The sequence below is a fragment of the Procambarus clarkii genome, chromosome 36, assembly GCF_040958095.1.
Source record: "Procambarus clarkii isolate CNS0578487 chromosome 36, FALCON_Pclarkii_2.0, whole genome shotgun sequence".
Classification (NCBI taxonomy): Eukaryota; Metazoa; Arthropoda; class Malacostraca; order Decapoda; family Cambaridae; genus Procambarus; species Procambarus clarkii.
Window position 1 is genome coordinate 11410017 of NC_091185.1, and position 72089 is coordinate 11482105.

At 42.3% G+C, this 72089-nt stretch overlaps 1 protein-coding gene across 1 annotated transcript; it reads right to left on the reverse strand.

Moving 5' to 3' along the window:
* Positions 1-4893: 4893 nt before the first annotated feature.
* Positions 4894-11310, reverse strand: LOC138371641 (serine-rich adhesin for platelets-like). Its single transcript, XM_069336640.1, has one exon. The coding sequence runs from the start codon at positions 11308-11310 to the stop codon at positions 4894-4896; it is 6417 nt and encodes a 2138-aa protein (XP_069192741.1).
* Between the last annotated feature and the right edge of the window lie 60779 nt (positions 11311-72089).

Genomic DNA, 72089 nt, shown 5'->3' on the forward strand with positions numbered 1-72089 from the left:
GAACTAAAGTCTTTGAAAATGTAATAAGTTTTACGAAACGCGCTCGTGTCGCGTCAGACTAGAAATAAAAATGAATTTTGGAGAATTGATTTTTGATTTACCTCCAACAGTGAAAAGAAATGTACGAAAGATTGAGAAAATTCGTGTTAGAATTATTAATCTTACTTTTTCGGTCATATTTAATAATATATGTCTACAGGAAAGACTGCTACCAAAATATACTAATATATATATATATATATATATATATATATATATATATATATATATATATATATATATATATATATATATATATATATATATATATATATATATATATATATATATGTCGTACCTAGTAGCCAGAACGCACTTTTTGGCCTACTATGCAAGGCCCGATTTGCCTAATAAGCCAAGTTTTCCTGAATTAATATATTTTCTCAATTTTTTTTCTTATGAAATGATAAAGCTACCCATTTCATTATGTATGAGGTCAATTTTTTTTTATTGGAGTTAAAATTAACTTAGATATATGACCGAACCTAACCAACCCTACCTAACCTAACCTAACCTATCTTTATAGGTTAGGTTCGGTTAGGTAGCAGAAAAAGTTAGGTTAGGTTAGGTTAGGTAGTCGAAAAAACAATAATTCATGAAAACTTGGCTTATTAGGCAAATCGGGCCTTGCATAGTAGGCTGAAAAGTGCGTTCTGGCTACTAGGTACGACATATATATATATATATATATATATATATATATATATATATATATATATATATATATATATATATATATATATATATATATATATATATATATAAATATATAATATATATATATGTATGTCGTACCTAGTAGCCAGAACGCACTTCTCAGCCTACTATGCAAGGCCCGATTTGCCTAATAAGCCAAGTTTTCCTGAATTAAACCTAACCTAACCTATAGAGATAGGTTAGGTTAGGTTAGGTAGGGTTGGTTAGGTTCGGCCATATATCTACGTTAATTTTAACTCAAATAAAAAAAATTGACCTCATACATAATAAAATGGGTAGCTTTATCATCTCATAAGAAAAAAATTGGAGAAAATATATTAATTTAGGAAAAATTGGCTTATTAGGCAAATCGGGCTTTGCATAGTAGGCTGTGAAGTGCGTTCTGGCTACTAGGTATGACATATATATATATATGTCGTACCTAGTAGCCAGAACGCACTTCTCAGCCTACTATGCAAGGCCAAATTTGCCTAATAAGCCAAGTTTTCATGAATTAATTGTTTTTCGACTACCTAACCTACCTAACCTAACTTTTTCGGCTACCTAACCTAACCTAACCTATAAAGATAGGTTAGGTTAGGTTAGGTAGGGTTGGTTAGGTTTGGTCATATATCCACGTTAATTTTAACTCCAATAAAAAAAAATTGACCTCATACATAATGAAATGGGTAGCTTTATCATATCATAAGAAAAAAATAGAGAAAATATATTAATTCAGGAAAACTTGGCTTATTAGGCAAATCGGGCCTTGAATAGTAGGCCGAGAAGTGCATTCTGGCTACTAGGTACGACATATATATATATATATATATATATATATATATATATATATATATCAATGTCAGACCACGGAGGAAAAATGAAACAGGAAATTTCCTTAAGTACTTTCGTATATTAAATACATCTTCAGAAGGTGTATTTTCGTATTTAATATACGAAAGTACTTAAGGAAATTTCCTGTTTCATTTTTCCTCCGTGGTCTGACATTGTCACATTCTTAATCACGTGTTTATTTTCGTGATATACACACATATATATATATATATATATATATATATATATATATATATATATATATATATATATATATATATATATATATATATACACACAACTGAATAGAACTTACGCATCTCCGATTTTATATCTACATTTGAGTGAGGTGGAAGGGGTGATGTGGCATTAACACAAGACAGAACAAGATGTGGCATTAATAGGGTATTAATTTCATCAACACAAGACAGAACACGAAACAATGGATATTGAATAGAAGTGTTTGTAGAAAGCCTATTGGTCCATATTTCTTGATGCTTCTATATTGGAGTCCTCATCTTGTGTTGATGAAATTAATACCCTATTAATGCCACATCTTGTTCTGTCTTGTGTTAATGCCACATCACCCCTTCCACCTCACTCAAATGTAGATATAAAATCGGAGATGCGTAAGTTCTATTCAGTTGTGTATTTGTGAACTAAAGTCTTTGAAAATGTAATATATATATATATATATATATATATATATATATATATATATATATATATATATATATATATATATATATATATATATATATATATATAAGAAACAAACAATATCTTACAACTACTAAACTGAAATAGTCGTTGGTTTAATAAGTGTGTCTAAAGAGTAACGATTAAGTGTGTAAAATAAATTCTACACACAGGTGGTCAGGCTGGCATTAACAATGCCCACAAACTAAACATGATATACATTAAACAATACTATAATGAATAATATATTCATCATGAATACTATAAGTATACTAGAGGAACATATACCACTAAGGTCCCAATTTAGCACATTTCATATCAGTCAAGATTAATAAACTACAATAAAAGGGTGATATTATCCTGGTAAATAATAGGGAGAGAGGTATGTGTGTTGTAGAGACTGGTTTAGGTCCTAGAGGAAACAACTCATAACCTTCCGTAATTATAACTCACTTCACCACTGAGTTCGTGAAGAGAAACAAACAGTTGTGGTCAATACTGTAAACATAACCTAAACACGTTGGCGTTACCCCGCCGCAAAGTTATGACCAAATCTTAAGCCTACTCCTTAAGACGAATGCACAAGCGGCCTCTGTTTTAAAGGGCTTTGTCAAAGAGAAAAAATCTACCTCATACAAACAATCATCACTTGTAAAAAATGCCAACAAAAGAATATAAAATGACGATTATCAGGTTAATTCTGCGGTAGTGAAGAGAGGCAAGTTGGTGAACATTTGACAAGTGTGTATGTCACAGCTTCATGTTGGTGAGTTACTCACACGTGTTGGTGAGTCACTCACACATGTTGGTGAGTCACACATGTTGGTGAGTCACACACACATGGTGGTGAGTCACACACACATGGTGGTGAGTAACACACACATATTGGTGAGTCACTCACACGTTGGTAAGTGTCACAATTTTTTGCTTGTTTGACATTATAAAAATAAAGAAGATAGCCTTCGTTACCAAAAAACATTTGATATATAGTATTATGAAATACAATGGGAAGCAAGTTGTAGGTGTCAACACATATTAACATCCTTTGTGCTGTCACCAAGTCACAAATTCACACGTTATAATTGAATACAAATAACATAGACGAATCTTGCTACAGAATCAGTAATTGTAGTAATACAAGATTCAGATATTGAGGAAATCAATAATAAACGAAAAGAATATATGTATATATATATATATATGTCGTACCTAGTAGCCAGAACGCACTTCTCAGCCTACTATGCAAGGCCCGATTTGCCTAATAAGCCAAGTTTTCATGAATTAATTATTTTTAGACTACCTAACCTAACTTTTTCGGCTACCTAACCTAACCTATAAAGATAGGTTAGGTTAAGTTAGGTAGGGTTGGTTAGGTTCGGTCATATATCTACGTTAATTTTAACTTCAATAAAAAAAAATTGACCTCATTCATAATGAAATGGGTAGCTTTATCATTTCATAAGAAAAAAAATTGAGAAAATATATTAATTCAGGAAAACTTGACTTATTAGACAAATCGGGCCTTGCATAGCAGGCCGAGTACGACGTTCTGGCTACTAGGTACAACATATATATATATATATATATATATATATATATATATATATATATATATATATATATATATATATATATATATATATATATATATATCTCATCTCTGGCACCTTGAACTATCGCCATTGCCCTAACCAAAATATATAACAAGCTGTACTTGCAATTATTTATGGCAAAATTTAATTTGTACGTTTAGCTTTTGTGCTTGTTATAAAGACCACACTAGAAATAAAATACAATAACATACAAAATCAATACAGCTTTACTCTGACAGAGTTGAACAATGCCAAGAATTAATGAAATAATTTCTCTTAATTCATTTGTAAGCCTTCGAAATGAAAGTAGAAGTTGATAAAGGCCGGGTGCTGGAGGTGGTAGACGTTTATGAATTAGCTAATATAATTATGTTGTCTACAAGAAAGAAAAGGAGCTGGACACACAAATAATGTAATACTAGTGTAAGAATTTGACCTTATTTACCATGACCATAATAAATAAGGTGTGAACAATGCCGGTCCCCGGGGACTGTTCACATGTGTGAACAATGCCAGAGTCCCTGGGGAGACATGTTCACGATATACATGTATGAATGAAGAGGATGAAAGAGTAAATATATAGTGATAGTGTGTTATAGTGATCTTCGCACTCGAACAGCACTGTTATGCAGGCACTGCACTCAGTCCTACACTGTGCCACTCAGTCCTACACTGTCACTCAGTCCTACACTGTGTCACACAGTCCTACACTGTCACTCAGTCCTACACTGTGCCACTCAGTCCTACACTGTGTCACACAGTCCTACACTGTCACTCAGTCCTACACTGTGTCACTCAGTCCTACACTGTGTCACTCAGTCCTACACTGTGTCACTCAGTCCTACACTGTGTCACTCAGTCCTACACTGTGTCACTCAGTCCTACACTGTGTCACACAGTCCTACACTGTGTCACACAGTCCTACACTGTGTCACACAGTCCTACACTGTGTCACTCAGTCCTACACTGTGTCACTCAGTCCTACACTGTGTCACTACACTACTCTATGATAATGGTCATACGAGACACTGGCTTACAATTCTCTTGTGCATCCTCTGAAATTAATGTTGTTTTTGGCCCGTAGATTTTTATATTTATTTATATGAATGTGTATATGTTGAGGTTTGACCTTGTTTGGCCGACTCTCTCTCTCAAGGAAGTTGATATTTGGCTCAGATGTCTTCACTGTACTTGTCCTCAAGTGTGAAGTTACTCCTTTACCTTTTCTACCAATACATTTATTCCACTTTCTTGAGTTACAACCAACTTTCTCCTTCTTATTCACAATTAGGTCTTGCAGCTTTTGTGTCTTTCTTAACCTCTTGACTGACAGACAACTGAGTTTATCACTCTTATCTTGCACAAGTTGTCTGCTGTCGTCCGTGTGGTGCTGGTTCGTCTTCCGCTCTCCACTCTCCGCAAGGTGATGCCAAGTTTCATCTTTGGCTCCAGTAAATGGTTTGAAAGATTGGAATATGTCAAAATCGTCCAGATCAGAATCAGTATTGGATGAGTCAAACAGTTCTGTGGGAGAGTAACTGTGAGGAGTGAGAGGCTGACGAGCGTTTCCGATGACCTGAGTGCCTCCACTCACACCAGCTGCTGCACTCCCAACCCCCGCACTCACCCCAGCTGCTGCACTCCCAACCCCCGCACTCACCCCAGCTGCTGCACTCCCAACCCCCGCACTCACCCCAGCTGCTGCACTCCCAGCCCCCGCACTCACCCCAGCTGCTGCACTCCCAACCCCCGCACTCACCCCAGCTGCTGCACTCCCAACCCCCGCACTCACCCCAGCTGCTGCACTCCCAACCCCCGCACTCACCCCAGCTGCTGCACTCTCAACCCCCGCACTCACCCCAGCTGCTGCATTCTCAACCCCCGCACTCACCCCAGCTGCTGCACTCTCAACCCCCGCACTCACCCCAGCTGCGGCACTCCCAATCCCCACACTCACCCCAGCTGCTGCACTCCCAATCCCCACACTCACCCCAGCTGCTGCACTCCCAATCCCCACACTCACCCCAGCTGCTGCACTCCCAATCCCCACACTCACCCCAGCTGCTGCACTCCCAATCCCCACACTCACCCCAGCTGCTGCACTCCCAATCCCCACACTCACCCCAGCTGCTGCACTCCCAATCCCCACACTCACCCCAGCTGCTGCACTCCCAATCCTCACACTCACCCCAGCTGCTGCACTCCCTACCCCTGCACTCACCCCAGCTGCTGTGTCTGCACTCACAACCCCTGCACTCCCAATCCCCGCACTCACCCCAGCTGCTGTGTCTGCACTCCCAACCTCCGCACTCACACTCATCTCATCCCAGCTCCTCTCACTCGAATTGCTACTAAAGTTGTCACTAAATTTATCTGTGCCTATATTCATATTTAGCGAATTTAATTCTGATTGAATTACCGATTCATGATTTGACTCCATGAACAACGGAAGGGACTGAGATGTGAAAGCAACGTCTGCACAAATATTTAGCGTTTCTAAGTTTGGTTTCATGACGCAATCTTCAGGAGTAATGGACTCGTCTTTAGAAGGATCAAGCAAGTCACGAGCACCTGGTGGCTTATCTATAATCTGTGGTGTTTCTGCCGAGATATCAACTGCTGTCATATATTTCAACTTGCGTGATAGCAGTGGAAGGTGAGGCAGGACACTGCTTGCCTTGGCTGAGTCAGTGTTGACGCGAGTGTGACCTTCCTCGCTGCCTTCTTCTCTAACACCATTTTCACCTGCCTCGCCAACACAATTATTGTGTGTTGTTCGTCCTGGAACACTCCGTGCACTTAAGTCAGATTTGATCATTGGAGATGGAAGACCATATTTAACCTTTTCTAATTTCAATTTTTTGATAAGAGAATTTACAAGTCCATCGCTGCAGTTTTTTCTCTTGACTCTGTAACGTGACACTCTCTTACGGCTCAGCGGTGCAAGGTTGACGTGCATCTCTGCAATATGTTCACTCTCCATAAAAACACCTGGTTGTGCTTTTTGCAATAATGTGGCATCAATCATACTGCCTGAATCATCCTCCACACCTGAATCAAGTGACGAAAACGTACTGGAAATGGTACTAATTTCATCCTTGTCAGTATCACTGTGAGGTAAGGAAAAGGCACGAGCCAGATTCCTTTTCCTGCACCTTGCGGAATGTTTCAGTCTACGAAGCTTGATTCGTTCTTCTATTGATACAAGTGTTTCTTGCGAGTCTCTGATATTATCCTTACCATTAATATTTTCAATAAGGCATGGTATACATTCTTTATCTGTCTTCATTACTCTTGATCTTTTCGGAGTTTTACTGACCAGTGTTTTTTCATTTAATGATAACATCTTTTGACTGATGTTATCCTTACCACACATATTTTCATCAAGACGTGGTATAAATTCTTTATCTGTCTTCATTACTCTTGATCTTTTCAGAGTTTTATTGACCCGTTTTTTTTCTTCGTGTACAGTTGTGATAGTTTCTTTAGTCCCAGAAGGGCTGTGGTGTGAAGCACTAGACAGTGGGTGACCTCGGGCAACACTCTCAATAACTTTATATAAATTGCTCATTTTGCGCGCATGCTTAGTTGGTGACACTGAAGGCGCCATGTCAACATTTTCAAGAACCACCTGTGAGCCAGTTGATGTAAGTTCAGAGTCTATATTAAGAGGTTTTGTAGAACACGTGGGTGAGTCTCTCGACATGAAGGAAGGTTCAGTAGCCTTCACAGACCCCGTCGGTGGGTCTGAAGATCCCACCAGTAAATGTGTGAGAGCTTTCACTTGTTCTGTTACAAGAGGCTGAGCTACGCCCACAGGCACGTCTCTTGATGGCTTCATCGACGGAACGTTTGGCAGCTCATGGCCTGAATCATAACTATCGACGAGGTGTGTTTTATTCTCCATTTTGTCCTCAAGTGTGAGAGTTCCGCCATCAACTTCATCACATTGTTTCTCTAAGTGAACACAGCTGTGTGAGTTATTATGGTCGAGCCTGTGGTGGTGTGTGTTCTCCACTACTGGCTCTCCCTCATCACATGCCTCGCCCGCACTCACAACACATTTACATTTCTTTGCACATCTACTCTTCTGAAACTTACTTCTTTTCCTGTTTAACTTGACTGCGTCTTGCAGAGATGCAATATGATGTGGGGCTTCAGTAGTCTCGCATTGCCTCTGAGGATTCTCGTTTTTGGGTAACACAACCTTGGTAATTATTGAGTTGTTCGTCTCCTCAGCGAGGCAGTTGATGTCCGTTGTGGAAGGTTGTTGTACAGTAACTGTACTCCAGTCTTGAGTGCGTGTTGCAGAGCACAGGGTGGTACTGCTCTGCGGCATGTACTCTGGCAGGAAAGTGAGGCCATCAGAGTGCACCACTACCATGGGTTTTGCCGACGGAATGTTATTCACCCCAGACGCTAAATCAGGCAACGGTCCTGTGCAAATAGTTTGCAAAATTTTACTTAGGGTTTGGGTATCAATAAAGAAACTGGGTGGACCTGTCATCAAAGGTGACCTACTGTTCTCCATTTTGATATGAGCCTCCGTCCAGTGGAGGTCACCTTCAGGAGCCCCCAGGGGAGACAGGGGGTTCTCCTGAGCGAGAGGTTCTTCATCGGATTTGTTGAGTAATTTGCTCATCTCTGACCTGCTGGGTGATGTATGTTTCCCTGGTTCCTTGGTTGATGACTCGCCCTTCACTGGTGCCTTGGTTGATGACTCGCCCTTCACTGGGGCCTTGGTTGATGACTTGACCTTCACAGGTGCCTTGGTTGATGACTCGCCCTTCACTGGGGCCTTGGTTGATGATACGTCCTTCACTGGTTCCTTGGTTGATGACTCACCCTTCACTGGTACCTTGGTTGATGACTTGCCCTTCACTGGTGCCTTGGTTAATGATACGTCCTTCACTGGTTCCTTGGTTGATGACTCGCCCTTCACTGGTGCCTTGGTTGATGACTCGTCCTTCACTGGTGCCTTGGTTGATGACTTTCCCTTCACTGGTGCCTTTGTTGATGACAAGTCCTTCGCTGGTGCCTTGGTTGATGACTCTCTCTTCACTGATACCTTGGTTGATGACTCGCCCTTCACTGGTGCCTTGGTTGATGACTCGCCCTTCACTGGTGTCTTGGTTGATGACAAGTCCTTCACTGATGCCTTGGTTGATGACAAGTCCTTCACTGGTGCCTTGGTTGATGACTCGTCCTTCACTGGTGCCTTGGTTGATGACTCGCCCTTCACTGGTGCCTTTGTTGATGACAAGTCCTTCGCTGGTGCCTTGGTTGATGACTCTCTCTTCACTGATACCTTGGTTGATGACTCGCCCTTCACTGGTGCCTTGGTTGATGACTCGCCCTTCACTGATGCCTTGGTTGATGACTCTCCCTTCACTGGTGCCTTGGTTGATGACTCGCCCTTCACTGGTGCCTTGGTTGATGACAAGTCCTTCACTGATGCCTTGGTTGATGACTCTCTCTTCACTGATACCTTGGTTGATGACAAATCCTTCACAGGTGGCTTGGTTGATGACTCGTCCTTCACTGGTGCCTTGGTTGATAACAAGTCCTTCACTGATGCCTTGGTTGATGACTCGCCCTTCACTGGTGCCTTGGTTGATGACTCGCCCTTCACTGATGTCTTGGTTGATGACTCTCCCTTCACTGGTGCCTTGGTTGATGACTCGCCCTTCACTGGTGCCTTGGTTGATGACAAGTCCTTCACTGGTGCCTTGGTTGATGACTCACCCTTCACTGGTGCCTTGGTTGATGACAAGTCCTTCACTGGTGCCTTGGTTGATGACAAGTCCTTCACTGATGCCTTGGTTGATGACTCGCCCTTCACTGGTGCCTTGGTTGATGACTCACCCTTCACTGGTGCCTTGGTTGATGACAAGTCCTTCACTGATGCCTTCTTTGATGACTCTCCCTTCACTGGTGCCTTGGTTGATGACAAATCCTTCACTGATGCCTTGGTTGATGACTCGTTATTCACTGGTGCCTTGGTTGATAAGTCCTTCACTGGGGCCTTGGTTGATGATTCACCCTTCACTGGTGCCTTGGTTGATGACTTGTCCTTCACTGGTGCCTTGGTTGATGACTCGTCCTTCACTAATGCCTTGGTTGATGACTCTCTCTTCACTGGTGCCTTGGTTGATGACAAGTCCTTCACTGGTGCCTTGGTTGATGACTCTCTCTTCACTGGTGCCTTGGTTGATGACTCGCCCTTCACTGATGCCTTGGTTGATGATAAGTCCTTCACTGGTGCCTTGGTTGATGACTCTCTCTTCACTGATACCTTGGTTGATGACTCGCCCTTCACTGGTGCCTTGGTTGATGACTCGCCCTTCACTGGTGCCTTGGTTGATGACAAGTCCTTCACTGGTGCCTTGGTTGATGACAAGTCCTTCACTGGTGCCTTGGTTGATGACAAGTCCTTCACTGGTGCCTTGGTTGATGACTCTCCCTTCACTGATACCTTGGTTGATGACTCGCCCTTCACTGGTGCCTTAGTTGATGACAAGTCCTTCACTGATGCCTTGGTTGATGACTCTCCCTTCACTGATGCCTTGGTTGATGACTCGCCCTTCACTGGTGCCTTAGTTGATGACAAGTCCTTCACTGGTGCCTTGGTTGATGACAAGTCCTTCACTGGTGCCTTGGTTGATGACAAGTCCTTCACTGGTGCCTTGGTTGATGACTCGCCCTTCACTGGTGCCTTAGTTGATGACAAGTCCTTCACTGGTGCCTTGGTTGATGACTCTCTCTTCACTGGTGCCTTGGTTGATGACAAGTCCTTCACTGATGCCTTGGTTGATGACTCACCCTTCACAGGTGCCGTGGATGGTGTCACAACCTTCCCGGGTGCTGTGGATGGTGACACAACCTTCACAGGTGCTGTGGATGGTGACACAACCTTCACAGGTGCTGTGGATGGTGACACAACCTTCCCGGTTGCTGTGAATGGTGTCACAACCTTCACAGGTGCTGTGAATGGTGACACAACCTTCACAGGTGCTGTGAATGGTGACACAACCTTCACAGGTGCTGTGGATGGTGACACAACCTTCACAGGTGCTGTGGATGGTGACACAACCTTCACAGGTGCTGTGGATGGTGACACAACCTTCACAGGTGCTGTGGATGGTGACACAACCTTCACAGGTGCTGTGAATGGTGACACAACCTTCACAGGTGCTGTGGATGGTGACACAACCTTCACAGGTGCTGTGGATGGTGACACAACCTTCACAGGTGGTGTGGATGGTGACACAACCTTCACAGGTGGTGTGGATGGTGACACAACCTTCCCGGGTGCTGTGGATGGTGACACAACCTTCCCGGGTGCTGTGGATGGTGACACAACCTTCACAGGTGCTGTGGATGGTGACACAACCTTCACAGGTGCTGTGGATGGTGACAACCTTCCCGGGTGCTGTGGTATCCAAAGCATCTTGAGGTGTGTCTTGTAAGTAAGAGGCGTGGTTGTGAAGGGTGCGGGGAGACGAGAGTGTAGCGGCAGTAGTCGGGTGAGTCTGGCCAGCAGCAGCCGCCGCCGCTGGTGGTGGTGAGGAGGAAGTCTCTACACTCTCACTCACTCCTGACCACTTACCATTACCAACACATTTTGACAACAAATGTTTCGTAATATTTAAGGATGACACTCCAAAGGTAGCTGCTGAAAATAGTCCATTATCAGTAGTGTAATATGATGAGACATGTTTGTCAGGAGTTCTCTGGAGTGGTACACCACTGGTACAGCGGTCTTGTGGTACACCATTGGTAAAGCGGTCTTGTGGGACACCATTGGTAGAACGGTCTTGTGGGACACCACTGGTAGAACGGTCTTGTGGGACACCTGAGACAGTGTGTGTTAAGCGTGACACACTCTCCAGTAGGTCTTGAAGACAAGACACCATTAGCTGCAGTACTTGACAATTTATCTTTACGTCTTGATAACTTAAATTTGCTTCTAAATCTAGACGACATTCCATTCTGACTTGATTTGGAGTGAGGAGTGGCGTCAAAAGCTGGATTACCTGGACCATACTTCCTCTTGGTATGGAGTGATGAGGCCCGGCGCCTGGAAGCTCTTGAAGCAGGGAGACCTTGAGCAGCTCCCTCACATCTCTGGACACCGTAATCACACCTGAGCATCCTGTTAATGGTCTCATTACCTGACGGCATGTTTCTAACATTAGATGCTTCACACTCTCTAGCAGAGTCTTTAGGTAAGTGGTTCTCTTTTCCAGCGGCTTCTTGCAAGACATTTCTCTTTGCACTTTCGAAATTTCTTTCAGAAAAAGGAAAAGACATAGAAGTGGGAAGCGAAGTTACATCCCGACACGAGGCGCCAGTAGATGTTGACGTCTCCAGAATACGTGTTTGTGACCAGTGCGACTGTTGTGTGCGCACACTGCATGTATTGGAAAAGGAAAGGTGAGCACATCTTCCACAGTTGAGAGGAGCATTTGACTCTGATGAAGTACTATGGAAAGACTTGTCATTGATCACATATGATTGAGCTTTAGGAAGACATGCAGTAAGAGGGTCTCTACGCATGTTGGATGACCACAAGTCATTGTAATGGTTGTGTGAAACGTCCGACAGAATGACGGAACATGGTTTTAACACTATGCCTTGAGACACTGAAGACTTAACCTTGATGCGACCTCCAGTCTTACAGGCAGACTCATCACCTGACTCTAGCATTTCTACATTAAAATCTTCACGGGAAGTCTGTATACAAGTTTTAGCTTCTTCATGTTTCACTTTTGTGTTGCGTAAGGGCTGCGTGCCACCTAGGAGTGTAAGCGGCCGCCACGGACTGGTTGAGCGAGGGGAGTGTGCGTGAGGTGTGTGTTCGGTGTTGCCTGCTGGAGGTGAACTGTAGAGACGGGTGTGTCTGTAGCGATACCTTCTGATGATTATATTCTCACTCGTCCCTACGCACCTTCCAGCCTTCCCACCACTTCCGTACTTTGCCTCCTTCTTCCCACCGCAGGGTGTCACATTACATGCTTCCCCAAGATGTCTGTGGTGTCCGCCATGCTGTCTTCTACCTCCACTATGTTTACCCATATTTATCAAGTATAGTCCACTGTTTAGCTCGAGCAACACATCTTATTCGCCAAGGAAACTATTACGAGAATACATTAACACTGTTCACGGGAGAGCTGAGACACAGGTGACACACTGGGTGTACACGCTGGTAATAAGCAGAGGTGAAGAGCAGTGGTGGTGGTGCTGCAGGGGGGGGGGGGGCGAGCAGTGGTGGCGGCGCAGGCAGAGACCAATGCTGTACACCTCTCCTGAACGCCTACGTTGCAATCCTTATCTGCAACAAAAATTTGATTGAGCAAATTGAAGCAACAACAAGCTATGTGATCACAATGCAAGTGTTGGACGCATGGTGTGATGAGCTCACCACATCATGCGTCCAACACCGCTTGGCACGCTATCATCGGCGTCCTTGACGATCTGCATGATGAACTTCTTAGTTATACACCTAACATCAAAACCTAGCTACAGGTGAGCATGTAAGTTAGTTATTATCAAAAGAAGGCACCAAGCAGGGAAGGCTATGTAGATTATGCAGTTCAGTTTTGGTCGCCATACAATAGAATGGATATAAATTCACTAGAATGCGTCAAGCATTGCAGGACAAAGTTAATTCCACAAATTATAAACCTGTCATATGAAGAAAGATTGACAAAACTTAAATTACATTCTCAAGAAAAGCAAGGAATTAGGGGTGACATGATAGAGGTATCCAAGTGGATGAATGTAAATAACAAAGGGGATGTTAATAGGGTATTAAAAGTATCAACACAAGACAACACGAAAGAATGGGTATAAATTGGATGAGTTTAGATTTAGGAAAGACCTGAGGTAAATACTGGTTCGGTAACAGGGTTGTTGATGGGAACCAATTACCGCATAACATAATAGACGTAGGATCCGTCGATTGCTTCAAGCGTAGGTTAAACATATATATGAATGAGATTGGGTGGATATAAATAGAAGCTGCCTCATATGGGCCAATAGGCCTTCTGCAGTTACTTTCATTCTAATGTTTGTATGTAGCACCATCAACTGTGTGGGGATATTCAAAAGACGCTAAATATCACTAAGGATGCCAATACGAGAACAAAAGCGCAGAAGGCAAATGATATCAATGTTATCTGATTCACCAAGAATTCTATCGAGGGACAAGTGACCCCAAGGGACGATAGGAAGCAAGACACATGCTCGTCCTGGAAGTCAAGACATTCATCAAGGATATGCACAACCGTAAGAGGAACAATGCAGTTTAGACAATAAGGAGGTGGGCTGCTCTCCATTAAGTACCCGTGAGTTAAATGTGTATGGCCAATACGCAACCTCGTCAGAGCTGTTTCCCTCTACCGGTTTTGGTGGTAGGAGGCCATGGGGACATGCTACCTTTAAAAGTTTGTTACTAGGAAAATAAAACCAACGACCCTGCCAACGTACAAGGATTGAGGTAGTAATTAATAACTGGGTAGAAGTTAGAATAAGGTCTAAGGGAGATGGGAGATCTCCTTTATGTGAGATGGGACAAGTGTGGATAGCCTCCTTAGCGGTAGCGTCTGCACGCTCATTTAAGGACACCAATATGGCAGGGAACCCAGAAAAACTCACCTGTCTTATATCTACTGGAGATAAGAAACAGCCAAATGTTGAATTTCGACTACCACAGGATGGAATGGATTAAAGGATTCCAGAGTCATGAGGGCACTATAGGGATCAACTACTACAACAACAAAGGAAGATTGACAGTGAGGAAACAGTTGATGAAGAGCATACAAAACAGCATAAAGTTTTGCTGTGAAGATGCTAGTCTCTGGAGGGAGGCGAGACATATAGGTGTGGTCAGGAAAAACAACAGAGTAGCCTAAACCATCTGCAGACGTAGACCGTCTGTGAAGATGGAAATAGAGCAGGAGAGTGAAGAAAAGTTTGCAAGGAAAAGGAGTTTCAGAGCTGTAGGAGGGATGGAATGACACGAGGAGAAATATTGGTAACATGAACTGAAAGAGAACCTTGCAAGCGAGACAACCTGACAGAAAGAGGTAAGAGGTGAAAGGGAACAGGGACCACCGGAGGGTTAAAAGTCAAAGAATGACATAAGCAAGAGTGAGAGTGTCGTAAGGACCATGCAAGGTAGCGGGGACAGCAGCGATCAACGGCGATCCTGTAGAGACAGGATGCTAGTTTCAACATACAGGCTTAAGGTAGGAGTTGAACGAAAGGCATGAGAGCTGTGGCATAACCCAGTATGGTGCAGAGCATCAAGACGACGAAGAGTAGGAGATGCAGACAAGTAAGCAGGGCAACCATAATCAAATTTAGACAGCACGAGAGAGGAATGTAAAGTGAGAAGCGTGCACCTATCAGCTCCCCAGGAAGCATGGGACAAGACCTTAAGTAAGTTAAGGGCCTTAGAAAATTCAACTCAGAAGTAAGAGATAGGGGGCGACCAAGATAAACAATTGTCAAAGATTAACTAATAAAGCTGAAAACTTTGTACAAAAGGGGATTACCATACAGCAACAAAGGAGGACAAAGAACAACCTGCTTCCAAGTAAAGTCATAGCATAAGTTTTAGTTGTTGAGAACTTGAAGCTATGATTGGTGGCCCAGGATGACATGGCATCAATCGCAAGTTAAAGTCGCCCTTGGAGGAAAGGCGAGTCATCACCTTGACAGCATAGGGTACGATCGTCAACATAGAGAACTGAGAAAATGCCAGAGGGAAGGGAGGAACGAAGACCATTGAGGGCAACCAGATAAAGAGTAGTACTCAGAACACTACCCTGGGAGTACACCTTCGTATTGCCGAAAAGCAGCAGAGAGAGTGGTACCATGCCTGACTCTCAAGGAATGACTAGAGAGGAAGCTTTGTAGGAAGAGAGAGAGATTACCACAAAGGCCAAAGGAACGGAGCTGGGTCAGAATATGGTATCTCCAGGTGGTGTCCTATGCCTTTTCTAGATCAAAAAGGACAGCAAAAATGGAGGTCTTCACAGCATAGGCAGTACAAATATAGACCTCCAAGTTTACCAAGACATCAGTGGTGCTGCGACACTTGTGAAAGGCAAATTGAGAAGGGGAGAGGTAGTGTTCCAAGAACCACATCTAATGGACACTGATGTTGGAAATTTCCAACACTAATAAACTACTATTGTATTATAATACATCATCATCATTATATACTAACTACAGTAGTTATTAATTTCACTAACGGTAGTGTAAACATAAATTAAACCATTACATCTGCGTATTAGTGCTAGAATTCTCATGAAATCGAGTAGCAACATTGCATCAGATAATGTCTAGTTAGACACGTTTATTACCAATGTGTTAGAGAATTGAACGTGGTTCTCTAAAATTATGAGTATTCCGTGTAATAATTACCTACGGATAATATGACTCCCGATAATCTAAAACCGAGAGTTATTAACTGAAATTGTTATCAAGTAGCAGTTTTATCTGTTACGTGCGAATGCCATGGAGAGAATAAAAACTTCTCCATTTCTCGTTTAACACCATTAAACGAGAATATGATAATATTTAAGTCCCTATAATTGTAACCCAGTTCTCATTAACGTATTACATCCATAATTGCGCGGAAAAGAATTATTCGTGATTAATAATTTCTGTGGTAAATGCGAGAGATGGGTTGAGGGAAGGCGGAGACGCCATTGCACTGGAGGCATCCCTGGCGTGAAGAGTGGCGAGACACGTGGTAGCAACTGGGGAGTTTTTATCGACAAGAATTACGTTGATACCTGGTTAACAGTTAACTATTACTTATTCACATGTTCTATATTGCCTGGCCAGTTAATAATGCGTCAACAATTGAAGCCACGACCCGTAATTACACGTACACAGCAGTGGACGCCTGGGACTGGCTGACGTGGTTTCGGCAGACCTCAGTATTTGATACGCTCATGTTAAGTATACCATTCTCGTTTGATGCATCATCCTAGATTGTATATTTGTGAGTAGTCTGTCGTTATACAGCAAGGATACCTAATACACAACGTTAGTTGAATTTCAACTATTTCTGTTTTCATGAATATTTGAAATAAATCGTAGCCTAATCAAATGCTACTTAAATTTCTCTGATTTCAGCGTGTATACGAGGAGTCGACAAGTTGTTTCTCATCATTCGTGATATTCACCCCGGGTTCTTTCTTTATTAGGATCCTGTGACCACGAGGATGAATAACGAAATGGCGTTATAGAAATCGTCTTACAGCTAAGACCTCTATTTCGTACAAATTAATCTAATATTATTACTGATGTCTATATAATTCATATAGGATCTTTACATTGAATAAATTATTGCCAAAAATGAGGATTTGGTAATTAATGTGTTTGCTCTGACTGTTGCTCAGTAAATTCATAATCTTTAATATTCATAATTTGAGTTGTCATATCTTTGCATCTATTGTAGTTTAGATTTACTATGTTACTAACTCAACAATGAACTAGTGACAAACCACACTGGTTCCTAGATATATATGAACTTCTAGAAATACCCCCCCAATGTTGATATTTGAGGCTTTGACTTTAATTAATTAATAATACAGTCTATTCATTATTTTCAAGTGATTCTTCTTTTAATTATTATCCATAGACACTGGTTCTCTAGTGTCATTCTAATGATCAATTTTATTCGTTTTCCCTCTTTTCTCAAAAGTGGGTGGTCCTTCGATTTATTAAATACAATAAGTAAATAATTGAACATATGAGTCAAGCCCCAGAAATCCAACATTTTGGTCCTTCGAACCAGATACATACCAATTAACATTACTAATTAGTCATAACTAATCACCGTGTGAAGTAGTCTAAACTAACCACATTTTATGAATTGTGGCTACTGGGAGTGTACCACATAGGTTAGCCTAATTCACACCAAATTATTTGCTGCTTATACCTCATGTATAAAGTAGCACTCGTGGGACACAGTCAATTGCCCACAACACTCAGACCTATACCTCACACTGAGGTAAGAATCTTCAGGTCACCAGGAGCAACAGCTCATAACTTCTATAATAATTCCACATTAACACCTGAGTTAGAGTGGCCTCACTATCTAACTATTAATTATTTAGGTGGTAATGACATCCATCCTACTCGACACCCAGCTGAGGTAATTAATCACCTTAAAACAATAATTTTCTCATTTAAACTTGTTAGCAGTTCAGTAGTGTTCACATTGGTGGAACCTCGCCAACTGAGCAATAATAATCGTTGGGGAGTGAGTCCAGAATATTACCAAAGAGCTGCCAAATATATAAATTTTAGGCTGAGGAAGAGAGTACGATTGGATGCCACTTACATTCAATTTACAGCCAGACCATACAGGCAAAACCTGGCAAGAGATGGTGTACACCTGTCAGGTGAGTCTAGGTCACATGTAGTTGACAAATTGATCAACACAATCAATCACCATAAAAGGCTGTGGCTGGCAAGCCAAATTAATTGTACATAATTGTATTTTCACCTGTGTGTGCAAGTGCACCTTTATATAAACTATAAAATCTAAAAAAAAACAAAAACACAGCACAACTATATATTCACATTATTGCACCACAAATTAATCTATGCCAACCTTTATTAGGTAGGAATTTAGGCTGTGATTGTGCTGAATTTGGCACAAATGCAGACTAAATAAATTCGTAGTTTCTTAGGTAGAAATTCTTACAACTAGTCTTGAACTAGTTAGTAGTGCATACATTATACATTCTTGTGCTGACCCTATCAAGGGTGGGATTCAAACTTTATGGTAACTCTGATTAGAGTATATCCATATTAATTATTTGTGTACTCATTATTTGTGTGTATGCATTTTGAGTGCTGCTGAATGATCACCATTACATCTAATGGTGATAAAGATGAGCTAGCCGGAAGAAAGCTAATGGTGAAATTCAAGCACTGCTCAAAATCCTTAGCTACTTATTGTTAGGTAGGTACATTTAGCCTCGAGTGAGGTAGAGTGTAATTTAGCCAGATTAATTTAGGTTATACTCAATATTACTTGTCAACTAATGAGCAAGTACCCAAGCTTCATTAGTAATACTTATTCAAGTTCTGTGAAATTTGGACTTAAAGCCACCATGGCTACTCCTGAACAATTAAGGAGAACCTATATTGGCCTCAAAGGTCATTTAACTAGACTAATTAATAAGTCTGATACCTTGTCTAAAGCAATTCCCATTGATTACTATCGACTAGAAACATCAGTGAGAGTGGCTGATCTAAAATTTGATCAAGTAAGATCTACAAGCCAGTCTTATCTCAACCTACTGAATGCAACTGAAACTGATCCTGAGGAAATAGATCGAATTATAGCAGATATTTCTCAGTATGAAGATGAGACTCAAGATAAACTTGACATACTATCCAATATAGTAACACAATCTAAATCTAATGCAAATAATACTGTCTCAATCCAGTAATCAATTACCTGAGGTTCGTCTACCTACTTTAGACTTACCTACATTTGCAGGGCTGGATGAAGAAAATTGGGACACATTTTGGACTTCATTTGAAGTTCATATACATAAGAAATCTTCTCTTGACAGAATTTCTAAATTCTCATACCTGATTAGTCTTCTCAAAGGGGAAGCTAAAAAGGTCATAAATAACCTAGCTCTCACTGAGAGTAATTATGAGGAAGCTATAAAACTGCTAAAGTTGAACTATTGCAACAAAGAGTTGAGTATAGCTAACCTTTATTACCAGTTGCTGGATCTGAATGCACCAAGTAACAGACCAGACTCACTTCAAAGCTTTAGGCTAGAAGTAGAGACTCTAGTGAAGGCCTTAGGTACTAAAGTTGATGTACCAGCCTCAGAATGGTCAATCAAGTTACTTTTGCAGAGGAAATTGCCTCGAAATATCTTAGCAGAAATCTGCTCACACTATAAAACCGAGTTTCTCACTCTCGAGCAAATATTCGAGGGACTGAGAATAACGGTTAACAGGTTGAAGACTCATGATAAGATTAAACCTGAGTCTAAACCACCTAACACTGACCACTCAGTCAAACCCAAATCGACTTTGAATAAATGCAATAAATTCAAACCTAAGACTACTCCATCCACTGGAAAAAGGAGTGGTAGTGTAGGTATTTATTCTGTATCTCCCTCTGACGTTACAACTGATATGTCTACTAAAAGGACAAACTCAGCCAGAGAGAGAAAGTGTCTGTTCTGTGATCAAGAACATGTCACCTACAAATGCACTGTTTATCCTAACTTTAATACCAGGATTAAACGGCTACAAGAATTACACAGATACACCAAGTGCATGGGTTCTCATGATCCCAGTAAATGTGTAGTGCAGCTACGGTTATGCAGTAGATGCAACAAAGGTGTACATCATTATGCCTTATGTAGAAAAACTTCTACACAATCTATGACAACTGGGGAGAATTCTATGAATTCTACCACAGTACAATATTGCAAGGTACATCAAGAAATAAATGTACTTGCTACTGAGTCAGGCAATAATACCACTCTGCCTACAGCTCAACTCAAACTAATTGACAGGAAACCTAGAGTTAACACTAGAGGTCTCTTTGATCAAGGATCACAGAAAACCTTCATCACACAACAATTAGTCGAGCAGTTAAAATTAAAACCTGCCAAAAGTGTGAGACTGAATATTTCTGGATTCTTGACTAATAGTGGACCTCGTGAATACCAAGTAGTCAAGGTGTTAGTGAGACTTCGATCTTCCACTAGTCCAATACAAGCGGTAGTAGTAGATAAACTTCCTTCAGACCTGCAGGTCACAGGACTAGCTCGCATTGCGAAATATCTTAAACGAAACCGCATGAGGCTAGCAGATTACAAAATAAATTCTGACTGCCTCACTGATGTTGGTATACTTATAGGCGTTGACCATTATTATAAATTTATAACGGGATGCACCAGACAACATGGAATGAATTTGTTGTCATCTGCTGGAGGCAAGTTGCTTACTGGACTGGTGCTTTTCCAACAAAACCCAGCGTCAACCAACCAACAATCTAACAATACGATAGTGGCGTGACTAGGCTTGGAACAGTCACCCCTACATTTCAGAGAAATATCTGAAGATAATGAGTCTGATCCACCTGTACATCGTCTGTGGGATTTAGACACTTTAGGTATTGTCCCTGAACAACCAAGCCCTGATGATATGTGGACTTACCAGCAATATCTGGATACAGTTGTCTATAAGGACAAACAATACTGGGTGAGACTACCATGGAAGTTGAATCATCCACAACTTCCAGTTAATTATTTCATGGCAGCCTCTCAATTACAATCTCAATTAATATGGCTGAAGAAACAGCCAGACAAATTGAACATATATCATCAATTAATTCAACAACTCAATAGTAAATTTATCGCAGTTGTTGATAATGATGACTGAAAAATAGGTCACTATTTACCCCATCACGCTGTGGTGAAAGATTCATTGACAACGCCAATACGTATTGTCTTCAACTGTAGTGCCAAAGTGAAGGCAAACAGCGTGTCCTTGAATGAATGTCTCCAAACGGGACCTAGCCTAATACAAAGGCTACATGATGTACTATTACGATTCCGCACTGGTATTTCGCTTATACTGCTGATATCAGTAAAGCTTTCCTTAGAGAAGGCTTGCAAGAAGAGGATCGTAACTACACCAAATTTCTCTGGATTAAGGACCCACTGGATCCTGACAGTAATGTCATAACCTACCGATTTGCCTCTGTGCTATTCGGAGCGACTTTCTCCCCGTTTCTACTTCAAGCCACGGTAGATACCCATTTGAGGAAGTCAAATAGCCCTTATAAAACAGAGATCAGTGATAACTTGTATGTCGATAATTTCCAGGGAACTACAAATGATAAATTCAAATTGGTAGAAATTTACCATGAGGCTAACCGTGAGTTATTAGGAGCCAATATGCCACTACAATCACGGGCCTCAAACAATAAATCATTAAACCAGATAATCGAGAAAGAATTTCCGGGTTATCAGGTACCTAATCAATTATAAGTTCTGGGCATGGAATGGAACACAGGTACTGACGAGATGAATGTCAAGTCAGTACAAACCAATAATTCATCCCTTACCACGAGAAAATTACTCTCGTATGTCAGTCAACCATTTGACCCTTTAGGCTTACTTAGTCCTATATTAATAAGGGGCAAACTCCTAATGCAGGAATGCTGGCAGAAACATATGGGATGGGATGATCCGTTGCCAATTGAGTTGCAGGATAAATGGCAAAAACTCGCAACGGATTTCAATCAATTAGGTGTTTTGAAATTTCCTCGTAATGCATCAGGACAAAACTTACCCACAAATTTGCACGTTTTTTGCGATGCCTCTGGCAAAGCGAATGGCGCTACAGCCTACTTAGTCAATAGTGCACAATCAATTTTACTCACATCTAAAGCAAGAGTTGCTCCAATCAAGAAGAGGTCTTTACCTCAAATGGAGTTAACTGCATTGCTGGTGGGAGTAAGATTGGCTCATTGCCTGACGAAGACACTCAATAATATCCACTTTGGTGAAATCGTCGTGTGGTCAGACAATGAGGCAGTCTTACAATGGGTAAGAAATAACAACAACAAAACTCCCTACGCTAGTAATCGCGTTAGGGAAATTCATGAATTATCTGCTGGATATAAATTCAGACATGTCCCCACTAAGGACAATCCTGCAGATTACTTATCACGAGGTTTAACATTAAAACAGCTAATCAAGTCTTCGATGTGGTTTAATAACCCTTCATGGCTTGTTAGTGGTCAGTGGCCCAAACAGAAGCCACAAGTCATAGTGACCAGTATCGCTACTCCCATGAAAGAACCAGAACCTCATCGAATCTAAGCTATTAATCCTCAGAATTATTCTAACTTGAGTAAGTTATTAAGAGTGACAGCACATGTGTTTGACCTTGCTAAGATAGGAATCAGACATAAGTTTCCCAATCCTATCCTCTACTGGATCAAACGTGCACAAAAGAGACGTATGGAAGTGAATATGAAAATCTTCCAGATAAATTAACCAAGTCTCTAGGTATCAGGTATGATGCCAACACTCATAATATATTAAAGTGTGGAGGACGTTTGCTTCATGCAAAAATTGATTTGGATACAAAGAATCCGATCCTTCTACCACGTCACCACATTATTACAAAACTTCTAGTTTTACATCACCATCAATATGGTACTTTACATGGCGGAGTTTTAGACACTCTCACCGACCTCAGACAGAAATATTGGCTTCCTCAAGGTCGTGAAACTGTCAAATCAATCATTAAGTTCTGTGTAATCTGCAAAAGATACGACGCTCGAGTGTGTCCTTACCCAGGACCTCCACCACTCCCTAAGGAGAGAGTAGTTCATCTTCGTCCCTTTGAGACTACTGGTGTCGATTACACAGGAGCCTTGCTTCTCACTGGTAATCCAGATAAGATACCAGTGAAAGCTTATATTTGCTTCTTATATTTGCCTCGTGTGCTACCACACGAGGCGTACATCTAGAAGTGACTTCTGACATGAGTGCCGAAGCCTTCATCCAAGCTTTTCGTAGATTTGCAGCTCGCAGATCCTGTCCCAAACTAATGATATCTGATAATGGTTCAAATTTTGTGGCAGGAGAAGCCTGCCTACGAGAGATATGGAATCATCCAGAAGTGCAGTCTGTCCTGCAGAGACGACAATGCCACTGGAAATTTATTGCTCCCAGAGCCCCCTGGCAAGGTGGGTTCTACGAACGTATGATAGGGACTGTCAAGAAATGTTTAAGGAAGACCTTGCATCGACAGAAAATTGGTTACTCCGAACTCCAAACACTCGTCGTGGAAATTGAGGCGCGAGTCAACAATCGCCAATTGACTTACCTATCAGATGATTTCTCACAGAGAGAGCCTCTGAGTCCCTCGCATTTAATACATGGAGGCCTGCTGAGCCCTCTGATACCTTTGGCAGAAGAGGACCCCGTCGACCCTTCCCATGTAACCAGGAGTGACTTAGTAGAAAGTTACCAACATCTCTCGAGAGTAATTGAAAGGTGGAATGAGGTGTGGACTCGAGAGTACCTCACAGCTCTACGAGAGTACCACTATGGAGCTTCGAGCCCCTATAATAAAGTTCAACTCAAACCAGGAGACCTAGTATTGGTTGACAGTGATGGACCAAGGTCAGAATGGCCTATAGGCAAAATTGTTGCTATCCACCCAGATCACCAAGGCATCCTGAGAGTAGTACGGGTTTTGTGCCGAGGCACTAGTACCCTAAAAACATTAGAGAAGTTGGTACCTCTCGAATTAGCAGAACGAGAGTGTTTATCAGAACCAGCTTCACCAACAGTTTCCGAGGACAACAATTCTGATCTACCGAGCACCCGCCCCACTAGAGCTGCTGCTCAACAATGCAAACGGAAACTACAAGCCTATTATAGCTCTGACTAAGAGCAAATAATTTCCCATCCAATTTGAGTAATCATGATGATGCTGTGTTGTGATGTCAAGTAACAAATCAGTTACAAGTCACAATGACCCGAGACATTCACCTCACAGTGGATTCTCAGTTACTTTAAATTGTATGATTTAATCCTTAATTTGTTTGTGTAGGCTATCAACTATAACATTATTTCATCTAGAAGGCAGGGTGGGCGTCACTGTAATTGATGCAGTGAGCATGGAAAGAAGGGCACTCTGTCTTAGAATGACCCGAGTCTCCACAAAAGGGACATAGAGAGACCTCACTAGTGCATTTGAATGGACTAGTGTAAAGTGTATGGACAAAGACAGGGACATACACTCGAACACTATATCTTGGATTGTAGTAAAATTGAACCTTTTAGAGAGAGATCTAAGCTCACTCTGTATGATATGGCAACCTATCTTATTACTATGGATAAATTACCTGAAATCCTTGCACTGTATCCATATTTCGCTTCCAGTAGATAAACGACATATGAGATGAAGAAACAAGTAGTGTATTGGGAAGACTAATAATAAACAGAAGCTCCCCTATGACTATCCCCATTGGTCAAACTATTATGTATTAGCGATAAGACCTATCATTAATGTATAATGACTTACTTTAAATGTATAGCTCTTGAGATAGCACTTTCTCTGTAACTAGCTGACATTGTAACTATAAGGTGTGAAGGATAGATGAAATTGTTTATGTAATAATCTAAGATGAGGTCTGATAAAGACCTTTTGTGCCCTCTGTAATGCTTTTTGCGCTACCGCTCACAGGATGGGTATGGGGTGCACAATAAACTAGCCGCCTCCGGCGGCAACAAACATCGTAGGATGACAAAGTTAATTCCCAAAATTAGAAACCTGTCATATGAAGAAAGATTAACAAAGCTTAAATTGCATTCACTGGAAAGGCGAAGAGTTGGGGTTGACATGATAGAGGTTTAAAAGTGGATGAATAGACATAACAAAGGGGAAAGTAAGAGGGTATTAAAATTATCAACACAAGACAGAACACGAAACAATGGGTATAAATTGGATAAGTTTAGATTTATTTAAGACTTGGGTAAATACTGGTTCGGTAACAGGGTTGTTGATTTGTGGAACCAATTACCGCGTAACGTGGTGGAGGTGGGGGTCCCTCGATTGTTTCAAGCGTGGGTTGGACATGTATATGAGTGGGATTGGGTGTTTATAAAGAGGAGCTGCCTCGTATGGGTCAATAGGCCTTCTGCAGTTAACTTTGTTCTTATGTTCTTAGGTAAAAATTTCATCGACGAATAAGCCCGTATAACCACCATGGAGCCACAATTAGAGGATAGGACCCTCGGGTGCATCCTGGGTATACGCCCCACAAACCCCACCTTAAGAACCGTCAGTCCGTCGTGATCGGGCTCACTAATGAAGGTAAAGTTTGACAATAAAAGCGTTCCCTCGCCCGAAACATCGGGTACCACAGTTTTATGGGTGAGAGAGTGTCTCCACAAACACCCGGGTGTCAAAACAGAAGAAGACGTCTGAAAGAATAACCAAGAATGCCAAAAAGTCGGCGGGAAATAACAATTAGAAAGGAAAAGAGGTGGGGAGGAAAATGAAACATAAGGAAGAGGAAGAGGCATCCAGCACAATAAGTGAAGACTGTCCCATGGAGTATCACACTCTGGCAGCCGCCCACCAAGCCCCCCCCCCCCTCACGATAGCAACGGGCTGGAGAGGGAAGGGGAGGTGAGCATGTAACCCATGCTCACCTCATTCCATCCTCTGGTTTAGATAATACCTATTATGACCGTCGTTAATAGTCACGAATTCGTACGTACTTAGCTATTAGATAGTAGTATACTGACTATTAAGGAATTCTTTTAAAACACATGAAGCTAAAAACCAACTTAAATATTCCTAGGCCTAGTATAGCACACATATGTACTATATTAGCCCTCAGATATCATGTATTAGGCCTAGAAAGGGAAGATTAGGTTAGTTAAGTTTGTTAAAGCAACGCAAGTAAAAAATAGTTTACCAGTTTGCCCAACTCAATAATTCAGATTTCTACTTACTAATTTCGTTGTACGTCGGTATATATACTATGGTCGCAGGAGGAAATGATGTTGGTCGAGTTAGGAACTGATTCAGAGATATAAAATAGCCATAGAATTAGTTAGGAGCAAGGGAGGAATCCCGATCATATGTGGCATTCTTCCAAAAAAGGGAGTTGGAAATGAATGGATGCCGAGGGCAATTGGTGTCACTTGCCGGTTGGAGATATATAGCACATCAAATCCAATATCTTTCATAGACAACTGGGAACACTTCTATGGAAGAAATGAAATGTATGCTCGGGATGGGGTGCATCTATCGAGGGCTGGGGTTGTTGTTGCAGTTGCGAACTCGTTGGAACCAGTGGTTGGAGGCGTTTGTTTGGGTTTGGGTTTAAACTGTTAGTAGATAGTGGTATGGGAATTGATATGGAGGAAGGAGGTAATAAAAGTATGTGTTTGTGGGAGAAAGAAATCCATCATTATTGTAGGCATCAAACAACGTCTAAAGCCATCCATCATTACTGTAGGCATCAATCATCACTATAGCCATCCATTATTACTAAAGGCATCAATCATCACTATAGCCAATAATCATCACTATAGCCATCGATCATCACTATAGCCACCGATCATCACTATAGCCATCCATCATCACTATAACCATCAATCATTACTGTAGCCATTCATCATAACTGTAGGCATCAATCATCACTATAGCCAATAATCATCACTATAGCCACCGATCATCACTATAGCCATCCATCATCACTATAGCCATCCATCATCACTCTTGGCATCAGTCACTATAGCCATCAATCATTACTATAGCCAATTATCATCACTGTAGGCATCAATTATCACTATAGCCATCCATCATTACTGAAGGCATCAATCATCACTATAGCCATCTATCATTACTGTAGGCATCAATCACTATAGCCATCCATCATTACTGAAGACATCAATCATCACTATAGCTATCCATCATTGCTAAAGGCATCAATCATCACTATAATCATCCATCATTACTGATGTCATCAATCATCACTATAGCCATCCATCATCACTATAGCCATCCATCATCACTATAGCCATCCATCATCACTGTAGGCATCAATCAACACTATAACCATCCATCATCACTAAAGGTATCAATCATCACTACAATCATCCATCATTACTGATGTCATCAATCATCACTATAGCCATCCATCATTACTGAAGGTATCAATCATCACTACAATCATCCATCATTACTGATGTCATCAATCATCACTATAGCCATCCATCATCACTAAAGGCATCAATCATCACTGCAGCCATCCATAATTACTGAATGCATCAATCATCACTATAGCCACTATAGAGGCGCCTGACAGCTGAGTGGACAGCGCTTCGGATTCGTAGTCCTGAGGTTCCGGGTTCGATCCCCTGTGGAGGCGAAGAAAAATGGCAAAATGTTTCTTTCAAACTAATGCCGCTGTTACCTAGCAAGAAACGGGTACCTGGGAGACAGCTGCTACTGGCTGCTTTCCGGGGGGGGGGGGGGTGTAACAAAAAGGAGGCCTGGTCGAGGACCGGGCCGCGGGGACGCTAAGCCCCGAAATCACCTCAGGATACCCTCAACAAGCCATCCATCATTAATGAAGGCATCAATCATCACTATGTTCATCCATCATCACAGAAGGCATCAATCATCACTATAGCCATCCATCATCACTATAGGCATCAATCATTACTATAAGCATCTATCATCACTGACGGCATCAGTCATTACTATAAGCATCTATCATCACTGACGGCATCAATCATTACTATAACCATCTATCATAACTGTAGGCATCAATCATCATTATAGCCATCTATCATCACTGACGGCATCAATCATCACTATAGGCATTCAACATACTGTAGGCATCAATCATCTATATAGCCATCCATCAATACCGAAGCATCAATCATCACTATAGCCATCCATCATTACTGAAGGCATCAATCATCACTATAACCATACATCATTACTGACATCAATCATCACTATAACCATCCATCATTACTGAAGGCATCAATCATCACTATAACCATACATCATTACTGACATCAATCATCACTATAACCATCCATCATTACTGAAGGCATCAATCATCACTATAACCATACATCATTACTGACATCAATCATCACTATAACCATCCATCATTACTGAAGGCATCAATCATCACTATACCCATCACTCATTTCTGAAGGCATCAATTAACACTATAATCATCCATCATTACTGAACGCATCAATGATGACTATAGCCATACATCATCACTTTTGGCATCAATCATCCCTATAGCATCCATCATCATTGTACTCATCAATTATCACTATAGCCATTCATTATCAATAAAGGCATCAATCATCACTATTGCCATCCATCATTACTGTAGCCATCAATCATCACTGAAGACTTTAAACATCATTATAGATATTCATGATCACTGTTAACATCAATCATCACTATAGCCATCCATCATTAATATAGTTATCAATCATCACTATAGCCATCAATCATTACTGTAGGCATCAATCATCACTATAGGCATCCATCATTAATGTAGCTATCAATCAACACTATAGCCATTCATCATTGTACATCAATCGATGAACATCACTGTTGGCATTGATCAACACTACAGCCATCCATCATTACTGTAGGCATCAATCATCACTATAGCCATCCATCACATCGTGTAAGCATCAATCAACTCTACAGCAATCCATCATCACTTCATCACAAACGGTGATTTCACCACTCCTAGCATGTTAATCACGAGTAATCCATTGCTAGTAAGCTTAGTAGTAGGCATCCGTCCGGATAAGTAAATGATGGTGGATGGTGCACCACCACCTTCTCTCACCTCTGCTCACTAAACATGGTGGATGGTACACCACCACCTTCTCTCACCTCTGCTCACTAAACATGGTGGATGGTGCACCACCACCTTCTCTCACCTCTGCTCACTAAACATGGTGGATGGTGCACCACCACCTTCTCTCACCTCTGCTCACTAAACATGGTGGATGGTACACCACCACCTTCTCTCACCTCTGCTCACTAAACATGGTGGATGGTACACCACCACCTTCTCTCACCTCTGCTCACTAAACATGGTGGAAGGTACACCACCACCTTCTCTCACCTCTGCTCACTAAACATGGTGGATGGTACACCACCACCTTCTCTCACCTCTGCTCACTAAACATGGTGGATGGTACACCGCCCACCTTCTCTCACCTCTGCTCACTAAACATGGTGGATGGTGCACCACCACCTTCTCTCACCTCTGCTCACTAAACATGGTGGATGGTACACCACCACCTTCTCTCACCTCTGCTCACTAAACATGGTGGATGGTACACCACCACCTTCTCTCACCTCTGCTCACTAAAGATGGTGGATGGTACACCACCACCTTCTCTCACCTCTGCTCACTAAACATGGTGGATGGTACACCGCCACCTTCTCTCACCTCTGCTCACTAAACATGGTGGATGGTACACCACCACCTTCTCTCACCTCTGCTCACTAAACATGGTGGATGGTACACCACCACCTTCTCTCACCTCTGCTCACTAAACATGGATGGTACACCGCCACCTTCTCTCACCTCTGCTCACTAAACATGGTGGATGGTACACCACCACCTTCTCTCACCTCTGCTCACTAAACATGGTGGATGGTACACCGCCCACCTTCTCTCACCTCTGCTCACTAAACATGGTGGATGGTACACCGCCACCTTCTCTCACCTCTGCTCACTAAACATGGTGGATGGTACACCGCCACCTTCTCTCACCTCTGCTCACTAAAACTTTCCCAATGGTCCCCAGCCCGTCCGCTTGGCCTACCCGTGAATCACCTTCATCTTCACTAAGTTTTCACCATCTGTGATATTCTTCAGACCTCTGTGTGTGTGTCTCCTTAGCTCTCAGTATTCCTGCTTATAGGAGTCCCAAGAGCCTTCCACTCAGGCCGAGACAAGAAAAATGGCATCTGGGGTTCAGGAGCGCCAGAAGCGAGTTCTGGAGAAGGAGGAGGAGGGCGTCGCTACGTCTGCAGGAGGCAAGAGACTGCGGCGGGAAGTGAGTTTGTCTCAAGGAAAAAAGGTTCGAAAGGGAGCGACTACAGTCCCTGAAGGTTACTCAGTGGCAGAGAAACTGTCCCGAGTTCGATCTAAAATGTCGTCATATCGATCACAATCAACCCAGAAAACGGAGGTAAAAATAACATTACATGAAAGACTTCAACATTTCCTTAAACAACAAAATGATAAAACAATAGAAAAATAAAAGAAGAAAAAGGAGAGAAAGGAGAACCAGCGCCGACTAAAGGACTTGGAGACATTGATCAATAAACATCAAGAGCTTGATGAAGGCGAAGAATCAGAGCGTAACCAATAGCCAGGCACCATGAAGCAAGATTTACTTATGTTCGATACGTTCTCAGATTATGAGCACGAAAATGGTTCACAAACCACACAGGGTTGAGAACTGGCTGCCTGCCCCTGAATTATTATTATTATTATTGTAGATATTTTAGTTTTAAATAAAGTATTTTATGTTATAATGATAATTGTTGCTTTATTATGCTTTGACTTAAGATCCTGACAACTGAATGTGACAATTTACTGACTTGACCAATAATAATAATAATACATTGCAGGTCCCAGATTGTGGGAAAACTCTACCGGTGGGATTATATTTAGTAATTATTACTTATTATTTATTAGCTTGATTATGTTTTAATTGCTGTGCGGGACGACCCCGACCGTCCAAGGGGTTGGGCACCATTCCTTCCCCTGTCCTAGCCCTAATCCTGACCCCTTCCAAGTGCTATATAATCGTAATGGCTTAGTGCTTTCTCCTGATAGTTCACTACCCTTCACTACCTTCCCTACTCTTCACCACCTTCCACCAAGTATGGGGTGCACAATAAACTTTTGTTCACAGGAAGAGGGTGAACAAAAAACTTTTGTGCACATGATGAGAATACTGTGCACAATAAACTGCCACTCACATGATGAGTATGGGGTGCACAATAAACTACCACTCACATGATGAGTATGGGGTGCACAATAAACTGCCACTCACATGATGAGTATGGGGTTCACAATACACTACCACGCACATGATGAGTATGGGGTTCACAATACACTACCACTCACATGATGAGTATGGAGTGCACAATACACTACCACTCACAGGATGAGTATGGGGGGGTGGGGGCACAATACACTACCACTCACAGGATGAGTATGGGGTGCACAATAAACCACCACTCACAGGATGAGTATGAGGTGCACAATAAACTACCACTCACAGGATGAGTATGGGGTGCACAATAAACTACCACTCACAGGATGAGTATGGGGTGCACAATACACTACCACTCACAGGATGAGTATGGGGTGCACAATAAACTACCACTCACAGGATGAGTATGGGGTGCACAATACACTACCACTCACAGGATGAGTATGAGGTGCACAATAAACTACCACTCACAGGATGAGTATGAGGTGCACAATAAACTACCACTCACAGGATGAGTATGGGGTGCACAATAAACTACCACTCACAGGATGAGTATGGGGTGCACAATACACTACCACTCACAGGATGAGTATGGGGTGCACAATACACTACCACTCACAGGATGAGTATGGGGTGCACAATAAACTACCACTCACAGGATGAGTATGGGGTGCACAATACACTACCACTCACAGGATGAGTATGAGGTGCACAATAAACTACCACTCACAGGATGAGTATGGGGTGCACAATAAACTACCAATCACAGGATGAGTATGGGGTGCACAATAAACTACCACTCACAGGATGAGTATGAGGTGCACAATAAACTACCACTCACAGGATGAGTATGGGGTGCACAATAAACTACCACTCACAGGATGAGTATGGGGTGCACAATACACTACCACTCACAGGATGAGTATGGGGTGCACAATAAACTATCAATCACAGGATGAGTATGGGGTGCACAATAAACTACCACTCACAGGATGAGTATGAGGTGCACAATAAACTACCACTCACAGGATGAGTATGGGGTGCACAATAAACTACCACTCACAGGATGAGTATGGGGTGCACAATAAACTACCACTCACAGGATGAGTATGGGGTGCACAATAAACTACCACTCACAGGATGAGTATGGGGTGCACAATAAACTACCACTCACAGGATGAGTATGGGGTGCACAATAAACTACCACTCACAGGATGAGTATGGGGTGCACAATAAACTACCACTCACAGGATGAGTATGGGGTGCACAATAAACTACCACTCACAGGATGAGTATGGGGTGCACAATAAACTACCACTCACAGGATGAGTATGGGGTGGACAATAAACTACCACTCACAGGATGAGTATGGGGTGCACAATAAACTACCACTCACAGGATGAGTATGGGGTGCACAATACACTACCACTCACAGGATGAGTATGGGGTGCACAATAAACTACCACTCACAGGATGAGTATGGGGTGCACAATAAACTACCACTCACAGGATGAGTATGGGGTGCACAATAAACAAGGAAAGTGTTGATCAGGCAAGAAAGTGTAGTGGCAAGTTTGTGAACTGTAAAGGAGGTCAACTGGCAACAATTATTATGGCAACGAGTTGAACTGGCAACGAGTTGAACTGTAGTTGAACTGGGACTATGGTGAACTGGCGACAGGGAGGACTGGCTAAAGGGTGAACTGGAATGAAGTGAATTGACAAGTAGGTGACTGCTTTATTAAGTAACAGTTCCCTAGACCACTGTCTCATGGTAAGTACCAGTTCCCTAGACTACTGTCACATGGTAAGTAACAGTTCCCTAGACCACTGACTCATGGTAAGTAACAGCTCCCTAGACCACTGTCACATGGTAAGTAACAGTTCCCTAGACTACTGTCACATGGTAAGTAACAGTTCCCTAGACCACTGTCTCATGGTAAGTAACAGTTCCCTAGACTACTGTCACATGGTAAGTAACAGTTCCCTAGACCACTGTCTCATGGTAAGTAACAGTTCCCTAGACCACTGTCTCATGGTAAGTAACAGTTCCCTAGACCACTGTCTCATGGTAAGTAACAGTTCCCTAGACCACTGTCTCATGGTAAGTAACAGTTCCCTAGACCACTGTCTCATGGTAAGTAACAGTTCCCTAGACTACTGTCACATGGTAAGTAACAGTTCCCTAGACCACTGTCTCATGGTAAGTAACAGTTCCCTAGACCACTGTCTCATGGTAAGTAACAGTTCCCTAGACCACTGTCTCATGGTAAGTAACAGTTCCCTAGACCACTGTCTCATGGTAAGTAACAGTTCCCTAGACCACTGTCTCATGGTAAGTAACAGTTCCCTAGACCACTGTCCTATGGTAAGTAACAGTTCCCTAGACCACTGTCTCATGGTAAGTAACAGTTCCCTAGACCACTGTCTCATGGTAAGTAACAGTTCCCTAGACCACTGTCTCATGGTAAGTAACAGTTCCCTAGACCACTGTCTCATGGTAAGTAACAGTTCCCTTGACCACTGACTCATGGTAAGTAACAGTTCCCTAGACCACTGACTCATGGTAAGTAACGGTTCCCCAGACCACTGTCACATGGTAAGTAACAGTTCCCTAGACCACTGACTCATGGTAAGTAACGGTTCCCCAGACCACTGTCTCATGGTAAGTAACAGTTCCCCAGACCACTGTCACATGGTAAGTACCAGTTCCCTAGACCACTGTCTCATGGTAAGTAACAGTTCCCCAGACCACTGTCACATGGTAAGTACCAGTTCCCTAGACCACTGTCTCATGGTAAGTAACAGTTCCCCAGACCACTGTCACATGGTAAGTAACAGTTCCCTAGACCACTGTCTCATGGTAAGTAACAGTTCCCTAGACCACTGACTCATGGTAAGTAACGGTTCCCCAGACCACTGTCTCATGGTAAGTAACAGTTCCCCAGACCACTGTCACATGGTAAGTAACAGTTCCCCAGACCACTGTCTCATGGTAAGTAACAGTTCCCCAGACCACTGTCACATGGTAAGTAACAGTTCCCTAGACCACTGTCTCATGGTAAGTAACAGTTCCCTAGACCACTGTCTCATGGTAAGTAACAGTTCCCTAGACCACTGTCCTATGGTAAGTAACAGTTCCCTAGACCACTGTCACATGGTAAGTAACAGTTCCCTAGACCACTGTCTCATGGTAAGTAACAGTTCCCTAGACCACTGCCTCATGGTAAGTAACAGTTCCCTAGACCACTGTCTCATGGTAAGTAATAGTTCCCTAGACCACTGTCACATGGTAAGTAACAGTTCCCTAGACCACTGCCTCATGGTAAGTAACAGTTCCCTAGACCACTGTCACATGGTAAGTAACAGTTCCCTAGACCACTGTCTCATGGTAAGTAACAGTTCCCTAGACCACTGTCTCATGGTAAGTAACAGTTCCCTAGACCACTGTCCTATGGTAAGTAACAGTTCCCTAGACCACTGTCTCATGGTAAGTAACAGTTCCCTAGACCACTGCCTCATGGTAAGTAACGGTTCCTTAGACCACTGCCTCATGGTAAGTAACAGTTCCCTAGACCACTGACTCATGGTAAGTAACAGTTCCCTAGACCACTGTCTCATGGTAAGTAACAGTTCCCTAGACCACTGTCTCATGGTAAGTAACAGTTCCCTAGACCACTGTCCTATGGTAAGTAACAGTTCCCTAGACCACTGTCTCATGGTAAGTAACAGTTCCCTAGACCACTGCCTCATGGTAAGTAACGGTTCCTTAGACCACTGCCTCATGGTAAGTAACAGTTCCCTAGACCACTGACTCATGGTAAGTAACAGTTCCCTAGACCACTGCCTCATGGTAAGTAACGGTTCCTTAGACCACTGTCTCATGGTAAGTAACAGTTCCCTAGACCACTGACTCATGGTAAGTAACAGTTCCCTAGACCACTGCCTCATGGTAAGTAACGGTTCCTTAGACCACTGTCTCATGGTAAGTAACAGTTCCCTAGACCACTGCCTCATGGTAAGTAACAGTTCCCTAGACCACTGTCTCATGGTAAGTAACAGTTCCCTAGACCACTGCCTCATGGTAAGTAACAGTTCCCTAGACCACTGTCTCATGGTAAGTAACAGTTCCCTAGACCACTGTCTCATGGTAAGTAACAGTTCCCTAGACCACTGTCTCATGGTAAGTAACAGTTCCCTAGACCACTGACTCATGGTAAGTAACAGTTCCCTAGACCACTGACTCATGGTAAGTAACAGTTCCCTAGACCTCTGCCTCATGGTAAGTAACAGTTCCCTAGACCACTGCCTCATGGTAAGTAACAGTTCCCTAGACCACTGCCTCATGGTAAGTAACAGTTCCCTAGACCACTGTCTCATGGTAAGTAACAGTTCCCTAGACCACTGCCTCATGGTAAGTAACAGTTCCCTAGACCACTGCCTCATGGTAAGTAACAGTTCCCTAGACCACTGCCTCATGGTAAGTAACAGTTCCCTAGACCACTGCCTCATGGTAAGTAACAGTTCCCTAGACCACTGCCTCATGGTAAGTAACAGTTCCCTAGACCACTGACTCATGGTAAACAGAGGATGAATCAGCCAGAGGGTGAACTAGCCCGAGAGTGAACTAACCTGCAGGTGAACTAGCCAGAGGGTGAACTAGCCATAGGGTGAACTAGCCAGAGGGTGAACTAGTCAGAGGGTGAACTAGCCCGAGGGTGAACTAGTCAGAGGGTGAACTAGCCCGAGGGTGAACTAGCCAGAGTGGGAACTAATCAGGGGGTGAACTGAATAATTTAAAATACGAATGCTTAAGCTTTCTCACAAGAGGGTGGATGACCTGGCCGGAGCCCACGAGTGGGTAAGGCGGCGGCCGGAGGATATCCCTGGAGTGGATATCCCTTCCGCTCCGGGGCCTTGTTAGGAGCTTCCACTATGAATAGTTTTTTCCATGTATGCCGATGTACCGTCATCAATCCTGCCGCTTAGGCAGCTTGTTGTTTTGCCTTCAGCTCTAACTCTTTTTAATGATATACTGTGCACCTCTCCCTTTGTTTTGTAGCGAGTAGATTATCCCAATAATATACTCTCTCCAAAAGCATTAGCCTAATGAGAGAAGCAAAGCTCTTCTTAGTACTAATTATGGAACACAAATCTTTCCCTACTTCCAGTTAATATTCCTGCCAACCTTTGGAGAACGGTCAGGTGATGCCCGAGCATATAAGCAGCAAAGTAGCGAATAATAACCAACCCACCACCTTAGCTCTCACTAATCGACCAGAAGACTTTCCGGTCTTACCAACATGTGGCTCCTCCCAGCAGGCGACACAGCCTCCCCATTGGGGACCCAAGGTCCCACAGGCTCCTTCACAGCCCCCTGCATGACGTGCAGGTATTATCCTTGGTCTTATTAGACTAGCGGAAAGGCTTGCAGGACCAGACAACCAGCGCTTTGTTAGTGAACTAAACGCATTATACATAGACAATGGCCTGGCCCCCATCATAGCCACTAGCGTAAATCTCACTGCCTCCTCTACCACTCCTGAGACTACCACCAGGACGACCATGCGGTCAACTTCAACACCGACTCCAGAACCGCCCATGACCCGGGCGACACAAACAGAGGTAATTCCTTCTCCAGCTCCCAACACTCCTACCATCACTATCTCAGCAGCCGCGCTAGCAGACGTGCTGTCTACAAACGATAACAGCACCACCAGCGCTCCTGAAATAGCTACAATCACCAATCAATGACACCTAAGCCTACCTAAGCCTGCAAGGCGAAAGACAAAAACGCCCACTACAGAGGTTATGGACTCCTCTGACGAGGATATCATAGTAGGAGCTCTACCGCCGCATCACAAATACGACACCTACATGGTTCAAGACTTCCTCATGGAGGCCACGTCACCAAACTCCAACGACAGCACTGCTCAGCCAAAGTCGCAGGCAAAGAAAAAACGAAAAACCTAGAGGTCTACATTAATCCCACCAGCTCCATAACTGGTATAGCCAGCCCTCTAGGCTGAAAACCATGATGAAGACCCCCATCCATCGCCACATCTCACGTATCAGCCACTGATACAGATAATAGGCTCCAAAGAGCCTCCACATACGGGCTCATCATAGCCCGTGCTACTGGAACTTAGTGTTCTGAGTAGCTGAATCGAAAACAACAAACAACGAATAATAACCAGTCTACTTTCAAGTGTGGTCTAGAACAGATACTGTACAGACAGTATTGCGAGATACTGTACCGACTCTCAGTGCGCTCAACTCAACCATTGCTCGCCAAAGTATCACCTGCATACTTCTGTATACTCTCACGGACTGGAGCATTTAGGCCCTACATTCCTGCCCAGTCTCGCTGGAAAACATTCTCAGTGTTTCACTCCCTAGCACACCCAGGAATACGTGCTTCCCAGAAACTATTAACGGAGCGTGTCGTATGGCCAGGAATCAATGCCGATGTTCGACGATGGACTCGCTCATGTCTCCAGTGGCAGTGAGCGAAACACATCGACACACAAAGAGTTCTCTTTAACAGTTCCCGTTACCTTCTGATCGTTTCGAGGTGGTGCATGTAGACATCGTTGGACCATTACCGTCGGCAAGAGGATATTCTTATCTACTCACCTGCATCGATCGATTCTCCAGATGGCTGGAAGCAATCCCATTAATCAACATCTCAGCTGAGTCAGTTGTCCAGGCTTTCCTCTCTTGATAGGTCGCCTGTTTTGGCAGCCCCTCTGTCATCATTACCGACCAAGGACGACAGTTCGAATCATTTCTATGGAAGGAACTTATGGAATTCCTCGGCACCACACACAACCAAACCACAGCATAGCACCCTGAGCCGAACGGAATGGTAGAACGCTTTCATAGACAACTAAAAGCCGCCCTAAGAGCTCAAGCACGCCCTGATGATTGGATCGACAACCTTCCATTAGTCTTGCTTGGCATTCGTTCGGCCACGAAGGAGGGCAGTGGATTCTCTGTAGCAGACATAGTATACAGATCTAGCCTGCAGCTTCCGGGCGAATTCTTAACCCCGACGCCACTCATCACACCCCGAGTTTCAGTTTTGTCCTGAAATTACGAGCGGCCATGACAAGCATTCGGCCTACACCACCACGCCAATCGACAACTCGTGCTACGTATGTGCCTCATGAGCTCCACACAACTGAACACGTGTTTGTAAGAATCGACGCTGTTCAACGCCCTCTACAGTCAGCTTACGAAGGACCATTTAAAGTGGTTTCTCGAACACCGAAGTTCTTCACCATTGAACGCCGAGGACAGCGGGTAAACATATCCATCGATCGCTTTAAACCAGCATGTTCGTTTAAACACACTGTGACGCTGCCCCAGACATCCCTCCAGAGACACATCCGCTAACTACGCCGTTCACTTTTCGAATACAGTTACCAGCAGCACCGCCACGTACGACAACGGACGACCCTGTACGACCTCCCATCCTACAACCCCAGTTACCAGTTGCACCACCATCTGATCCTACGACGATAGACGATCCTGTGCGACCTCCCACCCTACAACCCCAGTTAGATGACATTAGCGAAGAGGAGGAAGTTACCTTTGAGGGTTATACAACGCGCGCAGGGCGTACAATTCACCGACCGGCTAGGTTCCTTGATCAAGTGTTTTTCCTTTCATCCCCTGGGAGGGGGAGTTCTGTAGCGAGTAGATTATCCCAATAATATACTCGCTCCAAAAGCATTAGCCTAACGAGAGAAGCAAAGCTCTTCTTAGTACTAATTATGGAACTCAAACCTTTCCCTACTTCCGGTTAATATTCCTGCCAACCTTTGGAGAAAGGTCAGGTGTTGCCCGAGCATATAAGCAGCAGAGTAGCGAATAATAACCTTCAGGCAACCAAATTGGAAAGGTTAAATATCCCAAAAGGAATCCACAGGGAAATAGCAGTTAGGTTATATAGACTACGTCTAGGTTACAGATGCAACTGGGAGATTGGTGAACCCCGACAGAGAGAGTGCATCTTCTGCCAAACTGTCACAGAAAAGCCATTACTTCACTATTTTCGGGAACGTGAAGCAACCAATGACCTTAGAAGAGCTTTAAGAGTTCCTGAATCATGCAGTGGCCACCCTGAAGCCATCAACACAGCCACTCTCCTGGTCAACAAAGGTGTTCAGCAGCTGGACACCCTCATAAAGACTGTGAAGCAGTATCCTCCCCCGCGATAACAGCTTGATGGTTAAATGCAACCTCAGAATACTGAGAAAAACAAAAAAAAATTGTACCACTTACGGGCTATTCATGCCCGTGCCACCTCTTGGGTGGCTTAATCTTTATCAATCTTTATCAATCGAATAATAACCAGTCTACTTTCAGGTGCGGTCTAGAATACACTTGCGAGAAACTGTACCGACTCTCAGTGCGCTCAACTCAGACCATTGCTCGCCAAAGTATCACCTGCATACTTCTGTATACTCGACTAAATATATATATATTCTCTTGGTGTTTGTGTTTACTGTCACCATACTTTACGTAACAATAGAACCGTTTCAGTGTGCTGTGTCCCATATAAGAAAAAAAATACAAAAGAATTTTCCATTTTGAGTATGTTATTTGCAAGTATTATTGTGTGTCATCTTAACTCTTGTGGGTTGTGATGAGATCTGCCATTTATGTGCATTTTAGTTTGAGTTTGATAGGGTATTAGGTATGCTTATGGGTGCCTTCTCGCAATGCCCTGTGGCTGGGGGGATTGGTGCCCTGAAGCTACATAAACACCCTATACCCCCCTTGAAGTGGCAAGGGGAGTTAGGGGACAACAATTTTACATAGTTTTCACTAATATATCGGAATGTACGACCACATCTAATAAAGAAGCTCTAATATATAGATACAATTTATGTAACTGTTTTATACCTGTAAAATGTAACCTATTACCTAATATATCGGAGTGTACGACCACAACTAATAAAGAAACTGTAACTGTTTTATACTTTATAACCTCTCCCATTCTACCACTAAACGTTGGGGTGCCACAGGGCAGCACCCTAGGACCTCTCCTATTTCTTATATACATCAATGATCTGCCTAATGTTTAGCTTCTTAAACCTATATTGTTTATTGATGATACCACCCTCATTTACTCAGACTCCAACCTATACACACTAAATAATGTTGTAAATAATGAATTAATAAAGTCCACTTATAGATGTCAACCAACAAACTCACACTAAACATAGAAAACTCCTATTACATCTTATTTGGAAGCAAATCAACAAATGCAATTCAGCTTCAGATAAACAATGTTAACATCAGCAATAAAAATGTTGGAAAGTTCCTTGGTCTATATTTAGACAAGAGACTTAACTTCAGCACCCACATCCAACACATAACTAAGACAAGTTTCCAAAACATTTGGTTTACTCTAAAATCAGATATCTAAAACCAATATATATATATATATATATATATATATATATATATATATATATATATATATATATATATATATTTTTTATTAAATATGACCGAAAAAGTAAGATTAATAATTCTAACACGAATTTTCTCAATCTTTCGTACATTATGCTTCACTGTTGGAGGTAAATCAAAAATCACTTCTCCAAAATTCATTTTTATTTCTAGTCTGACGCGACACGGGCGCGTTTCGTAAAACTTATTACATTTTCAAAGACTTCACAAATACACAACTGATTAGAACTTGCGTTTCCCTGATTTTATATCTACATTTGAGTGAGGTGGGAAGGGTGATGTGGCATTACATTTGAGTGAGGTGGGAAGGATGATGTGGCATTAGAGGATATTAATAGGGTATTAAAAGTATCAACACAAGACAGAACACGAAACAATGGATATTGAATAGAAGTGTTTGTAGAAAGCCTATTGGTCCATATTTCTTGATGCTTCTATATTGGAGCGGAGTCTTGAGGTGGGTAGAATATAGTTGTGCAATAATTGGCTGTTGATTGCTGGTGCTGGTGATTGCAAATGGCTTTTTATTTTATATACCTGCATTTGGGTGATGTGATATGTTACAACAGCTGTTGATTGCTGGTGATTGCTGGTGTTGCACAACTATATTCTACCCACCTCAAGACTCCGCTCCAATATAGAAGCATCAAGAAATATGGACCAATAGGCTTTCTACAAACACTTCTATTCAATATCCATTGTTTCGTGTTCTGTCTTGTGTTGATACTTTTAATACCCTATTAATATCCTCTAATGCCACATCATCCTTCCCACCTCACTCAAATGTAATGCCACATCACCCTTCCCACCTCACTCAAATGTAGATATAAAATCAGGGAAACGCAAGTTCTAATCAGTTGTGTATTTGTGAAGTCTTTGAAAATGTAATAAGTTTTACGAAACGCGCCCGTGTCGCGTCAGACTAGAAATAAAAATGAATTTTGGAGAAGTGATTTTTGATTTACCTCCAACAGTGAAGCATAATGTACGAAAGATTGAGAAAATTCGTGTTAGAATTATTAATCTTACTTTTTCGGTCATATTTAATAAAATATGTCTACAGGAAAGACTGCTACCAAAATATACTAATATATATATATATATATATATATATATATATATATATATATATATATATATATATATATATATATATATATATTAAATATGACGGAAAAAGTAAGGTTAATAATTCTAACGCGAATTTTCTCAATATTTCTTCTTTCTTTTCACTGTCGATGGTAATTGAAAAATCAGTTCTCCAAAATTCATTTTTATTTCTAGTCTGACGCGCCACTTGAACGCGTTTCATAATAACTTATTACATTTTCAAAGACTTCAGTTTACACACACGCAACTATAACCTGCAAACACTAAACAGATTTCTTACTATGCTATAATTCAAATGGCTTTTTATTTTATATACCTGCATTTGGGTGATGTGATATGTTACAACAGTTTTGGAAGAGGTGAAAACAAATTTTCAACACAAGACAGAACACGAAACAATGGGTATAATTTTGGGTAAGTTAAAGGGAAGAATGGAAGTAACTGCGAAGGGCTTATTGGCCCATATTTCTTGATGCTTCTATTTTAGTGCGGAGTCTTGAAGTGGGTAGAATATAGTTGTGCATTAATTAGCTGTTGATTGCTGGTGTTGACTTCTTGATGTGTAGTGCCTCGCAGATATCAAGCCACCTGCTATAGCTGTATCTATCAATGATTTCCATGTTTTTTGTTAAGAATTCTCCGGTGATGGTCTGGTTGTGGGAAGAGGTTATATGTTCCTCATATAACAGAGCAGAACTTATCACAGAAGGAGGAAAGAATCGAGGCAACTACAGACGCACCATATTGTCCCCCGAGCTCAAAGCGGCAGCTAAGAGCCTTCGTGAGAACAAGGAGATAGTCGTCAGGAGAGGTGACAAGTCGCCAATATACGTCATTCTTAAAAAAGACGAATATCTGGCGAAAATGAACCTCATACTCTCTGACCAAACTAAATTCCAAAGGGTAACGAAGGACACTACAGCCGAATTGAAAGCAAAGGTCAACAAATTGATCGAAACTGTGAATGCCAAGAAATCCGGACTCCACCTGCCAAAGATTATTGGGGAATACAAACCTGGATACGCGTATGGAAATGTCAAGACACACAAGCCTGGAAACCCACTTCGGCCATTCATCAGCCAGATACCCACACCTACGTACAGACTTGTGAAGCAACTTAATGGGTTGCCGACTCCTTATGTCCCTTGCGCCTTCAGCCTGAAGTCTCCAAAGGAATTTGTTGACTTACTGCAGGGAACACGGGCCACAGGGATAAGAGCCTTGTTGGACGTAGAATCACTGTTTACCAACGTACCTGTGGATGAAACAACCGGGATGATAGCGGACAGAGTGTATCGTGATCCAGCCTGTACTCCTCTTGACATACCAGAAAACATTCTAAGGAAACTACTCCAAGCTTGTACTAAAGAGGCACCCTTCTTGAGCTCGGATGGGCACATGTATAAGCAAGTAGATGGGTTCGCCATGGGTTCTCCCCTAGGTGTCCTGATTGCGAACTTCTACATAGGTTCCATCGAACAAAAGGTCTTAGTCGACATGAACTTGAAACCGGCCATATACTGCAGGTATGTTGACGACATTTTTACACAGGTACCTGATGTCAGACATCTGCAGGAGCTGAAGGAGGCATCTGAGTGGATTTCTGTGTTGCGTTTCACTTACGAGATGGAGAAGGATGGGAAGCTGCCCTTTCTAGATGTAACAGTCATGGAAAGGAACGGAGGTTTCCACACTGCAGTCTACACTAAGGAAACAAACATAGGAATGTGCCTCAATGCCAACAGTGACTGCCCAGACAGGTACACGAGGAGTGTTGTTAACGCTTATGTCGACCGTGCTCTAAGCCAGAGCTCAGGATGGAAGCAAGTCGATGAAGAACTCTGTACGGTAAGGCAGGTCCTAGTCAACAACGGCTTCTCCAATGGTTTTGTTGAAGACATCATAAGAAGGAAGGTGAAACGCCATGCAACCTCTGAAGAGACAACTAACACAACACCTGTACCCCCTATTAGACTATTTTACAGGGACTTCTTTTCCACAGCTCATAAAACGGAGGAAAGGGTCCTGAAAGATATTGTTAATAGAAACGTTATCCCTACAGACAAAAATCAGAAGATACAATTGACGATTTACTATAAAACCAAGAAAACTGCCAATCTACTCATGAAAAACTCTCCAGACACAAAGCAGAACGCTTTGAAAGAGACCAATGTCGTCTATGCCTTCAAATGCCCACTTGGGGACTGTAAGCCTCAAAGAACTCAGTATATAGGCAAGACAACAACATCTCTTTCCAGGCGATTAACGATGCATAAGCAACAGGGCTCCATTAAGGAACATATAATCTCTTCCCACAACCAGACCATTACCAGAGAAGTCTTAACAAAAAACACGAAAATCATCGATAGATACAGCCATACCAGGCGGCTTGATATCTGCGAGGCACTACACATCAAGAAGTCAACACTAGCAATCAACAGCCAATTAATGCACAACTATATTCTACCCACTTCAAGACTCCGCACCAATATAGAAACATCAAGAAATATGGGCCAATAAGCCCTTCGCAGTTACTTCCATTCTTCCCTTTAACTTACCCAAAATTATACCCATCGTTTCATGTTCTGTCTTGTGTTGAAAGTTTGTTTTCACCTCATCCAAAACTGTTGTAACATATCACCTCACCCAAATGCAGGTATATATAATGAAAAGCCGTTTGAATTATAGCAAAGTAAGAAATCTGTTTAGTGTATGCAGGTTATAGTTGTGTGTGTGTAAACTAAAGTCTTTGAAAATGTAATAAGTTATTACGAAACGCGTTCAAGTGTCGTGTCAGACTAGAAATAAAAATTAATTTTAGAGAACTGATTTTTCAATTACCATCGACAGTGAAAAGAAACATAAGAAATATTGAGAAAATTCGTGTTAGAATTATTAATCTTACTTTTTCGGTCATATTTAATAATATACATATTATATATTAGCGATGCTGCCCATGTAGAAGTTCGCAAACAGGACACCTAGGGGAGAACCCATGGCGACCCCATCTACTTGCTTATACATGTGCCCATCTGGACTCACGAAGGGTGCCTCTTTAGTGCAGGCTTGGAGTAGTTTCCTCAATATGTTTTCTGGCATGTCAAGAGGAGTGCAAGCCGGGTCACATGGGCACCATCGAGCAGAGGGTCTTAGTTGACATGGGCTTGAAACCCGCCATATACTGCAGGTATGTTGACATTTTTACACAGATACCTGACGCCAGGTGTCTGCAGCAGCTGAAGGAGGCATTTGAGCAGAATTCTGTGTTGAGTTTCACGTACGAGATGGAGAACAATGGGAAGCTGCCCTTTCTGGATGTACCAGTCACGGAAAGGAGCGGAGGTTTCCATACTGCAGTCTACACCAAAGAAACAAACATAGGAATGTGCCTTAATGGCAATAGTGACTGCCCAGACAGGTACAAGAGGATTGTTGTCAATGCTTACGTCGTGCTCTAAGCCACAGCTCAGGATGGAAAGAAGTCGATGAAGAACTCTGTAGGGTAAGGCAAGTTCTAGTCAACAAGGGTTTCTCTAACGGTTTCGTTGAAGACATAAAAATTAAGGTAAAACACCAAGCAACTTCTGAAGAGTCAACCAACACAACAGGAGGAAGACAACAGTGAAGGAACAGGTGATGAAACTTAGGGTTGGGAGGACAGGTACACAGAGAATGACAAAGAGGTGTGTGAAGAACTCAACAAAAGGTTCCAGGAGGTCTTTACAATAGAACAGGGAGATGTTGCGGTGCTAGAAGAGGTGGCAGCAAACCAGGTGACCTTGGATAGGTTCGAAATTACAAGAGATGAGGTCAAGAAGCACCTATTGGAGCTAGATGTGAGAAAAGCTGTTGGGCCGGATGGAATCTCGCCATGGGTATTGAAAGAGTGTGCAGGAGCACTTTGCCTACCACTCTCCATAGTGTATAGTAGGTCACTGGAAACGGGGGACCTACCAGAAATATGGAAGACTGTTAATGTAGTACCAATATACAAAAAGGGTGACAGACAAGAGGCACTGAACTACAGGCCAGTGTCCTTAACTTGTATACCATGCAAGGTGATGGAGAAGATTGTGAGACAAAACCTAGTAACACATCTGGAGAGAAGAGACTTCGTGACAACCCATCAACATGGGTTCAGGGAGGGTAAATCTTGCCTTACAGGCTTGATAGAATTCTACGATCAGGTGACAAAGATTAAACAAGAAAGAGAAGGGTGGGCGGACTGCATTTTTTTGGACTGTCGGAAAGCCTTTGACACAGTACCCCATAAAAGGTTGATGCACAAGCTGGAGAAACAGGCAGGAGTAACTGGTAGGGCGCTCCAGTGGATAAGGGAGTACCTAAACAATAGGAAGCAGAGAGTTACAGTGAGGGGTGAGACCTCAGATTGGCGTGAAGTCACCAGTGGAGTCCCACAGGGCTCTGTACTCGGACCTATCCTGTTTCTGATATACGTAAATGATCTCCCAGGGGGTATAGACTCATTCCCCTCAATATTGTTGATAGGAACGTCATTCCTACAGACAAAACTCATAAAATACAATTGATAATTTATTATAAAACCAAAAAAACGGCCAAGCTACTCATGAAAAACTCGTCAGACACCAAGCAGAACGCTTTGAAGGAGACCAACGTCGTCAATGCCTTTAAATGCCCACTTGGGGACTGTAAGCCCCAAAGAACTCAGTATATAGGCAAGACAACAACGTCTCTTTTTAGGCGACTAACAATGCATAAGCAACAGGGAGCATCAAGGAACACATAATCTCTTCTCACAACCAGACCATCACCAGAGAAATCTTAACAAACAACACAGAAATCATCGATAGGTACGGCGATAGCAGGCGACTTGACATCAGCGAGGCACTACACATCAAAAAATCAATACCAGCAATCAACAGCCAATTAATGCACAACTATATTCTACCTACTTCAAGACCCCGAACCAATATGGAAGCAGCAGGAGGAAGTATTGGCCAATAGATCTTCTGCAGTTACTTCCATTCATATGTTCATTTATCCAATTTATACCCATTGTTTCGTGTTCTGTCTTGTGTTTGTTACCTCACCCAAAACTTTTGTACCATATCACCTCATCCAATAGAGTATAAGTACGAAGAATTTGTGTGTAAATTAAGTCTTTGAAAATGTAATATGATTTACGAAACGCGTTCAGGCGTCAGACAATTAAAAAATGAATTTCGGAGAATTCTTGTTTTTATTACCACCGACAGTGAAGAAAAACATAAGAAATATTGCGAAGATTCGTGTTAGAATTATTAATCTTACCTTTTCGGTCATATTCAACAATATATATATATATATATATATATATATATATATATATATATATATATATATATATATATATATATATATATATATATATATATATATATATATATATATATATATATATATATATATATATATATATATATATATATATATATATATATATGCAATTGACGATCACAAAACACTGATCGACACTATTGTCAGAGGTCACGAAGTTTGTCAACGACTGCCTCTCTCTTGGTTGATCCCAGATACAATTAAACCCTTTTTCTTTGGAGCATCCCTTTGTGCCCTCAAGAAGAAAGATGGTGGAGTCAGACCCATTGCCGTGGGTAACACACTTCGGCGCCTTGTTGCTAGGGCAGCTGTCAGAAAAATTAGCATAGACGCTGCGACGATGCTTCGACCCCATCAACTAGGTTTTGGTGTTCCCCATGGCTGTGAAGCAGCAGCTCATGCAGCACGAGCCTATATCAAGCACCTCCCAGAAAATAAGGCATTAATTAAATTAGACTTTAAAAATGCCTTCAACCAGGTAAAAAGGGATGTGGTACTGGAAGCAGTTCGAACAAGCTTTCCTTCTCTACTCCCCTTCGTCTCAGCAGGGTACAGTAGGGAGTCGACGCTGCTGTTTGGGGAACATGAAGTTGTTTCTGCAGAAGGTGTCCAGCAAGGAGACCCACTTGCCCCTTTTCTTTTTTGCATGGCTGTTAAAGAGGTCACAAGCAGGTTGACCAGCGAACTCAACATCTGGTTCCTGGACGATGGCATCCTGGCAGGGACACAGGAGTCCCTGCTAGAAGATCTACAGCTGGTGAAATCTAAGGGAGAGGAGTTAGGACTCACCCTAAACCCATTAAAGTGTGAAATCATCTCATCTAGCCAACCAACCATAGATGCAGTGCGAACCTTATTGCCAGGAGCCCAAGTGATCGCTCCCACCGACAGTGTGCTGCTAGGGGCACCTCTGGGCTCGAGCGCCATTGAGGTAGTCCTCGAAGAAAAGCTGAACAACCTGAGGAGGATAGAGGGAAGAATAGGGGCTTTGGACGCCCACGATGCTCTGTACCTTCTCACAAGGTGCCTGGCTTTGCCCAGACTGACCTATTTCCTAAGGTGTGCTCCCTCCTTCGACAGCCCAAAATTAACAGAATATGACACACTCCTAAGGTCAATAACCGTGAAAGTGTTAAACCTCTCCCTGCAAGATGACCAATGGGACCAAGCAACGCTCCCAGTTAGACTCGGGGGGATAGGTATTCGCAAGGCGACCCAGTTAGCATTGCCGGCATTCTTATCCTCGACCAGTGCAACAGGTGAATTAGTTAAGGAAATACTACCGGAACACCTAAGAGACTTCATTGGGATTCATGATCCCAAATTCGCGGAAAGAGCCGGTCAGTGGGACACTCTTGTCAACTCTCATCCTCGACCGACTTTTCCAAATGACTGCAAACAGTCCAAATGGGATAGCCCCATAGTGGAGAACATCGCCACATCATTGCTGGAGGCAGCTTCCAGGAAGGACAAAGCGCGTCTTCTAGCTGTGCAAGCTCCCCATGCCGGGGACTTCCTGTTGGCAGTCCCTAATTCCGCCTTGGGCACCCGCCTGGACCATCGGGCCCTAAGTATTGGTGTTGCTCTGCGCCTTGCCGCCCCTATCTCCACCGAGCACCGGTGTATTTGCGGCCATGCACGGGCAGACCAATACGGCAGCCATGGTCTCATCTGTCGTAAGACACAGGGAAAGATTGCCAGACATGAAGCAGTCAATGACATCATCAAGAGAAGTTTGGCTTCAGCTGGGTGCCCAGCACAAAGGGAACCTCAGTTGTGCAGGCCTGACAACAGCCAAAAACGCCCAGATGGAGTCACCCTGCAGCCGTGGAGGGAAGGTAAACAGGTCGTGTGGGACTACACGTGTGCATCCACATTGGCTGATACCTATCTACCTTACAGCGCAGCTGAGGGAGGCGGGGCGGCCACCTTCAGGGAGACCCAGAAAACTAACAAGTACAGGGACCTAGAACGTTGTTACAGGTTCGTGCCAATAGGCTCTGAGACTCTGGGCGCCTGGGGTAAATGTGCACTTAAGTTCCTGAAGGAACTGGGCGAGGAACTCATTGGGAAGACTAGAGACCCAAGAGCGGCCAGTTTTATGTTCCAGCGCCTCAGTGTCGCTGTTCAGAGGGGAAATGCGTGTTGTATCTTGGGTACGCACCCGACCCCCGAGGAGCTGGACGAGGTCTTCGAACACTGATTGGTATATTGTTATATTGTTATATAAGTGTGTGTTTTCTGTAAACTGTAACATTGCAATAAAATCAAATAAAAAAAAAAAAAAAATAATAGGGGTGGTAGGAGAGGAAAAGATTAAAGTATTCAGTGAGAATCCACAAGGTCTTCTCTGAACACTATTTATTTTCTTCTTCGAGGATGTGGGTCCCTTTAATTAAACCAGTGGTGGTACCCCTATATATATATATATATATATATATATATATATATATATATATATATATATATATATATATATATATATATATATTTATATATTTATATATATATATTTATATATATTTATATATATATATTTATATATATTTATATATATATACATATATATATATATATATATATATATATATATATATATATATATGTATATATATATATATATATATATATATATATATATATATATATATATATATATATATATATATATATATATGCGAACAAGCCTGAATGGTCCCCAGGACATATGCAACTGAAAAGTTATATATATATATATATATATATATATATATATATATATATATATATATATATATATATATATATATATATATATATATATATATATATATATATATATATATATATATATATATATATATATATATATATATATATATAACTGAAAACTCACACCCCAGAAGTGACTCGAACCCATACTCCCAGGAGCAACGCAACTCGTATGTACAAGACGCCTTAATCCACTTGACCATCACGACCGGACATAATGAGGTGATAGCCGAGTCTATTTGAACCACCCCACCGCCGGCACTCGGATAGTAAGTTGGCAGTGGGGTGGTTCAAATAGCCTCGGCTATCACCTCATTATGTCCGGTCGTGATGGTCAAGTGGATTAAGGCGTCTTGTACATACCAGTTGCGTTGCTCCTGGGAGTATGGGTTCGAGTCACTTCTGGGGTGTGAGTTTTCAGTTGCATATTGTCCTGGGGACCATTCAGGCTTGTTCGCATATTTATATATATAGGGAAAGGAGTACCACCTCTGGCTGGAAGAAGGGGGACCCATAGCCTCAGAGGAAACCACACATAACGCATTGGAGAGAATGTAGGTCCCCTCCAATACAGTTTCTGTGTGCTTTTCTCCTACCACCCCCTTCCCTTTTTTTTTTTTTTCTTTTTTTTTTTTTTGCTTTATTGTGTATTTAAAGGTTACAAAACATACAAGACAAATGCCTAAAGGTTATGGATCTCTGAAGCTCCTCCGCTTCCGGACAGGAACCGAGGACGCAGCAGGCATTTCCCCTCTGGATCGCCACACTGAGACGCTGAAACAACAAGCTGGAAGCCCTTGGGTCTCTGGTGACGTCAATGAGCTTGGAACCCAATTCCTTGAGAAATCCCAAGGCACTCTTGCCCTAGGGGCCATGCGTCTCAGACGCTATGGGAACAAAGAGGTATTGACCTTCCAGTCGCCTGTACTTGAGTGATTTTGCTGTTTCCCTGTGGTTGGCTGCCCCACCTGCTTGATCAGCTCCCAAGTGTACATAGGTGTCAGCCAGGGTGGATACACATGTGTAGTCCCACACCAACTGTCTACCCTCCTTCCAGGAGTATATGGTGATGCCATCAGGGCGAAGTGCAGGGAAATCCGGGTTTTGGACCCCTAGGATGCGAGGTTCTCTCTCCACTGGGCACCTAGCTGAGACGAGGCTTCTCTTGATGATGTCATTGACCTCGTTGTATCTTGCATGCCAGCCCTTTGTGCTTCCACAATGCAACCCATGCAGAGTACACATGAGTACACAGAGTACATATAGAGTACACATGAGAGGATGCGCAGTGACTTAATATCTAACATATTCAGAGATTTGAGTAAGGGTACCGAGTGCTGTCTAGGACCAGAGTTAGATATTGTTCTAATAGCAGCTTTGTGTTGGATAATTAGAGGACGTAAATGATTTTGGGTAGTAGAACCCCAAGCACAAATACCATAGTTGAGATAAGGATAGATGAGAGAGTAATAGAGCATCACCAGGGCAGGGCGAGGTACATAATATCTGATCTTAGAAAGAACGTCAACAGTTTTAGAAACTTTTTTGCTATAGTTAGAATGTGTCCCTTGAAATTCAGCTTGTTATCGATGAGGAATTTACCATCAACCTTACTACTGATTTATTTATTGTTTATTCTTAAATTAATTAAACATCGAAAAGACTTACTACATCTTATTCGGAAGCAAATCATCAAATGCAATTCAGCTACAGATAGACAACATTAACATCAGTAATAAAAATGATGGCAAGTTTCTTGGCCTATTCCTAGACAAGAGACTCAACTTCAGCGCCCACATTCAACACATAACTAAGAAAGTCTCTAAGACAGTTGGTATACTCTCCAAAATCAGATATTATGTTTCTAACTCTGCTCTCCTCTCACTATATTATGCACTAATCTACCCCATGTTAATTATGGTATCTGTGCATGGGGGTCTACCACTGCAAACCACCTTAAGCCCATCATCACGCAGCAAAAATCTGCTATCAGAATAATAACTAACTCTGCTTTCAGACAACACTCAGCTCCCTTGTTTAAATCCCTAAACTTGCTAAATATTAACTCCCTCCACACATTCTCTTGTGTCAACTACATTTACAAAACCCTGTTCTTAAATGCAAACCATGCTCTGAAACTCTCCCTGGACAGATGTAATAGGACCCATTATCACCACACCAGAAATAAATATCTCTTTGATATCCCCAGGGTCAAACTTAATCTGTGTAAACACTCTATGCAAATTAAGGGACCTAGTCTATGGAACTCACTCCCAAGTGAACTGAAAAACTGTAAAACTTTTGCCTTATTTAAAAGCAAAACCAAAAAGTACCTAATTTCATCTTCTTAGTTTCCTACACTGAGCTTTAAATTTGCTCTGTACCTAGTGTTACCCAATCTCCTAATTTTTATGTATTTAACCCAAACAACCTTATCATTGTGTTCATTGCTGTCTTCTTTTATGTGCTAGCCATATGCTGCATTGTGCCTACCAATTTTTGTTAACTACCATTTAAGCTGTCTTTGCATTCAATCGTACCTATCTATGTGCTTTAATATACTGTACCTACAATTTTCTCTCATCTTTTTTTTTTCTTGCCATGTAACTGTTATCATTTTTTTTATAAATTTTGCAAGTATTTACCTACTGAAAATTTTCTTAGATGAAGGAGCTGCCCGAAACGCTGTGCGTACTGGTGGCTTTACAAGATTGTAATTACCATATTATGTATCCTCACATTCCCAATGTACTTTCTTGTATATGCATAAATAAATAAATAAATAAATAAATAAATAAATAAATAAATAAATAAATAAATAAATAAATAAATAAATAAATTTCATTTGAGGATTTATTACCAAACAAAATATAGAAAGTTTTGTCAATGTTAAGGGTGAGTTTGTTAGCAGTTAGCCAAAGATGGACTTTATTTAGCTCAGTATTCACAGTGACATTTAGAGGAAGAGGGTCAGGACTGGAGAAGATGAAAGTTGTGTCATCAGCAAATAAGATTGGTTTGAGGTATAGGGAGAGGCATTTGGAAGGTGATTAAAGTAGATGAGAAAGAGGAGAGGGCCAAGTATGCTGCCCTGCGGAACACCGATGTTTATCGGTAGTGTCGGAGAAATGGAATTATTTACAGAAACATACTGTAGCCTGTCAGTAAGGTAGGACTGAAGGTACTGCAGGGAGTGACCTCTGACTCCATAATGATGTAATTTAAGAAGAAGGTTTTGGTGATTGACAGTGTCAAAAGCCTTACGTAGGTCCACAAATATCCCAACAAGGAACTCATTTTTATCAAGAGCTGCATGTATCAAGTTAATCATACTATTAAGTGCATCGTTAGTGCTTTTTTTGGGTCTGAAGCCATATTGACAAGAGCTTAGTATATTGTGTTTGGCTAGATAAGAGTAAAGCTGCTTGTAGATTAGTTTTTCAAATATTTTTGACAAGTTTGGCAGAATTGATATAGGTCTGAAGTTGTTGACATCAGTGAGATCACCACATTTATGGACTGGGGTTACTCTCGCTTTTTTTTTTAGAATATCTGGAAAAGTTTGGAGTTCAAGTGACTTGTTGTAGAACAATGCAATGGCAGGGGCTAAAGATCTGGAGGCTTTTTTTGTAGATTAGAGTTGGTATCTCCGCAAGGGCACTAGACTTGGTCTTAAGGGAAAGGATTACCTCATTTACATCAGTGGAATTAGCGGGCGTTAGGTAGAGACTGTGAGTAGTTACCTGTAAGACAGTCCTGAATATTATTACTGGAAGATGGAATATCATTAGCAAGGGATGACCCAATGGATGAGAAGAACCTATTGAATTCAGTAGCTGTATCAATGGCTGAAAGCAGACCATCGTTATTGGACAGGAGTATTGGTTTGTTATTTAAAACAAAATTTGATCCCAATATTTGTTAAATTGTGCTCCATGTTTTCTTGATGTTGCCCTATGTTTGAGTAAATTTATCTTCATAGTATTTAATTTTGGCTCTTCTAATTATTTTAGATAGTAATGATGAGTAATTCTTTGAAAGTTCTTTGGAGACGATTCCTAACCAATACTTCTTCTCAAGTTCATGTTTTTTATTAATAGATTTACGTATCCCCTTTGAAGGCCAAGGATTGTTTAGCCTTTTAGTTGTGACTTGTTTCGTTAGCATAGGACAGTGGGTGTTATAAAGGCTGAGAGTATTTTGAAGAAATGATTGCACTGCTAGGTTGATGTCCCCTATGGTACCTAATTCGGACTCCCAGTTGACATTAGCAACCGCAGCTATAAAATTGCCTATAGAAGTTTCATTGTGCAGCCTAAAGCTTATCTTCCTTGTATCTAGAGGTGGATTGTGAATGTTGGTTAGGAGAAATGTGGGGTAATGGTCTGTAGTACTATCAGTGATTATCCCTGAAGTAAGCGGAGAGGTTATGTTGGTCCAGATGTGATCAAGAGCTGTGGCAGTACTATCCGTGATTCTAGTAGGTCTAGTGAATAAGGGTATGAGGAAGCAGGAATTCATACAGTTGAGGAAACTAGCAGCAGGGGGGTTATCAGGCTCGCAAAGGTCAATGTTAAAGTCCCCAGAAATAATTAAGTGGTTTTTGTTCAGTCTGTTCTCTAGTATTAGATTTCTAAGGTTAGAGTTAAATTCTGTCACATCAGTGTTAGGAATTCTGTAGACTGCTCCCACAGTCCGGACAGCCTCGCTACCCTTGAATCTGTAACAGGCAAATATATACTCTCCACATACTCTCTTGCCGTATGTTTTGTTTGCTGCTAGAGAGGGGTTACAAAGTTCACTGGATTGTTCTCCTTTTGAGTTAGTCTTTGGCCATAAAGTTCGTGGACCCTTGCAAATGTTACAGGAGACTCTGTTAGGGAACATAACGTTAACCGAAGGTTCGGCTTTCTTTGCGCAACACCACCAGAGACTCAAGGACTGCAAGGCGGCGGCACTAAAGTATCTTGGGAAGGCCCAAGAAAAGATGAAAGAACGAAACGATGCTAAGGCTAAGTTGCGGGTATTTCAGCCTGGCGACCCTGTCCTGGTATTAAAGCCTCGACTAGGGAACATTATGTCCCACAAGTACGAAGGCCCCTACATTGTGACAGAAAAGACTGGTCAGAGTGCCTCACGTACAAAGTGAGGCACTCTGACAAGCATAACCAGGTAATGCTCGTACACTTGAATCGGCTGAAGAAGTTCCAGGGCCCCAGGCCCATTGCACTAACCAATGTTTCCATTTCCAGTGAGGGAGGGGATGATTGTTCCAACTAATCTCATTCTCAATAATTCTAGTTCTGTGAATGCTGTGGAGGAGGGACTGTCCCATTTGCAGATGGCCCAACGTGAAGAGGTGCAGGCGTTGCTTGACGAATTCTCCAGTCTGTTCGGGGAGGTTCCGACCCAGACTGAGGATATTTACCATGATGTCAAGTTGACGGACTACACCCCCCTTTGCCTTCAACCCTACTGGATGAGTCCGGAAAAGAAGGCCATCGTACGGAAAGAGGTCGAATTCCTGCTCCAGCACGGCCTCATCCGGCCAAGCCAGGGCTCTTGGTGCTCGCCCTGCCTTTTGGTCCCCAAACCAGACTGCTCCTGGCGATTGTGTACCGACTATCGGCAGCTCAACAAGGTGACCATTGTGGATGCCTACCCGCTGCCCCTCCTCGAGAACTGCATCGACGAGCTGGGAAACGCCAAGTACGTCTCGAAATTCGACCTCTCGAGGGGGTATTATCAAATTCCACTCACTGAACGTGCTTAACATCTAACTGCGTTCGTGACACCCAAGGGTGTTTTTGAGTATCAAGTGTTACCGTTCGGATTGGGTAATGCCCCTGCCATGTTCCAGAGGCTAATGAACTCTTTGCTCGCTAATGTGCCAAATTGTCGGGCGTATTTAGATGATATTGTGCTCTTTGATAGTAATTGGGCTGACCACATAGCTAGTTTACACCAGTTGCTCACAGTTTTGAAAAATGCAAATCCGACCTTAAATGCAAAAAAGTGTCATTTTGGCCAAGGCACAGTGACGTACCTCGGTTATGAAGTGGGCCAAGGAAAAGTGTTTCCTCGGCATGATAAAATCAGTGCCATTCTGGATTATCCCGTGCTTCAGTCTAAAAAGGACATTCAACATTTTATTGGTATGTGTGCGTACTATCGACGCTTTTGTCAGAACTTTTCCAGTGTTGCCACTCCTCTCACAGACTTGTTGCGGAAGACCGTTAAATTTAAGTGGTCATCAGACTGTGCAGAGGCATTTAAAAAATTTAAATTGATCTTAGCTTCCGCCCCAGTGCTCGCTAGTCCAAGGTTCGACCGACCATTTAAAATTCATGTTGATGCGTCTGACTCGGGTGCTGGTGCAGTGTTGTTGCAAACTGGGGATGATCAAGTGGAACACCCAGTATAATATTACTCTGTGAAATTTGACAAGGCGCAACGCAATTATTCAGTGGTAGAAAAAGAGGTGTTGGCGCTAGTGTTAACATGTAAAAAGTTCGAAGTTTACCTCACAGGTAATATAGTGGAAGTGTACACGGACCATAACCCACTAGTCTTCATGAATCAAATGAAGGGGAAGAATAAACGCATTCTCAGGTGGGCATTGTACCTACAGGACTTCAATCTTTCCATTATCCACCTTCCGGGCCGGCTCAACGTGATAGCCGACGCTCTGTCCCGGTTGCCTGAGTAACATTCATCTGGGCCACAGGAAGCTATTTACCAACTATCATGATTTAGTTATATATTTTTTTGTAGGTTCTCCTGTGACATTAAATATTCCATGTCCAATTTATTTACTTCCCTGTTTTTTTTGTGTGTGTATCTGTTTTTTTCTTTCAGAGAGTTCCTTTGTACTTTTCTTGCAGAGAAATTATTGTTTTTGATTGATTTTCTTTTATGTCATAGATTTTCCTTTTTATTCTCTGTATACTCTTACAAAAAAATATGACTACTATTCTAGAAGTCACATTTTTCTTCTCTGAAGGGGGGAGGAGTGTTACGACCCTGGGTTCCTCATTGGAAACCAGAGGTCAAATTGAGCTAAATAAACTACTTTATAGTAGTAGGACGCATGGTGAGGTGCCTGTGTTTGTATCTTCCCTGCCAGACGTAAGACGATTCTTGTTTCTCAAAGAGCATTTAAAGACTGTGCTTGGGGTTGATTATTAAGTAATAAAATAGGCATCAACTATGTTTACAAATGATTAGAAAGTATTAAAGTAGATCTGAGTAAACTTGGATATAGGGCTGCTGTACGATTAGTTGAGTAGTCTGCCGGCAGTGAGTGAGCTCAGGAAGGAGACTGGAGATGGTCGCGCTTCTCTGTGCTGGCGCTGTGGTGGAAAGAACCTCCTCTCCTTCTTCCTACTACTCTATCTTACCTATTTCTGTGTCTAGTTTACTAAGTTAAGTAATTGTGTGTATATTTGTGCCTACTCTGGGATTGTAAGATTGGTGTAGACCTGGGGTAGTATTTGCCAGTGTTTTGGGTACCCCCTTAGTGTTGTGTTGTGTTAGGGTTATTTTAGTGTGGGTTGGTGGTGTTGTCATTGTTGATCCTTCTTTCTGGACAACCCAACCCACAACTCAGTAGAGTGCTTATACTTCATTAGGAGATCACACTAGGCGCTTCTGGCTCTTTGAGAGGGGCTAAACGTCACACGTTTAGGGGATGCGGCTCCAACACTTAGCCTCGTTGTCACGTGCACACACCCACTCGAGCCGCTGTGACTCCCCACTCTCTCCTTATGTGATATGATCTCCTCAATCCCCTTTAACTTACTAGTTTTCCGTCCTACCCTGTCCACAGCGGTGTTTCTTGGTTCTTTTTCTCTCTCTCTCTCCTTCTGTACTATTTCATGGGAAGCCTCACCAGGACAAGGTCAAACACCAGCAAATTTGAATACATTTACTGGACAGAGCACATACACAATACATACACACATACAATAATAATGAATCCCACACTCTACTATTTCAGTCAGGTTGCACTCCAACACCATCAGAACTCTATCATCAGCTTATCAAGTGGTATCCTATCTTCTGATTCACCACCTGATACTATCAACCTCCTCAAGTAGATCAAGTCTTATAATACAGTGTTGCCCTATCAGCAAGAGAATATATATATATATATATATATATATATATATATATATATATATATATATATATATATATATATATATATATATATATATATATATATATATATATATATATATATATATATATATATGCCCAGCTGAAAGAGAGCCCCGTTACCTAACGCCCCGTAACTCTGATGCTCTTATTGGTCGCCCGGATGGTATCACAGTGAACCCCTGGAAGAATGGCAAGCAGTTGGTATGGGATTACACGTGCGTATCAACCCTGGCTAACACCTACATTAACCTCAGTGTTGCACAACCAGGTGGCGCTGCCACCCACAGGGAAGCAGCCAAATCCCGTAAGTATAGAGAACTGGATCACCACTACAATTTTGTCCCCATTGCTTCTGAGACACTCGGCGCCTGGGGTAAAAGTACTACCAGATTTTTGAAGGAACTGGGTTCTAGGCTCATTGAAACGACAAGGGACCCAAGAGCTGCAAGCTTTCTTTCCCAGCGCCTCAGTGTGGCGATACAGAGGGGAAATGCGCACTGCATCCAGGGTTCCTGCCCGCCATTTGAGGAGCTGGAGGAACTCGACAACCTATGATAACCATCTTTGTAACCCATATGTAACTCCTTTTTTGTAACAAAGTTCAAATAAAGTAAATATATATGTGTACATACAAAAGAATGGGGGTGGTAGGAGAGGATAATATTAGTGTTCAGTGAGAAACCACAAGGTCTCCTCTGAATACTTTTTATTTTCTTCTCCGATTCTATGGGTCCCCACATTGGCACCAGAGGTGGTACCCTCACAAACTTTATATATATATATATATATATATATATATATATATATATATATATATATATATATATATATATATATATATATATAAATATATATATATATATATATATATATATATATATATATATATATATATATATATATATATATATATATATATATAGCTAGAACGCACTTATCTGCCTACTATGCAAGGCCCGATTTGCCTAATAAGCCAAGTTTTCTTGAATTAATTGTTTTTCGACTACCTAACCTACCTAACCTAACCTAACTTTTTCGGCTACCATACCTAACCTAACCTATAAAGATAGGTTAGGTTAGGTTAGGTAGGGTTGGTTAGGTTCGGTCATATATCTACATTAATTTTAACTCCGTTAAAAAATATTGACCTCATGCATAATGAAATGGGTAACTTTATCATTTCATAAGAAAAAAATTAGAAAAAAATGTATTAATTCTGGAAAACTTGGCTTATTAGGCAAATCGGGCCTTGCATAGTAGGCCAAAAAGTGAGTTCTGGCTACTAGGTACGACATATATATATATATATATATATATATATATATATATATATATATATATATATATATATATATATATATATATATATATATATAGGTACCTGTGTAAAAATGTCGTCAACATACCTGCAGTATATGGCCGGTTTCAAGTTCATGTCGACTAAGACTTTTTGCTCGATGGTACCCATGTAGAAGTTTGCAAACAGGACACCTAGGGGAGAACCCATGGCGACCCCATCTACTTGCTTATACATGTGCCCATCCGGGCTCAAGAAGGGTGCCTCTTTAGTACAAGCTTGGAGTAGTTTCCTCAGAATACTTTCTGGCATGTCAAGAGGAGTACAGGCTGGATCACGATACACTCTGTCGGCTATCATTCCGATTGTCTCGTCCACAGGTACGTTGGTAAACAGCGATTCTACGTCCAACGAGGCTCTTATCCCTGTGGCCCGTGTGCCCCGCAGTAAGTCCACAAATTCCTTTGGAGACTTCAGGCTGAAGGCGCAAGGAACATAAGGAGTCAGCAGGCCGTTGAGTCGCTTTGCCAGTCTGTACGTGGGTGTGGGTATCTGGCTAATGATTGGCCGAAGTGGGTTTCCAGGCTTGTGCGTCTTGACATTTCCATACGCATATCCAGGTTTATATTCCCCAATGATCTTTGGCAGGTGGAGTCCGGATTTCTTGGCGTTTACAGTTTCGATCAGTTTGTTGACCTTTGCTTTTAATTCGGCTGTAGTGTCCTTCGTTACCCTTTGGAACTTAGTTTGGTCAGAGAGTATGATGTTCATTTTCGCCAGATATTCGTCTTTTTTAAGAATGACATATATTGGCGACTTGTCACCTCTCCTGACAACTATCTCCTTGTTCTCACGAAGGCTTTTAGCTGCCGCTTTAAGCTCGGGGGACAGTATGGTGCTTCTGTAGTTGCCTCGATTCTTTCCTCCTTCTGCAATAAGTTCTGCTTGTAAGGTATCTTTGGTAGTGACCTTCTTTTGTGTCTCGAGGTCGAATATGTCGTCCAACAGAATTTCCAACTCTACTTTCCGGGCCATTTCACTCGGTCTGGACATAACATGACAGTTTATGCCCAGATTTAGGAGAGTGACTTGGTCCTCAGTGAGCTTAATTCCTGCAAGGTTCAGGAAGCCATCTCTTGGTCGTGGAATTGCCATAGGTCCTCCATATAATGTTGTTAGTTTCTTGATAATCCTTGTTTCAGTGCTGAGGTGATGTTGGTCTGTGAGGATGTCGAGGTGTTGTTCAATGCGGGTACGGATACTATGGTCGATGTTGCTATTTCTCCACTCGTTTGTAGCATGAAGTAGTTGCGTTTTGTTGTCTTTGATTTCATTCTCTGCCTTGTATATCTGATCACGAATCAGATCCTGGCGATATTTTATCGTGAAGGCTTGATTCCTTGCTGCTGGGTCGTGCACTTTAATATTAGTATATTTTGGTAGCAGTCTTTCCTGTAGACATATATTATTAAATATGACCGAAAAAGTAAGATTAATAATTCTAACACGAATTTTCTCAATCTTTCGTACATTACGCTTCACTGTTGGAGGTAAATCAAAAATCACTTCTCCAAAATTCATTTTTATTTCTAGTCTGACGCGACACGGGCGCGTTTCGTAAAACTTATTACATTTTCAAAGACTTCACAAATACACAACTGATTAGAACGTATCTCTGATTTTATATCTACATTTGAGTGAGGTGGGAAGGGTGATGTGGCATTAACACAAGACAGAACAGGAGGGGATATTAATAGGGTCTGTCTGTTAATAGGTTATTTCTAGTCTGACGCGCCCGTGTCGCGTCAGACTAGAAATAAAAATGAATTTTGGAGAAGTGATTTTTGATTTACCTCCAACAGTGAAGCGTAATGTACGAAAGATTGAGAAAATTCGTGTTAGAATTATTAATCTTACTTTTTCGGTCATATTTAATAATATATGTCTACAGGAAAGACTGCTACCAAAATATACTAATATTAAAGTGCACGACCCAGCAGCAAGGAATCAAGCCTTCACGATAAAATATCGCCAGGATCTGATTCGTGATCAGATATACAAGGCAGAGAATGAAATCAAAGACAACAAAACGCAACTACTTCATGCTACAAACGAGTGGAGAAATAGCAACATCGACCATAGTATCCGTACCCGCATTGAACAACACCTCGACATCCTCACAGACCAACATCACCTCAGCACTGAAACAAGGATTATCAAGAAACTAACAACATTATATGGAGGACCTATGGCAATTCCACGACCAAGAGATGGCTTCCTGAACCTTGCAGGAATTAAGCTCACTGAGGACCAAGTCACTCTCCTAAATCTGGGCATAAACTGTCATGTTATGTCCAGACCGAGTGAAATGGCCCGGAAAGTAGAGTTGGAAATTCTGTTGGACGACATATTCGACCTCGAGACACAAAAGAAGGTCACTACCAAAGATACCTTACAAGCAGAACTTATTGCAGAAGGAGGAAAGAATCGAGGCAACTACAGAAGCACCATACTGTCCCCCGAGCTTAAAGCGGCAGCTAAAAGCCTTCGTGAGAACAAGGAGATAGTTGTCAGGAGAGGTGACAAGTCGCCAATATATGTCATTCTTAAAAAAGACGAATATCTGGCGAAAATGAACATCATACTCTCTGACCAAACTAAGTTCCAAAGGGTAACGAAGGACACTACAGCCGAATTAAAAGCAAAGGTCAACAAACTGATCGAAACTGTAAACGCCAAGAAATCCGGACTCCACCTGCCAAAGATCATTGGGGAATATAAACCTGGATATGCGTATGGAAATGTCAAGACGCACAAGCCTGGAAACCCACTTCGGCCAATCATTAGCCAGATACCCACACCCACGTACAGACTGGCAAAGCGACTCAACGGCCTGCTGACTCCTTATGTTCCTTGCGCCTTCAGCCTGAAGTCTCCAAAGGAATTTGTGGACTTACTGCGGGGCACACGGGCCACAGGGATAAGAGCCTCGTTGGACGTAGAATCGCTGTTTACCAACGTACCTGTGGACGAGACAATCGGAATGATAGCCGACAGAGTGTATCGTGATCCAGCCTGTACTCCTCTTGACATGCCAGAAAGTATTCTGAGGAAACTACTCCAAGCTTGTACTAAAGAGGCACCCTTCTTGAGCCCGGATGGGCACATGTATAAGCAAGTAGATGGGGTCGCCATGGGTTCTCCCCTAGGTGTCCTGTTTGCAAACTTCTACATGGGTACCATCGAGCAAAAAGTCTTAGTCGACATGAACTTGAAACCGGCCATATACTGCAGGTATGTTGACGACATTTTTACACAGGTACCTGATGTCAGACATCTGCAGAAGCTGAAGGAGGCATTTGAGCAGAGTTCCGTGCTGCGTTTCACTTACAAGACGGAAAAGGATGGGAAGCTGCCTTTTCTAGATGTAACAGTCATGGAAAAGGGCGGAGGTTTCCACACTGCAGTCTACACTAAGGAAACAAACATAGGAATGTGCCTAAATGCCAACAGCGACTGCCCTGACAGGTACAAGAGGAGTGTTGTTAACGCATACGTCGACCGTGCTCTCAGCCACAGCTCAGAATGGAAGCAAGTCGACGAAGAACTCTGTAGGGTAAGGCAGGTCCTAGTCAATAACGGCTTCTCCAATGGTTTCATCGAAGACATCATAAGAAGGAAAGTGAAAAGCCATGCAACCTCTGAAGAGACAACTAACACAACACCTATACCCCCTATTAGACTATTTTACAGGAACTTCTTTTCCACAGCTCATAAAACGGAGGAAAGGGTCCTGAAAGATATTGTTAATAGAAACGTTATCCCTACAGACAAAAATCAGAGGATACAACTGACGATTTACTATAAAACCAGAAAAACGGCCAGCCTACTCATGAGAAACTCTCCAGACACAAAACAGAACGCTTTAAAAGAGACTAATGTCGTCTATGCCTTCAAATGCCCACTTGGGGACTGTAAGCTCCAAAAAACCCAGTATATAGGCAAGACAACAACATCTCTTTCTAGGCGTTTAACGATGCATAAGCAACAGGGCTCCATTAAGGAACATATAATCTCTTCCCATAACCAAACCATCGCCAGAGAAATCCTAGTAAACAACACAGAAATCATCGATAGATACAGCGATAGCAGGCGGCTTGACGTTTGCGAGGCACTACACATCAAGAAGTCAACACCAGCAATCAACAGCCAATTATTGCACAACTATATTCTACCCACCTCAAGACTCCGCTCCAATATAGAAGCATCAAGAAATATGGACCAATAGGCTTTCTACAAACACTTCTATTCAATACCCATTGTTTCTGTTCTGTCTTGTGTTGATACTTTTAATACCCTATTAATATCCCCTCCTGTTCTGTCTTGTGTTAATGCCACATCACCCTTCCCACCTCACTCAAATGTAGATATAAAATCAGAGATACGTTCTAATCAGTTGTGTATTTGTGAAGTCTTTGAAAATGTAATAAGTTTTACGAAACGCTCCCGTGTCGCGTCAGACTAGAAATAAAAATGAATTTTGGAGAAGTGATTTTTGATTTACCTCCAACAGTGAAGCGTAATGTACGAAAGATTGAGAAAATTCGTGTTAGAATTATTAATCTTACTTTTTCGGTCATATTTAATAATATATGTCTACAGGAAAGACTGCTACCAAAATATACTAATATATATATATATATATATATATATATATATATATATATATATATATATATATATATATATATATATATATATATATATTAAATATGACCGAAAATGTAAGACTAATAATTCTAACACGAATTTTCTCGATCTTTCTTATGTTTCTTTTCACTGTTGATGGTAATTGAAAAATCAATTCTCCAAAATTCATTTTTATTTCTAGTCTGACGCGACACTTGAGCGCGTTTCGTAAAACTTATTACATTTTCAAAGACTTTAATTTACGCACACACAACTATAACTGAAGAGACAACTAACACAACACCTATACCCCCTATTAGACTATTTTACAGGAACGTCTTTTCCACAGCTCATAAAACGGAGGAAAGGGTCCTGAAAGATATTGTTAATAGAAACGTTATCCCTACAGACAAAAATCAGAAGATACAACTGACGATTTACTATAAAACCAAGAAAACGGCCAGCCTACTCATGAGAAACTCTCCAGACACAAAGCAGAACGCTTTAAAAGAGACCAACGTCGTCTATGCCTTCAAATGCCCTCTTGGGGACTGTAAGCCTCAAAAAACTCAGTATATAGGCAAGACAACAACACCTCTTTCCAGGCGTTTAACGATGCATAAGCAACAGGGCTCTATTAAGGAACATATAATCTCTTCCCACAACCAAACCATCACCAGAGAAATCTTAGCAAACAACACAGAAATCATCGATAGATACAGCGATAGCAGGCGGCTTGACATCTGCAAGGCACTACACATCAAGAAGTCAACACCAACACTCAACAGCCAATTAATGCACTACTATATTCTACCCACTTCAAGACTCTGCTCCAATATAGAAGCATCAAGAAATATGGGCTAATAGGACCTCTGCAATTACTTTCATTCTTACCTTCAATACCCCATTGTTTCGTGTTCTGTCTTGTGTTGAAAGTTTGTTTTCACCTCATCCAAAACTGTTGTAACATATCACCTCACCCAAATGTAGGTATAAAAAAAAAATCGAAGATGTTTAAGCTCTATTCAGTTATAGTTGTGTGTGTGTGTAAACTAAAGTCTTTGAAAATGTAATAAGTTTTACGAAACGCGCTCAAGTGTCGCATCAGACTAGAAATAAAAATGAATTTTGGAGAATTGATTTTTCAATTACCATCAACAGTGAAAAGAAACATAAGAAAGATCAAGAAAATTCGTGTTAGAATTATTAATCTTACTTTTTCGGTCATATTTAATAATATATGTCTACAGGAAAGACTGCTACCAATATATATATATATATATATATATATATATATATATATATATATATATATATATATATATATATATATATATATATAACATGTACAAAGAAAATCAGCATATGAATGCAATAACATATATATATCAGTATAAATGTTCCTTGATACCCAACAATGATCAATCGATCACCCTATCAGTCCTAGATCACGTACATCTGTAGGTAATCCACCCTACTTCTGTAACTCTATGCTTCAGTATAAGCACTCCTTGGCACGAAATTGGCAAACAATCACTCGCCTTTCACTGCGTCTTGCACGCTAATGACAACCAAACATTCTATCACCTCCCTACAAGTAATCATTTAGAACTTCCCTTCCACCTCTGGAAGTTCACTACCCTGATCTCTTTAGGTTCTTCCAGATTTAACTACCAGGATCCTCTGCAGCTCCTTCAGGCTGCTACCATGAAGTTTTCCTTGAGCAATTACGGTGCTCCACCACTTCTACTAGGGTCCTCCACAGCTCTCCTGGTTGCTACACCATGAAGTTCCCTCGAGCAAATATGGTGCTTCACCACCTCTACAGAAGCACGTGACACTCCTCTTCACTGCTTCTCCTCACAGCTCGAGGTCCTCTCCTCCACTACCTTGGAGTCTCATCAGCTACTCCCTCTGTGCTGGCTTCGAAGTTCTCAGCAACTTCTTCCCCAAAGACAAACCTGCAAACCATTGACACTCCAATAAAAATGTTTCCCCCTTAAACACATAAACAAAATAACCGAACAATATGTTTGTCTCCAACATCTATCTGCTCTCTACATACGGTGAGAGTGGACTCCCCCGTTTTGGGCTGGTCCATACTCCACCTCGTCCGGCGGGCCTCACTCACTCTGGGAGGGCCCTCCGCGGGAGCTCTCAGTCACCTGCCAGCGCTCAGAGGGGACGGATGTCACTCCGTGTTCCTCCCTCTCCACTCTCTTATTTTAGGCCTTCTGCCTTATCAAAACATGTCTAACTTATCAATAAACATTGCTACTGTCGTTGGGCACACGACCAACTACAAGCAATCACTATGAACTGGCTTAAATCGTGCTTACCACAGATTGACTGGTCGAGGGCGCTCCTCCCTCTCACAGAGCCTGGTCAGGGCACTCCAACGGCCCACGATAATGTCTCTGGGCGGCTTAATAAACACTCCTCGCCGTCCAGGACTTGAGACCACAACGTTCCCAGCTCAGTTCCACAGCTGGCACGTCTGCACACTTCTCTTCTCTTGGAGATATATCACTAGGGGTTCCTTTCTGACGGGAGCTCGAATGGAGCGTGGCTTCCCCCTGCGATGTTTGGCGCTCAAGTGAGGTCAAAGCTCTCCAGAAGCGAGCCTCACGCCTCCAGCAAATTATCCACATCTCCTAACCAGTCATTTATCTGTTTTCTTATTCACTGCTCCTAATCTTAAACTCCGTGTAAAATTTACCCAATTATTTTTACATATGAATCTTCATGTCTGTATTTCCGACCTCCTAGTCAGGTCAGGCTTGATAGAATAATTCTCAATGGGGAGACTCGTTTTTCGGCTACCTGGGATCATAACAGGGTACCACGTGGTCTCACTTCCCTAGGCTGCCTCAAGCTTCAGGTTCTTCACTAGTAGTACTTTACCCTAGCTTGTTCTCAGTGTAAACCTTGTATCCTGCTTATGTGGACCAAGGCTTTTAACGTAAGATAGTGTGGTAAAGTAATTATTATCATTGTTATTGGTGTGAATGTATATGGGGGGTTGTTAAGGGGTTAATAAATAAGTAAGTTAGTTAAAGAAGTATCCATTCTTCCTGTGTAGAAGATCTATGATCAACCTCTAGACTGACATTATCTGGTAGCTAATTAATATTCACTGTTGATATTTTTATTTGGGGGCCGGGCCTTACTGATCTCCACTGCTAGAGATACATCTTTATTCTAACTACTGCCCCTACATCCATTTAATACTAGATCCCCCATAGTACAAACCACCATTTGTAACACCTACCCTTCACCAATTTCCTTTCCCTTCATCACCTTCCCTTCGGTTCACCATTTTCCCTACTCTTTACCACCTTCCCTGCCCTTCACCACCTTCCCTACTTTTCAGCACCTTCCTTACCCTTCACCACCTTCCCTCCCATAGGGAGCCGGTTGGCCGAGCAGACAGCACGCGGGACTTGTGATCCTGTGGTCCTGGGTTCGATCCCAGGCGCCGGCGAGAAACAATGGGCAAAGTTTCTTTCACCCTATGCTCCTGTTACCTAACAATAAAATAGGTACCTGGGTGTTAGTAAGCTGTCACGGCTGCTTCCTGGGGGTGGAGGATTGGTCGAGGATCGGGCCGCGGGGACACTAAAAGCCCCGAAATCATCTCAAGATAACCTCAAGATAACCCTTCAGCACCTTCCCTACTTTTCACCACCTTCCCTACCCTTCATCACCTTCCCTACCCTTCATCACCTTCCCTACCCTTCACCTCTTTCGATTACTCTTCATCACATTTTCTACCCCTAACCACCTTCCCTTACTTTTCAATCCTTCCCTACCCTTCACCACCTTCCCTTTCTCTTTTCCACCTTACCTTACCCTTCACAACCTCCCCTACCCTTCACCACCTTCCCTACCTTTCACCACCTTCCCTAACCTTCACCACCATTCCTATTCTTCAAAACCTTCCCTACCTCTCCCCACCTTCCCTCTCCTTAACACCTTCCCTACCCCTCACCATCTGCCCTACCCTTCACCACCTTCCAAACCCTTCAATACCTTCCCTACCCTTTACCACCTTCCCTACCCTTCACCACCTTCCTTACCCTTTACCACCTTCCCTACCCTTCACCACCTTCCCTACCCTTCACCACCTTCCCTACCCTTCACCACCTTCCCTACCCTTCACCACCTTCCTTACCCTTCACCACCTTCCCTACCCTTCACCACCTTCCCTACCCTTCACCACCTTCCCTACCCTTAACCACCTTCCCTACCCTTCACCACCTTCCCTACCCTTCACCACCTTCCCTACCCTTCACCACCTTCCCTACCCTTCACCACCTTCCCTACCCTTCACCACCTTCCCTACCCTACACCACCTTCCCTACCCTTCACCACCTTCTCTACCCTTAACCACCTTCCCTACCCTTCACCACCTTCCCTACCCTAACCACCTTCCCTACCCTAACCACCTTCCCTACCCTTCACCACCTTCCCTACCCTTCACCACCTTCTCTACCCTTAACCACCTTCCCTACCCTTAACCACCTTCCCTACCCTTCACCACCTTCTCTACCCTTAACCACCTTCCCTACCCTTCACCACCTTCCCTACCCTAACCACCTTCCCTACCCTTCACCACCTTCCCTACCCTTCACCACCTTCCCTACCCTAACCACCTTCCCTACCCTTCACCACCTTCCTTTCCCTTCACCACCTTTTCTACCCATCACCATCTTCCTTACCCTACACAACCGTCCATACCCTTCACCACCTTCCCTTACTTTTCCCTCCTTCCCTACCCTTCACCACTTTCCCTATTCTTCACCACCTTCCCTAACCTTCACCACAATTCCTATTCTTCAAAACATTCCCTACCTCTCCCCATGTTCCCTATCCTTAACACCTTCCCTTCATTTCAGCACCTTCCACACCCCTCACCACCTTCCCTACCTCTCATCACCTTCCCTACCCTTCACCACCTTACCTACCTATCACTACCTTCCTTACCTTTCACCACCTTCCCTACCCTTCAACCCCTGACGTACCCTTCACTACTTCCCTACCATTCACTACCTTACCTGTTCTTCACCACCTTTACTACCCTTCACCTCCTTCCCTACCCTTCACCACCTTCCCTAGTTTTCATCCTCTACCCTAAACTTCACCACCTGCCCTACCTCTCACCACCTTCCCTATTCTTCACCACCTTCCCTACCCTTCACTACCATCCCTACCCTTCACCACATTCACTACCCTTCACCACCTTCCCTACCCTTCACCACATTCACTACCCTTCACCACCTTCCCTACCCTTCACCACCTTCCCTACCCTTTCACCACCTGCCCTTCTCTTCACCACCTTCCCTACACTTCACCTCCTTCCCTCTCATTCACTCTGAATTACTCCTAGCATAATGATGACGCCATCACTCCTAGCATAATGACTCCATCACTCCTAGCATAATGATGACTCCATCACTCCTAGCATAATGATGACTCCATCACTCCTAGCATAATGACTCCATCACTCCTAGCATAATGATGACTCCATCACTCCTAGCATAATGACTCCATCACTCCTAGCATAATGACTCCATCACTCCTAGCATAATGACTCCATCACTCCTAGCATAATGACTCCATCACTCCTAGCATAATGACCCCATCACTCCTAGCATAATGACTCCATCACTCCTAGCATAATGACTACATCACTCCTAGCATAATGACTCCATCACTCCTAGCATAATGACTCCATCACTCCTAGCATATTGACCCCATCACTCCTAGCATAATGACTCCATCACGCCTAGCATAATGACTCCATCACTCCTAGCATAATGACTCCATCACTCCTAGCATAATGACTCCATCACTCCTAGCATAATGACTCCATCACTCCTAGCATAATGACTCCATTACTCCTAGCATAATGACTCCATCACTCCTAGCATAATGACTCCATCACTCCTAGCATAATGATGACTCCATCACTCCTAGCATAATGATGACTCCATCACTCCTAACATAATGACTACATCACTCCTAGCATAATGGCTCCATCACTCCTAGCATGCTGATCATGAGTAATCCATTGCTTGCAAGCTTAGGATAAATAAAAGACCGTGGATGGTACACCACCACCTTCTCTCACCTCTGCTCACTAAACATGGTGGATGGTACACCGCCACCTTCTCTCACCTCTGCTCACTAAACATGGTGGATGGTACACCGCCACCTTCTCTCACCTCTGCTCACTAAACATGGTGGATGGTACACCACCACCTTCTCTCACCTCTGCTCACTAAACATGGTGGATGGTACAGCACCACCTTCTCTCACCTCTGCTCACTAAACATGGTGGATGGTACACCACCACCTTTTCTCACCTCTGCTCACTAAAACACACTCCCAGTGGTCCCCAGCCCGTCCGCTTGGCCTACCCGTGAATCACCTTCATCTTCACTAAGTTTTCACCATCTGTGATATTCTTCAGACCTCTGTGTGTGTGTCTCCTTAGCTCTCAGTATTCCTGCTTATAGGAGTCCCAAGAGCCTTCCACCCAGGACGAGACAAGAAAAATGGCATCTGGGGTTCAGGAGCGCCAGAAGCGAGTTCTGGAGATGGAGGAGGAGGGCGTCTCTACGTCTGCAGGAGGCAAGAGACTGCGGCGGGAAGTGAGTTTGTCTCAAGGAAAAAAGGCTCGAAAGGGAGCGACTACAGTCCCTGAAGGTTACTCAATGGCAGAGAAACTGTCCCGAGTTCGATCTAAAATGTCGTCATATCGATCACAATCAACCCAGAAAACGGAGGTAAAAATAACATTACATGAAAGACTTCAACATTTTCTTAAACAACAAAATGATAAAACAATAGAAAAATAAAAGAAGAAAAAGGAGAGAAAGGAGAACCAGCGCCGCCTAAAGGACTTGGAGACATTGATCAATAAACATCAAGAGCTTGATGAAGGCGAAGAATCAGAGCGTAACCAATAGCCAGGCACCATGAAGCAAGATTTACTTATGTTCGATCCGTTCTCAGATTATGAGCACGAAAATGGTTCACAAACCACACAGGGTTGAGAACTGGCTGCCTCCCCCTGAATTATTATTATTATTATTGTTATTGTAAACATTTTTGTTTTAAATAAAGTATTTTAGCCTATAATTATAATTGTTGCTTCATTATTCTTTGACTTAAGATCCTGAAAATTTAATATGATAATTTACTGACTTGACATTAAAAAACGATAGTACATTGGTGGTCCAGGATGGATCAATTAAGTTGTTGGTGACTGTGACGAACTTCATCTCCAGTATATGCCCAACCACTTGCACTGGACGGAAGACTGACGGTCTCGCTTCGTCCAAGTGGTTGGGCTCCATTCCTTCCCTCCGTCCCATCCCTAAACCTTATCCTGACCCCTTCCTAGTACTATATAGTCGTAATGACTTGGCGCTTTCCCCTAATAGTTCTCTTCGCCTTCACTCGAGTGTGCAACATTTTGGGCAGTGTGTGTTTATGTAGCAATTTACCCAGAGAGAGAATTGTATAAAAACAAGGAGTGTAGATTTTTGGGAGGCGAATGATACTCATGCTGGGATAAATATTTATTTTTTTATTAGTAAAAGTAAAATTGAGTAATATATTAAAAGCAGATAATAAGTAGATTATATGGCTTGCAATACTTGACATTTTATTGAATTAACGTACTAGATAGTAATGTATAAACCGTAAATGATGCATAACTGTAATAAGCCTTCGTGGGGA

Bases quoted from the DNA above. Each gene is read 5' to 3' on its own strand.
- LOC138371641 (XM_069336640.1), bottom strand. From the start codon at position 11,310: ATGCTTTGGATACCACAGCACCCGGGAAGGTTGTCACCATCCACAGCA.